This window comes from Cucurbita pepo, chromosome LG17 (assembly GCF_002806865.2).
Source record: "Cucurbita pepo subsp. pepo cultivar mu-cu-16 chromosome LG17, ASM280686v2, whole genome shotgun sequence".
NCBI classification, from domain to species: Eukaryota; Viridiplantae; Streptophyta; class Magnoliopsida; order Cucurbitales; family Cucurbitaceae; genus Cucurbita; species Cucurbita pepo.
The window spans coordinates 3,333,771-3,404,045 of record NC_036654.1 but is presented as its reverse complement, the minus strand read 5'-3'; the positions used below and the strand labels follow the sequence as shown (position 1 = coordinate 3,404,045).

The 70,275-nt window shown below is 35.1% G+C and overlaps 8 protein-coding genes and 1 long non-coding RNA gene across 13 annotated transcripts in view; 5 read left to right on the top strand and 4 right to left on the bottom strand.

Moving 5' to 3' along the window:
- Positions 1-554, top strand: part of LOC111778750 (serine/threonine-protein kinase RIPK-like) — a 1,639-nt gene extending 1,085 nt beyond the window's left edge. The window contains exon 5 of the mRNA XM_023658723.1: positions 7-554. Within this exon, the coding sequence (XP_023514491.1) occupies positions 7-554 (548 nt within the window). The remainder of the gene's footprint in view (positions 1-6) is intronic.
- Positions 555-1,855: 1,301 nt separating this feature from the next.
- LOC111778977 (linoleate 13S-lipoxygenase 3-1, chloroplastic-like) lies at positions 1,856-6,247 on the bottom strand. Its single transcript, XM_023658995.1, has 7 exons — positions 5,608-6,247; positions 5,152-5,432; positions 4,519-4,756; positions 4,109-4,432; positions 3,597-3,790; positions 3,191-3,492; positions 1,856-3,103 (listed from the first exon to the last, which is right to left on the bottom strand). Exons 1-7 carry the CDS (start codon positions 6,011-6,013, stop codon positions 2,080-2,082), a joined length of 2,769 nt encoding a protein of 922 aa, XP_023514763.1. The 5' UTR covers positions 6,014-6,247; the 3' UTR covers positions 1,856-2,079.
- An 18,278-nt stretch (positions 6,248-24,525) lies between these two features.
- On the bottom strand, positions 24,526-27,085 carry LOC111778477 (subtilisin-like protease SBT1.4). Its single transcript, XM_023658333.1, has one exon. It carries the CDS (start codon positions 27,027-27,029, stop codon positions 24,714-24,716), a length of 2,316 nt encoding a protein of 771 aa, XP_023514101.1. The 5' UTR covers positions 27,030-27,085; the 3' UTR covers positions 24,526-24,713.
- Positions 27,086-33,315: 6,230 nt separating this feature from the next.
- On the bottom strand, positions 33,316-34,609 carry LOC111779403. The gene is made up of 2 exons (XM_023659574.1): positions 34,253-34,609; positions 33,316-34,089 (listed from the first exon to the last, which is right to left on the bottom strand). Exon 2 carries the CDS (start codon positions 34,068-34,070, stop codon positions 33,606-33,608), a length of 465 nt encoding a protein of 154 aa, XP_023515342.1. The 5' UTR covers positions 34,071-34,089; positions 34,253-34,609; the 3' UTR covers positions 33,316-33,605.
- Positions 34,610-36,582: 1,973 nt separating this feature from the next.
- Positions 36,583-40,790, bottom strand: LOC111779380 (proteasome subunit alpha type-6). The gene is made up of 9 exons (XM_023659544.1): positions 40,609-40,790; positions 39,926-40,020; positions 39,758-39,839; positions 39,360-39,456; positions 39,049-39,107; positions 38,823-38,905; positions 37,920-38,015; positions 37,230-37,289; positions 36,583-36,999 (listed from the first exon to the last, which is right to left on the bottom strand). The coding sequence occupies exons 1-9, from the start codon at positions 40,682-40,684 to the stop codon at positions 36,907-36,909; spliced, it is 741 nt and encodes a 246-aa protein (XP_023515312.1). The 5' UTR covers positions 40,685-40,790; the 3' UTR covers positions 36,583-36,906.
- Positions 40,791-43,078: 2,288 nt separating this feature from the next.
- Positions 43,079-59,552, top strand: LOC111779233. 3 transcript variants are annotated; one of them, XM_023659339.1, is made up of 10 exons: positions 43,079-43,261; positions 44,245-44,469; positions 45,263-45,342; positions 45,485-45,591; positions 57,067-57,388; positions 57,487-57,559; positions 58,191-58,714; positions 58,816-58,990; positions 59,080-59,147; positions 59,243-59,552. In XM_023659339.1, the coding sequence occupies exons 5-9, from the start codon at positions 57,383-57,385 to the stop codon at positions 59,097-59,099; spliced, it is 798 nt and encodes a 265-aa protein (XP_023515107.1). In that variant the 5' UTR covers positions 43,079-43,261; positions 44,245-44,469; positions 45,263-45,342; positions 45,485-45,591; positions 57,067-57,382; the 3' UTR covers positions 59,100-59,147; positions 59,243-59,552. The 3 variants fall into 3 exon arrangements, with proteins under 3 accessions (XP_023515107.1, XP_023515106.1, XP_023515105.1); XM_023659338.1 differs by having other exon boundaries at positions 45,182-45,342; XM_023659337.1 differs by having other exon boundaries at positions 44,863-45,342.
- A 435-nt stretch (positions 59,553-59,987) lies between these two features.
- LOC111779302 (sm-like protein LSM1B) lies at positions 59,988-65,836 on the top strand. Of its 2 annotated transcripts, none has more exons than XM_023659426.1 (5): positions 59,988-60,420; positions 64,061-64,129; positions 64,200-64,315; positions 64,409-64,471; positions 65,527-65,836. In XM_023659426.1, exons 1-5 carry the CDS (start codon positions 60,360-60,362, stop codon positions 65,602-65,604), a joined length of 387 nt encoding a protein of 128 aa, XP_023515194.1. In that variant the 5' UTR covers positions 59,988-60,359; the 3' UTR covers positions 65,605-65,836. The 2 variants fall into 2 exon arrangements, with proteins under 2 accessions (XP_023515194.1, XP_023515193.1); XM_023659425.1 differs by lacking the exon at positions 59,988-60,420 and adding an exon at positions 62,262-62,687.
- On the top strand, positions 61,195-61,803 carry LOC111779304. The gene is made up of 3 exons (XR_002812671.1): positions 61,195-61,257; positions 61,347-61,414; positions 61,510-61,803. It is a non-coding gene; the product is annotated as an uncharacterized LOC111779304 (long non-coding RNA).
- A 972-nt stretch (positions 65,837-66,808) lies between the features above and the next one.
- Positions 66,809-69,884, top strand: LOC111779034 (transmembrane protein 87B-like). Of its 2 annotated transcripts, none has more exons than XM_023659080.1 (5): positions 66,809-67,207; positions 67,578-68,496; positions 68,898-68,993; positions 69,184-69,320; positions 69,394-69,884. In XM_023659080.1, the coding sequence occupies exons 1-5, from the start codon at positions 66,978-66,980 to the stop codon at positions 69,569-69,571; spliced, it is 1,560 nt and encodes a 519-aa protein (XP_023514848.1). In that variant the 5' UTR covers positions 66,809-66,977; the 3' UTR covers positions 69,572-69,884. The 2 variants fall into 2 exon arrangements, with proteins under 2 accessions (XP_023514848.1, XP_023514849.1); XM_023659081.1 differs by having other exon boundaries at positions 67,118-67,207; positions 67,562-68,496.
- The last annotated feature ends 391 nt before the right edge of the window (positions 69,885-70,275 follow it).

Here is a 70,275-nt window from a genome sequence, read left to right as displayed (position 1 = left end):
TTTCAGGTCATTTGTCGACAATGAGCGACGTGTTTAGCTTTGGAGTGTTTTTATTAGAGTTGTTAACAGGTCGACGAGCGGTCGACAAAAACCGCCCGAGCCGAGAACAGAACTTGGTAGCGTGGGGGAGACATCGTTTAAACGATCAAAACAAACTAGAGAAGATAATTGATCCAAGGCTTGAAGGGAAGTACTCAAATGAAGGAGCTAAAAAATTGGCTGCAATAGCATACCAATGCCTTAGCCATCACCCCAAATGTAGGCCCTCAATGGCCTCAGTGGTCAAAGGATTAGAGGCTGTTCATAACATGAAAGAGTTTATAACTGAGCCATTTGTGTACATTGTCCCAAGTGAAGACACCAATAAGGTGAACAAGAGAGTCGAGACGAAAGAGAAGAGACCGGAGAGCCGTTACCAAGGCCAAAAAGGTCGCAGATATAGGCCTCGAGTATTGCCATTGAGGTCAAGGTCATGGTCGAAGTCGAGATCGAGATCGAATGGTGTTCATTCTGATACAGCCTTGAATTTTACTACGGGATGTTCTTTCTCGTAAATTTTTTTTACTTTCTTTAATTTTTTTAATTTCTAAATGTTCGAACTAAAAAAGGATTGTTAACCACTTATGTAGCGGTAAATTTTAAAAAATGTTGTATTTTTGTTTTTTCAGATATGTGTTTAATAGCAGATTTAGAAATTTGATACAAAATTTCTACAGTTTGGATTACAAAATTCGAAAACAAGTTGTGAAAACATATATATGAGTATATATTTGCAGATATCTGAGTATACATGTGCAGAATTTAATGAATCTGAAAACATAAAACAGAATACAGATTGCATACCGAACGAATCGAACCATCATTATTATTATTATCGTTGAAACTAGGGCTACCTAAGCCAAAATTTGATTTTTGTCATGAACAAAATGTTCTTCGAAGTTGAAAAATGAAGAAATTGTGAGGTCTAAAATGGTGTATAATTCAACTCATAAATGGTAGCCCTTTCATATCTTACCAACCCACTCAATTTGTAAGGGTGTAGTCCACCTAATCTTAATATATATATAGATGTATATATATATATATATATATATTCCGTGTAACGTACGCTACTCTTTCTTATACGTGTTAGGATCGCACTGTTAAACGTAGAATAGATCATATCTATAATTTCATAGTTTGTTACCATGAATCAAGGAGAATTTATAATTTCATGGTTTGTTAGGTAATCTATGTATATAAATACATGAGGTTGTGATTCATATAGGCTACAGTGACATTCAACTTAACATGCACAACTCACACAATTTAGATGAAAAACACGAAGAACAAGAGAGGGAGAACACCACTATAAATATACGTGGAAACACCTGGATGGTTAACTTCACGACGACTAGAGATTTATATTAATGACTTTTGATATATACACTCATAGAGAATATAGAAAATGCATCCATCACCTAACAAACCTCACGTCCAGACAAGCACCCGGCGACCCTCAAGAAGCACCCGGCGACCCTCAAGAAGCACCCATCCAGCCACGTGTGGACCAATACAAAAGAATATCATGATGTGACCGAGGAGAACAGTGCATCATCCAACACACTATATAATGTATGCATTAAAGAGGAAATGAGACATCCCTAAGATAGGGACAATGGGTATACATAAGCATTACATATAAGCTTGTTGAAGGGTCGGGTAAGGTTCTAAGCCTTAACCTCGAAAGTCGAAGTTCCAGAGGGAATTTGGGCATGCGGTTCTAAAGTTAAGTCCGTTCATAGAAAATATGAAAGCTCGCCAAATTTAATGTCAATCGGACACTGGACAAACTCTCCACTGCCACGTATGCCCGTTCGCCAAAATCACTTCTACACGAGAAGGACTGGATTAACCATGAAAGTTACAAGGTTTACAGCATGTACAGTTTCCCTAAAATTTACCGCTGTCCATTACAGTAAAAATCTAATACACTTTTTCTTTCCCGCTAATTATTTAAAAACAATACATATAAATACGGCTCTGTCAAATTTCATTTGAAAAAGTGACCTCTTAAGCTTAACAATGGCGGCAATGGCCTCAAATTGACACACTATTCGGAACCCCTCTGCAAGTGACTCCCGGTTCCGAGCTCGGTGCTAGCAGTTCATACGGTAAAACTCCGGCACCGCACCGGTTCCTCAGCCGCTCGTCGGCGTTCCTTCTATCAATCTCCTTCTCAATCTGCCTGATCTCTGCCGAGAATTCGTAAAATGCCTCTACAATTTCCGCGTCGCTTGTCCAAATCGACGTCTGTTGCCTCTCCCCGAGGTACTCCTCGTCCGGCGAGTGCGTTGATAATGTGTCCACCACCGCCATGAACTTCGTTGCCTGTAGCACGCTTGGCAACGCTGACAAGAAATACTTCTGAGGATCGTTCAAGAAAATGGCGTATTCCGGATCGTTCTCGTCGGGAATCAACCGCCGCATCAACGGCGGTCGGTTCGGTACGTAGCCTCCGTATGGATACTGGCCGAAGTTTAGCGCCGCGTGTTGTGCTGATGAGAGCCAGATGAGCGTAGTGAGAATTGAGGCGAGATCGTCGGAGTTGTTCAGTTGTGGCCACCAGCTTTCATGGCGGAGGTCGCCGTGCCCTACATTGATGGACTCCCAGTACCAGTCCTGCAATTCTTTGTCCTCGCGGACCATGCTAGGGTTTGGATAGTAATGAGACACATAGGTTTTAACCCATTTCTCGATTGCGGCCCAAATTAGAAGGCCATCGGTAGCGTATGGATAGTCCTCGATCATAAGCTTGAGTCCATGGGGCATTGTAGGGTCCGGCTCGGCCATTCCCCTGCGTATGAGATCGGCGGGAAGGCTTTCCTTGTCAAAGCGCCATAAGTTCTTGTACGCAGCAGCGCTTATCTCCATGCCGTAGCGCCCTGCAGTGAAGCAAGATTCGATCACTCCCTCGCCACTGATCAGGCTTTGGCGCGCCAATGCGTTGATCTCCAATGTGTATCGCATGTGTGGGTCCAAGAGCTTGAAGATTGGGTGCATTGAGCTCAGTTGCCTGTGCGCTGCCAGTATGAATGGCTCCAAGCCCGCATGCGTTCTCAACCTGTGATCAACAGTAAGCCATTTATAGTCATCAGAAAGCGCAACCCCTCTGTTCTTTTCGAGTTAAAGAGTTTTGTTTTTCACATACCAGTGGTTAACAAGTTGATGAACTCCAGCATCGTTGGAGCAGACATGAGCCTTGGCGAGCTGCCATTTCCAATTGCTTGTAGCATCAACGGGTGGAGTTACAACGCGTTTTGATCGAGAACTTGGTCCAGTTGGTGGAAGGCTGAGCTCTATGGCCAACGGTTTGAGAGTTCCAAGTGGAGTCAAGAAGAAGATTGTGCGAGTTGCATATGTTTTCCGGCCGTCCAGAGCATTAATCCGATCAATAAATGGAAGGTAAACATCATGGTAATCCACTATAAACAACTTCTTTTCATCCAATGCCTGTAACAATTAAGGAATTTGAGGCGAGATAATGTTAGGATTTGCAAATTTGGTGAAAAAAAATCTGAGTGACGGTTTATCATCAGCTTGATGTGATCATTTACCTGCTGCACGGTCATGCCATTGAGTTGGCCAACGATGTGTTCTTCTTTAATGGCAGATTCCTGTGGACCATAAACCTCGGGATCAAGGTTGCTTACTGGAGGGAAAACCTTAAGCCTCTCAATGGAGACTGGGTTAACTCCTGCTATTGCTTCGCGAGCGAATTCGTCATCTCGCAGCCAGGCAAACTTGTCCTCTACAATTAGGAAACAACATAGACATTAGTTATGATCAAGATTTCTGAATGATTGGGTTTGTCGATTTGCATTCAAGCATAACTTAGTGTGCTATGGCAATGTCTATTATGCAGGAAACTTGTGAATATGAGGTTACCTTAGTTCAAAAGACTTCTATTTCAATCGATTAGGATTGATTGTTAAAATTCTGTAAAAACTTGTTTTGAATCTCAGGAAAAGTAATTTAGATTATCTAACTAGATCAGTTGTTTTTGCAAATTACAGGCTGATGAATGCATATATGAATGATACTTTTGAAGGCTGATGATGCGACTTACTTGAAAGTATCAAAGGTGTGTTGTATTTCAGCAGTCCTGGGCTGGATTCACTCACAACGCTTGGCAGTGGGAGCTTCTTCATGAGTTCATCTTGCAAGCCTAATTTAAGGAGCACCCCTTCACTGTAAAGGCTGTCAATGTCTGAAAACCCATGAAAATCTTGTTTGTTTGACAAAATGCTGGCTTTGAGAGAAGGAACCAAAGTGTGAAGAACTGCCCTAAGCCTCCCAAGAGAGAAAGTGGTTTGCTTAGGCTCCTCAAACTGTTCATCTCTCGGCACGTACATGGGTAACGGTTTCTCGACTCGACTCTCTGCAGTTATATCTATAGAGTACACAACTATTAGATATGGTTTTATATATCCTTAGCTAATCATTGTTATAATTGAAAACGAAGAAGTCGAACTTTACCAGTTTCGCAAGGGGCACGTCCAGTGCGACACCGTCTAGGATAAGGAATTTTCTCGCCCCCAAGACATGGGCGAGCAAATTCTATTCCCTTGTCTGGATTTCCCAAGTCGTTGTACACATCAAAGTCATATACTCGATCAGACAGTTTCCTTACTCCTTTACCATCACCTCTAATGTCTTTAAGCTCTTTCTCTCTTAATGCTTTAATCCCAGCTGGTGTCTCACCTGGTAGATAAGGCTGCAGAATCGTAGAACACATAAGAAAACCATTTAAAACTTCATGTAACAACAAGATTATAAGAGAATATGTTATTTTTGTAGGAAGATTCAGTCATAATCCCCTTAATCCGTTTAAATTGTTTCTTCTCATGCATGACTGGAATGATTTCACTGTAGTTCGGTAGGCTGAATTCTGGGTCCACAGGCAATCTTATCAAATAGTTCATAGCAGATTTCAGGACTGTAAGAAGACATGCATGTAAGTTTCCTAAACTTTACACCTCTCAATGATCAAGATAATAGAATTGTATACTCATTCATTACAATGATAAGAGTGCGTGGAGGCATTTGATATCAGAAATGTGAAAGAACACATCAAATCAGCTTTAATTGAGAATGAAAAGAAAAACTCACCTTATTAGAGAAGAATATCCTCTTAGCAGGGTGATCTTTTCTTGACTGAACCCAGGAATTGCAGGGAAAATGAATGGGATCACTTGCAAATTGCTCGATTGTGATAGTTTCCAAGAAGAATTCCTGCTGGTGCTTGTTCATAATCGTGATCGCTCCAGGCTCTCCAAAGTCCGAGGTCAGTACAAATTCTGCTATGTAATTTACCCTCTCTGCTTTTACATTAGTTTTCTTTGACCAATCTTTCAACACGGCTTCCTTGCTTCTCTTTGGAGCGTTTCGTCCTTCAATAATCCAAATCCAGATCAAAACCAACTCAGTAAAACTCTTTAAGATTCAGAGGAAATNAAAAAAAAAAAAAAAAACTCACAAAAACAACGAAAAACACATGAACATAGAACACCCAGAAAGATAAGAAACAAAAACAGAGAGAGAGGGGGGGAGGGGAAAACGACTCACTTGGGTCAATCTCAGTGCTGATAAGTTGAAGAACAACGTTTTGGCCAATCCTATCCGTGAAAGCATCCAAATGCTTAAAAATGGTCTCCTTAAAGTCTTCCTTGTTCTTGTTTCTGATAGTCACCACAGCTCTAACCTTGAACTCGACAGGCTTCTCGACCAAGGGCACAGGCTTAACCAAATCCAAACCCAAACCCAAACCCAAATCCAAATCCTCACTAATTGCAGCCACTGGACCATTCACAGCCTTCCTTACCAGCACCACCTTCCTCTTCTTGTCTGGAAAACCCCAAATTGGCATGAACTGATTCGCAGAACTGAGAGCAGTTTGAAACAACTTAGACTGAGAAACCAACGGTGATTTGTGAAGAAAAGATGAACCAAGAATTTCATTAGCCAGCGCCATACCGTTTCTCCCTCTCCAAACAGCCAAACACAACCTTATTTTTGTCTCTCTCTCTCTCTCTGTGTCTCTGTATCTCTTTCTTAGTGCTTGGGAAATAGGAAGTTGGTTCGTCTCTTAGCAGAGAAGGGAAAATGGAGGTTTGAAAGAGAATGGTTAGGAGAGCAGAGCAGATTGTTATTATTCTGCCTCACCAGGGGACCTCCTTTTTATACAACCTAGAGAGAGGAAAATGCCAAAGCCAACGCCAAAGAGAGAGAAAGAGCAGTTTTTCCTTCTTTCATGAAACTCACCGTCCACACGTTTTACAATATATATATATATATATATATATATATATATATACATATAATATAGTTTCGGATTATTGTTGGTAATTAGGAGTGGATGGATGGATTAGGAAAAGTAAAATAAATAATAAGAGAAAATTGAAGTGGATTTGAAAAGAAAACATGTTTGAATTTGGAGATTTCAAAATGAGTGGGGCTGCAGGGCTTCTCCTCCGCCCTCCGTCCTCCGCCCACCGCCCACCGCCCAGTCAAAACGACGAGTAAAAACTAGAAACAGGGAAGCCGTAGGAAACCCGACAGAAACTGGGGTTGTCTATTTTCTCCCCCTTTTCCAAAATGCCCACTCTCTTCTCCTCCCATAAACTTCTATATTTTTATTTTTTTTATTTTTTTATTACTTTATAATATTATCATTTTTTAAAAAAAAAAACAAATTAATAAAAATAACTTTCAATGAAAATCATGAATATTTTATTTTAAAAATATATTTAACATTTTAAAAGATGTCACGTGATTGTTCAAAAATTTCGTTAATACTTTTATTTCATTATTTGAAAAACTTCAAAAAAAAAAATTGAACTTTTTTAAGAAGTTAAAAAAAATATATTCATCGAAATTATTCATGAATTTTTTAGAGTAACATAAAATTTTTGGAGATAATTTATAAAGGAGTTGATAGATTGTTTTTGTCTATGGTTGATAAAAAGTAACTGCTGTTAATGCTAATTTATGTATTTTTTAAATATATCCAAATAGTAAAGATATTTTTTAATTTTTTTTAATTGGAAGGTATTAATTAAATTTTTTAAATTTAATTAATTGCAGTAGTATTTTTAAGTTTTTTTTTTTTTTTTTAAGTTTAAAAATATTGTTAAAACTTTTAAAAGATTACAAACATTTTTCTAAATAAAATATGAAATTTATGGATATTTTTATTAATTTAATCAAAATTAAAATTTAATAAGTGAACTAAAATCAGTTTTCAATGCTCTAAAAAAAAGTTATTAACGTGCAAAGACTTTTTGTTACATTTTTTTTAGAAGGTCATTGCTTTACGTTAATTATCTTTCTTTATCCACCGAATTCAATCTTAATACTTCAATTTTTTTTCATCTATTTTATAGAGATTAACTATAATTAATATTTCATAATTATAATATTCAACCCTATAGTTTGTAGTGTAATAAGTTTTAAAAATTCGTTCAAAAAATATTAAATGCTTGAGTTTATATGCTTTGTAAAATTAGATATAAAGTTGTTTTATTTTTTAGATTTTTTTTTATAAATAACTTTAATTTAATCTAGTTTTCAATTTTTATCACGTGAAATCATTCAATAACACCAGTAAACACGTTCTACATTATTAAATTCTTTTTAATAAAAAAAATGTATTAAATAAAATTTGATTTTATGATTAAATATAGAATATACACTTTCAAATTCAGTAGTCAAACATTTTTAAATAAACATTTGTCAAAAAGTTATTTTCTTTTTTTAAAAAAGGTTCCCCAAATTTTAAATACCATTACGTATTTTTCACATAAAATGCCGCCTGTTAGGCAGCCGAATTACGTGTCCAATTTTGAGCGACAATAGCCTCCTTTAGGGACGGACCGGTAATTTCCTCAAACCCCCCAAAATTAATATTTAGTAAAATTCATTTTATCTTTTTTTTTTTTTTATTTAAAAAAAAACAAAACAAATTATCCTTAATCATATTTGATCCAGTTTTCTAAGCTTTTACTTTGTCAGAATTAAGACTTTGATTCTAATTGTTTATTCAAACCAATAATATTTTTATATTAAATTAATAAAAAGATCTATCAATTTTAAATTTTTATTTTAAAAAGTTCAAAAAAAAAGTTGAATGAAACCGGTCCGATTATTTTCTTTAGAAATTAATGATAATTAAAGAAAAGTTCGTATAAAGATGTAAGATATTTTTATTAATTTAATGTAAATTTTAAAAGTAAAGTCGAATTATTATAATGTTAATTAAAAAATATTGGAGATATATTTTTTATAATGATTATAAAAGTAATTATAAAAGTAAGGAAGAATAGAATATTTAGGTGTAATTTAATATTTGACCCAAAAAGGGAAAATTTGAAAGGAAAATATTCTTGGGTTTGAACGTAATTAAGAATTAAATGTTGCAGAAATGACCATTGAATGTTTGACCGGATTGCTTACACATTGGTTCGTCAATCTTAATATTGACCATTCATTACATATTCAACTTTAACCAAATAAATTCAATATTCTAACCTTTCACCTAATTAACATTATTTTAAATTATAATCACAACCCCACCAAATATTATTCTCAAATTCTATTTTTGCCTTTTTTTTTTTTTTAATTTGTTCGTCAAGCGTTTTTAGTACGCCTCGTAACTTAGTCAGGTGTTTTCTAATTCAATATTTTAGTTCAACTAAAAGCTAGCTCGGGTATAAAAGATTTGTCTCACGTTAATCAAAAGCATATTAAACGAACCAGATTTTAATTAGAGATATCCATGGAGACTGGGTAGAGATGAAGAATCCTTCTTTATCCCCGTTCTTGTCTCTTATTTCGATTCTCATCCTTATGAAATTTGGTAAGGTCAAGTCAGAGATAGAGAGGGAGAATATAATCTTCATTCCAATCCCTGTTTAGATAACGAGAAAATAATCAAATATTTCTTGTACTTCCTCTCTTAGTTCTCGTTTCAACAGTAATTTTTCACTTTGTATAGGGTAAGTTCTCATAAAATAAAGGGACATCTCTAATTTTAAGGAATGAAAAACAAGTTGTTTTTTTTAATGTTGTAACCAAAATCAATATTCTTAAAATGAAAATTTAGAAATTTAAAAAAAAATTAAATTAATAATTAATATATATATATATATATATATTATTTATTTATTTATTTAAAAAACTCATTGGAACAAGAAAATGAGTCGGCTTGTGTGTTGTTGAATCTGTGGTCAGCTGAGGAATCAAAGGAATGGATATTGTAGGTTTCGTCGAAGGTCCCATTTTGACTTTTTCAAAATTATTTATTTATAAATAAAAATGCAACCAGCAGACCGTACAGCCGCAATCAACTTAGTCAACGGTTCGGCGAATTGCCCACCGACCGCCGACCACTGGAGCGACCGTCCATGAACCGGCACGAACCGCCACTCATTTCCCTGCTTGTTTTGGCCATACAATTTTATAGAGCCACAAATTTTATTCTTCTTATAATTACTTAATTAAAAGAATTAAATTAAGTTTGAAGTTTTAACCTCATTAATATATTTCTGCAAGCTGAGCTGGCATCCACCTCAGCTTTTCATGGATTACCATATACAAATTTTCAAGGTATTTTTTTAATTAAAATAATTACAGGTCAGAATCAAATTACCAATAGTCAGGTAATTGTATCTCCTTCAACAATTTAAAACTATAATAATTATATCGAGCGAGTCTAGTGATTATTTTAAATAAGAACGAGCGTGACCGAAGAAGAAAAAAGATATTTAGATATTTATATCAAGAAGTGACATTATCGAAAAATAAAAAATAAACAAATCGAATTATGTTTATTAATTTAGAAATGTGTATAATTGATATATAGTTACAGCTATAATGTGACGTGTATTTATTACAATTTATCTCTAAGGTGTACATAAATGATTTCGCTCTGTATTATTGACATTTTTAAATTCGATATAATTATATTTTTTATATTTAAAAAAAATTGAAATTAATAATAAAATTTCCGAGAGTAAAAGGTTATTTTTGGAACAAAATATTTACAATTTTCTTCCCAAAAATATTTTTGAAAGTTTTTTTTTTTAAAGTCGAAGAATATTATTAAAATATAATTTTAAGACAGAAATACGAAGTTCATTAATATTTTTAATTAATTTAGCCAAATATTTTTTTACATAAAAAATATAATTTATCTCGTCTCGACTTTATTATGTAACAAACAACCGATATTTATTAATGCTTTGAAAAATTGATATAATGTAGTCTCAATCAATCTTTAATTCAATATCTACCAATTTTATTTTTTAATTTTTTCTTATTAAATTCTATGAATTTATATGTCAATAAAAAAAAATTATAAATATATATATATATTATATATATATTAATTTAATTTTTATTTTATTTAGGTTAGATATTCCAATCTTTCCTCGTTATTAATTCAATATCTACCAATTTTATTTTTCAATCTTTTCGTATTAAATTATATGGATTTAGGTATATATAAATAATCATTTAATTTTTATTTTATTTTATTAAAAAGTTAGATATTTAAAAGTAATATAATATATATGGATAAATATTTTTTTATATATATAAAAAAAAAAGAAGCTTAAATTTGTTATTTATTTATTATAATTAATTTTATTTAAAACTTTACAAAAATTACGTGGAAAGGGGAGGTGGGTTCATTCATTGCCCTTGTTTCCACGTTTTGTGGGCACAATGACGAAAATGACCTTATGACGAGGCGCAACACGTAGCACCGACCAAAGGAAAGTCTGTCCGTTATTCTTATTGTCTGCCGTTGATTGGTGTTATAAATCACGAGTGGGCTCCACCGTTGATTTATGAATCAATGGTTGTGATTCATCTCCTTGTCTGGGCCCCACACTAACTTCAAAGAATGACAGCCGTCATCCACTTTGATTCCATTTTCCATCTCTATCTAATTTTCCTTTCCCATACATAGTTATAAATTTAATGCGTGGATAATTAATTTTTGTATCTAATAATATTAATTGGGTCAATAACCTATTAAACAATAATTTTTTTAAAAACTTATTTATTATATAACGTCTAAGAATTACCACGCCGGGCCTAGCATTGCCCCGACGATCAAGTATAGGTCGTGGGTTTCAATGCTATCCATTTTCGAGACTATTCAATAGGTGAGTTGTTACACACTCCTTAACGGACTTTCGACTCTCATGAGCACTATTCTGCTGTATTAATCAACCAACATCCTTTTGTGGGATCTAGATTAGCACGTGATTAAGCACTGTATCACGACTTTTGGTTCATCTCACATTGTCAGTCTTACTTACCAAAAATCACCAACTTTTATGTTTATTACGTTAAAATATTATAAATTTTCGAGAATTTGTTTTTTTCAAGAAAACAGTAATAAATATAATAATAATTATTATTATTATGGGAAGATAAAAAAGAATTCAGGGTTAGTTTAGGGATTTAATTTGCATGAAAACCAAATATAGGAAGTTGTTTAAATTTAATGGAGAGAAGAGGTCAAATTTATTCGTCGTAGTGCAGTGAAATTACTATTTCACCCTCCAATTTATTTTTTTCAATTAAAAATTCTAAAACATTTAGTTTTCATTTACCAAAAATAATTTTCTCATATATTTTTTTTATATATAGAAATAATTCAATTGATTAAAATATTATATAATTTCGTACGTGACATTAATTAAAAAAATATTATTATCTTATAACACGTGGAAATATTCCATTAAACAAATCCAAACATTATTTTATAATATTTTTCAATTATATAAAATTCAGCAATATGTATTAAATGCCCTTTACCCATTTTAAAAAGCTAAAGCATTATATTTTTTGTATTGAATTTAAATATTTGTTTATAATAAAAGTAAAATGTTAGTTAAAAAATTAATTTTCGCAACCAAATTGAAAATAGTTAAAAATTATTTTAAAAAGTTGTTCGAGAATAAATAATAAAAAAATAAAAAGAATTATTATGTCGTAATTAAAAATGTATATTTTAAAACTGACAACAATTTTGTTGGGTTCGTTTCAATCCAATCGAATTCTAGGAGAATCCGTCTGTAAGTAAAATTTTATTTATTTGAACTCAATTCAAACCGTAGACGTTGGGTTGGGTTGATCGGAGTTTTTTAACGCCCGTGACGTCCACTGAAAAATAAAATAAAATAAAAAATAATTATTAATATTAAAATGCTATTTTTTAAATATTAAAACATTAAAATAAAATAAATGAATGAATAAAAACAAAAAAAAAATTACTATATAAAAAGGAAGATACATGCATTATCCTCTATCCATTCCAAGTAATTTTAAAGCCATTCCTTTGGACCAGACATTTGTATGTCTTTGGTTCTATAATGTTTAAATAATCCTGCCACGTTTTTTTTTATTATCATTATTTTTATTTTTTTAAAATATTAATTAATTTCTCCATATTTAATGATTTTTTTATTTTTTTATTTTTATTTTTTATAGTCAAAAGTCATAATCTTAATCATTACAGTTTCCCAATATTAACCTTCCTAATCTATATAATTAAACACACATATTGTTGTTTCNTTAATAATTAATATATATATATATATATATATTATTTATTTATTTATTTAAAAAACTCATTGGAACAAGAAAATGAGTCGGCTTGTGTGTTGTTGAATCTGTGGTCAGCTGAGGAATCAAAGGAATGGATATTGTAGGTTTCGTCGAAGGTCCCATTTTGACTTTTTCAAAATTATTTATTTATAAATAAAAATGCAACCAGCAGACCGTACAGCCGCAATCAACTTAGTCAACGGTTCGGCGAATTGCCCACCGACCGCCGACCACTGGAGCGACCGTCCATGAACCGGCACGAACCGCCACTCATTTCCCTGCTTGTTTTGGCCATACAATTTTATAGAGCCACAAATTTTATTCTTCTTATAATTACTTAATTAAAAGAATTAAATTAAGTTTGAAGTTTTAACCTCATTAATATATTTCTGCAAGCTGAGCTGGCATCCACCTCAGCTTTTCATGGATTACCATATACAAATTTTCAAGGTATTTTTTTAATTAAAATAATTACAGGTCAGAATCAAATTACCAATAGTCAGGTAATTGTATCTCCTTCAACAATTTAAAACTATAATAATTATATCGAGCGAGTCTAGTGATTATTTTAAATAAGAACGAGCGTGACCGAAGAAGAAAAAAGATATTTAGATATTTATATCAAGAAGTGACATTATCGAAAAATAAAAAATAAACAAATCGAATTATGTTTATTAATTTAGAAATGTGTATAATTGATATATAGTTACAGCTATAATGTGACGTGTATTTATTACAATTTATCTCTAAGGTGTACATAAATGATTTCGCTCTGTATTATTGACATTTTTAAATTCGATATAATTATATTTTTTATATTTAAAAAAAATTGAAATTAATAATAAAATTTCCGAGAGTAAAAGGTTATTTTTGGAACAAAATATTTACAATTTTCTTCCCAAAAATATTTTTGAAAGTTTTTTTTTTTAAAGTCGAAGAATATTATTAAAATATAATTTTAAGACAGAAATACGAAGTTCATTAATATTTTTAATTAATTTAGCCAAATATTTTTTTACATAAAAAATATAATTTATCTCGTCTCGACTTTATTATGTAACAAACAACCGATATTTATTAATGCTTTGAAAAATTGATATAATGTAGTCTCAATCAATCTTTAATTCAATATCTACCAATTTTATTTTTTAATTTTTTCTTATTAAATTCTATGAATTTATATGTCAATAAAAAAAAATTATAAATATATATATATATTATATATATATTAATTTAATTTTTATTTTATTTAGGTTAGATATTCCAATCTTTCCTCGTTATTAATTCAATATCTACCAATTTTATTTTTCAATCTTTTCGTATTAAATTATATGGATTTAGGTATATATAAATAATCATTTAATTTTTATTTTATTTTATTAAAAAGTTAGATATTTAAAAGTAATATAATATATATGGATAAATATTTTTTTATATATATAAAAAAAAAAGAAGCTTAAATTTGTTATTTATTTATTATAATTAATTTTATTTAAAACTTTACAAAAATTACGTGGAAAGGGGAGGTGGGTTCATTCATTGCCCTTGTTTCCACGTTTTGTGGGCACAATGACGAAAATGACCTTATGACGAGGCGCAACACGTAGCACCGACCAAAGGAAAGTCTGTCCGTTATTCTTATTGTCTGCCGTTGATTGGTGTTATAAATCACGAGTGGGCTCCACCGTTGATTTATGAATCAATGGTTGTGATTCATCTCCTTGTCTGGGCCCCACACTAACTTCAAAGAATGACAGCCGTCATCCACTTTGATTCCATTTTCCATCTCTATCTAATTTTCCTTTCCCATACATAGTTATAAATTTAATGCGTGGATAATTAATTTTTGTATCTAATAATATTAATTGGGTCAATAACCTATTAAACAATAATTTTTTTAAAAACTTATTTATTATATAACGTCTAAGAATTACCACGCCGGGCCTAGCATTGCCCCGACGATCAAGTATAGGTCGTGGGTTTCAATGCTATCCATTTTCGAGACTATTCAATAGGTGAGTTGTTACACACTCCTTAACGGACTTTCGACTCTCATGAGCACTATTCTGCTGTATTAATCAACCAACATCCTTTTGTGGGATCTAGATTAGCACGTGATTAAGCACTGTATCACGACTTTTGGTTCATCTCACATTGTCAGTCTTACTTACCAAAAATCACCAACTTTTATGTTTATTACGTTAAAATATTATAAATTTTCGAGAATTTGTTTTTTTCAAGAAAACAGTAATAAATATAATAATAATTATTATTATTATGGGAAGATAAAAAAGAATTCAGGGTTAGTTTAGGGATTTAATTTGCATGAAAACCAAATATAGGAAGTTGTTTAAATTTAATGGAGAGAAGAGGTCAAATTTATTCGTCGTAGTGCAGTGAAATTACTATTTCACCCTCCAATTTATTTTTTTCAATTAAAAATTCTAAAACATTTAGTTTTCATTTACCAAAAATAATTTTCTCATATATTTTTTTTATATATAGAAATAATTCAATTGATTAAAATATTATATAATTTCGTACGTGACATTAATTAAAAAAATATTATTATCTTATAACACGTGGAAATATTCCATTAAACAAATCCAAACATTATTTTATAATATTTTTCAATTATATAAAATTCAGCAATATGTATTAAATGCCCTTTACCCATTTTAAAAAGCTAAAGCATTATATTTTTTGTATTGAATTTAAATATTTGTTTATAATAAAAGTAAAATGTTAGTTAAAAAATTAATTTTCGCAACCAAATTGAAAATAGTTAAAAATTATTTTAAAAAGTTGTTCGAGAATAAATAATAAAAAAATAAAAAGAATTATTATGTCGTAATTAAAAATGTATATTTTAAAACTGACAACAATTTTGTTGGGTTCGTTTCAATCCAATCGAATTCTAGGAGAATCCGTCTGTAAGTAAAATTTTATTTATTTGAACTCAATTCAAACCGTAGACGTTGGGTTGGGTTGATCGGAGTTTTTTAACGCCCGTGACGTCCACTGAAAAATAAAATAAAATAAAAAATAATTATTAATATTAAAATGCTATTTTTTAAATATTAAAACATTAAAATAAAATAAATGAATGAATAAAAACAAAAAAAAAATTACTATATAAAAAGGAAGATACATGCATTATCCTCTATCCATTCCAAGTAATTTTAAAGCCATTCCTTTGGACCAGACATTTGTATGTCTTTGGTTCTATAATGTTTAAATAATCCTGCCACGTTTTTTTTTATTATCATTATTTTTATTTTTTTAAAATATTAATTAATTTCTCCATATTTAATGATTTTTTTATTTTTTTATTTTTATTTTTTATAGTCAAAAGTCATAATCTTAATCATTACAGTTTCCCAATATTAACCTTCCTAATCTATATAATTAAACACACATATTGTTGTTTCCTTAATTACTTCAAAATTAAACATTGGTTAATGGTTGTTTAAGGTTTTGTTTTGTGAGATCCCACGTCAGAGTGAGGAATTAGTGTCAACGAGGACGTTGGGTCTTAAAGGAGCGGACCATGAGATCCCGCATCGATTGGAGAGAGAGTAATGAGTGCTAGTGAAGACGTTGGGCCCTGAAGAAGGAGTGGATTGTGAGATCTCACATCGATTGGAGAGAGGAATGAGTGTCAGCGATGACGTTAGGCCCCTGAAGGGGGATAAATCATGAGATCCCACGTCGATTTGAGAGAGAAACGAGTCTCAACTAGGACGTTGGGTCTCGAAGGGGGTGGACTGTGAGATCTCACATCGATTGTAGAGACTAATGAGTGCTAGCAAAGACACTGGCCTCAAAAGAGAGGGGGTGCACTAAAGGGATCGAATGATGAGATTCTACATTTTTTAAACTTTTTGGTAGCGTTTTTTAGCCTCAGTAGACGCGTTTTAAAAACTGTGAGTGAAAGTCCGAAAAGGAAGGGTCATAGACAAAATTTACTAGCTGCCGTTAAAATTAGAATTAAATTGGAAAAAAAAATTAAAATATTTTTGTAAGCTTATTAAAATTTGGTATTAAAAATATATTAAATCTTCAGTTCTACCCATGATGGAGGGCTTGAAGCCCAGAATAATTTGGGCCTCGAGGGACTAATGTAAGACGTGAGGCCCATATAGTATTGGGCCTTGAGAAAATTTGTTAGAACGGGAAGCCCAATATGAGTTGGGCCTTGAGGAAGAAAATGCATTACTATATTTGACTTATTTTTAATTAAAATTAAATGGTAAGTATTTAATTAAGTAAAAAATTAATGCAGGTTACCAATAGTATGATATTATCCACTTTGAATATAAATTTTTGTGACTTTGCTTTAGGCTTCCCAAAAGAGACCATATGTACCAATGGAGAGAGTATTNATTTATTATAATTAATTTTATTTAAAACTTTACAAAAATTACGTGGAAAGGGGAGGTGGGTTCATTCATTGCCCTTGTTTCCACGTTTTGTGGGCACAATGACGAAAATGACCTTATGACGAGGCGCAACACGTAGCACCGACCAAAGGAAAGTCTGTCCGTTATTCTTATTGTCTGCCGTTGATTGGTGTTATAAATCACGAGTGGGCTCCACCGTTGATTTATGAATCAATGGTTGTGATTCATCTCCTTGTCTGGGCCCCACACTAACTTCAAAGAATGACAGCCGTCATCCACTTTGATTCCATTTTCCATCTCTATCTAATTTTCCTTTCCCATACATAGTTATAAATTTAATGCGTGGATAATTAATTTTTGTATCTAATAATATTAATTGGGTCAATAACCTATTAAACAATAATTTTTTTAAAAACTTATTTATTATATAACGTCTAAGAATTACCACGCCGGGCCTAGCATTGCCCCGACGATCAAGTATAGGTCGTGGGTTTCAATGCTATCCATTTTCGAGACTATTCAATAGGTGAGTTGTTACACACTCCTTAACGGACTTTCGACTCTCATGAGCACTATTCTGCTGTATTAATCAACCAACATCCTTTTGTGGGATCTAGATTAGCACGTGATTAAGCACTGTATCACGACTTTTGGTTCATCTCACATTGTCAGTCTTACTTACCAAAAATCACCAACTTTTATGTTTATTACGTTAAAATATTATAAATTTTCGAGAATTTGTTTTTTTCAAGAAAACAGTAATAAATATAATAATAATTATTATTATTATGGGAAGATAAAAAAGAATTCAGGGTTAGTTTAGGGATTTAATTTGCATGAAAACCAAATATAGGAAGTTGTTTAAATTTAATGGAGAGAAGAGGTCAAATTTATTCGTCGTAGTGCAGTGAAATTACTATTTCACCCTCCAATTTATTTTTTTCAATTAAAAATTCTAAAACATTTAGTTTTCATTTACCAAAAATAATTTTCTCATATATTTTTTTTATATATAGAAATAATTCAATTGATTAAAATATTATATAATTTCGTACGTGACATTAATTAAAAAAATATTATTATCTTATAACACGTGGAAATATTCCATTAAACAAATCCAAACATTATTTTATAATATTTTTCAATTATATAAAATTCAGCAATATGTATTAAATGCCCTTTACCCATTTTAAAAAGCTAAAGCATTATATTTTTTGTATTGAATTTAAATATTTGTTTATAATAAAAGTAAAATGTTAGTTAAAAAATTAATTTTCGCAACCAAATTGAAAATAGTTAAAAATTATTTTAAAAAGTTGTTCGAGAATAAATAATAAAAAAATAAAAAGAATTATTATGTCGTAATTAAAAATGTATATTTTAAAACTGACAACAATTTTGTTGGGTTCGTTTCAATCCAATCGAATTCTAGGAGAATCCGTCTGTAAGTAAAATTTTATTTATTTGAACTCAATTCAAACCGTAGACGTTGGGTTGGGTTGATCGGAGTTTTTTAACGCCCGTGACGTCCACTGAAAAATAAAATAAAATAAAAAATAATTATTAATATTAAAATGCTATTTTTTAAATATTAAAACATTAAAATAAAATAAATGAATGAATAAAAACAAAAAAAAAATTACTATATAAAAAGGAAGATACATGCATTATCCTCTATCCATTCCAAGTAATTTTAAAGCCATTCCTTTGGACCAGACATTTGTATGTCTTTGGTTCTATAATGTTTAAATAATCCTGCCACGTTTTTTTTTATTATCATTATTTTTATTTTTTTAAAATATTAATTAATTTCTCCATATTTAATGATTTTTTTATTTTTTTATTTTTATTTTTTATAGTCAAAAGTCATAATCTTAATCATTACAGTTTCCCAATATTAACCTTCCTAATCTATATAATTAAACACACATATTGTTGTTTCCTTAATTACTTCAAAATTAAACATTGGTTAATGGTTGTTTAAGGTTTTGTTTTGTGAGATCCCACGTCAGAGTGAGGAATTAGTGTCAACGAGGACGTTGGGTCTTAAAGGAGCGGACCATGAGATCCCGCATCGATTGGAGAGAGAGTAATGAGTGCTAGTGAAGACGTTGGGCCCTGAAGAAGGAGTGGATTGTGAGATCTCACATCGATTGGAGAGAGGAATGAGTGTCAGCGATGACGTTAGGCCCCTGAAGGGGGATAAATCATGAGATCCCACGTCGATTTGAGAGAGAAACGAGTCTCAACTAGGACGTTGGGTCTCGAAGGGGGTGGACTGTGAGATCTCACATCGATTGTAGAGACTAATGAGTGCTAGCAAAGACACTGGCCTCAAAAGAGAGGGGGTGCACTAAAGGGATCGAATGATGAGATTCTACATTTTTTAAACTTTTTGGTAGCGTTTTTTAGCCTCAGTAGACGCGTTTTAAAAACTGTGAGTGAAAGTCCGAAAAGGAAGGGTCATAGACAAAATTTACTAGCTGCCGTTAAAATTAGAATTAAATTGGAAAAAAAAATTAAAATATTTTTGTAAGCTTATTAAAATTTGGTATTAAAAATATATTAAATCTTCAGTTCTACCCATGATGGAGGGCTTGAAGCCCAGAATAATTTGGGCCTCGAGGGACTAATGTAAGACGTGAGGCCCATATAGTATTGGGCCTTGAGAAAATTTGTTAGAACGGGAAGCCCAATATGAGTTGGGCCTTGAGGAAGAAAATGCATTACTATATTTGACTTATTTTTAATTAAAATTAAATGGTAAGTATTTAATTAAGTAAAAAATTAATGCAGGTTACCAATAGTATGATATTATCCACTTTGAATATAAATTTTTGTGACTTTGCTTTAGGCTTCCCAAAAGAGACCATATGTACCAATGGAGAGAGTATTCGTTGTTTATAAACCCATGATCATTCCCTAAATTAGCCGATGTGGGACTTTCATCATTTAACACCTCCCCTCGAACAAAGTGCGCCTCCCCTTAATCGAGGCTCGACTCCTTTGAAGTCTTAGTCATTTTTTACTGCCTTCGAGAAGGCTTGACTCCTTTTTCTTTTGGAGTCTTTTGTTCGATGATTAAGGATTTACCAATCTATTGGTACGACTAAGTTTAGGACATGACTCTGATATCATGTTAGACGAACACGACTCTCCACAATAGTATGATAATTGTCCACTTTAAGCATAAGCTTTGTGACTTTGCTTTGGGCTTCCCAAAAGGCCTCGTGCCAATGGAGATACTATTCTTTGTTTATAAACTCATGATCATTCCTTAAATTAGCAGATGTTTCGTCATCTAAGACGACCGAGTAATTAATTCTAATCAAAATGATTAAGAATTTGATAATGATATTGATGCAATGAAGCAAACATGAGCATAATTTAAAAAGCGAGAGAGGCACCAAGAACAGGAACGGCCAAAGAAATCTCCATCAGAATCCTTTTCAAAAAAGCATCAAATCCGCCGCCGCCGTCGCCGCCGCTGCCAGTGTCTTTTCCGAACAATTGCTTCAGTTTCTTCACCAGACAATCGCATCGGATCTTCATCAGCCATTTTCTAAATCGAATCGACCTCCAATGCGCCGCCGCTCGAGGCGGCCTTTCGCCGCCGAGACGGACTATCGGTAGCCTCTTCCGCCGAAGATGGATCCACCGGCGGTGCGGCCGACGGTGGCTGGAGTGGAGGAGGGATTGGGCCTCGTCTCTGGGCTCAGATTCGCGAGACTGAGCCATGTTGAAGAAGTGTGTGAGAGATTTTAGGGGTGTGGTTTTATTTATAATTATATATATTTTTTTTGGATTTATTACCTTTTTTGAAAATGAAATTAATTAATTAATTAATTAATTATTTGGCTTTTGCAAGTGGGTTTTTGTTTAATGAATCAATTAATTGAAGCTTAAATAAATAAAAGTGTGTCGTACAAGTTGATATTTAGTTATATATTTTTTTAATAAAATTGTTTTTGGATTATTAGAGTTGAAAAAAAAAATTAATTATTAAATAAATAGAAATCGTAATGTCACGGTCAAGGGACCAACCATGGAGGTTGTGATTGAGAGGACGAGTCGACCAACCTCTAAGCACCAACCAAGTACTGGTTGTTACCCACAATGTTCCGTTGTCGTCTCAGACATGAACTAGCTGGCCAAGGAAATCCTATAAATAGTAGAACGAGTCTCATCCATAGGTGCAATTATATCGTAACTCAACTCGATACTTCTTGTCTATGTACTTCAACACCATATTGATACGATTTGCTTCCATTTCAAACATGAAATTAAAATTTTTAAGATTATATGATTTAAATAAATCAATAAATTTGAAAGTTTCTTGTGCTATTTTTCTATTAAATTTTTTAGTTGCGGTTTTATTTGTCAACAAATTAGATTAAAGCCCGTCTAATCTTATAATAGTGAAATTCTTAACTAGAAAAGGTTATGTGACGTTGATATCACCTAGGTCAATAGTTGACTCGGTTCACCTAAAACATGAATAATACTCAAATAATTTATTTTCTTTAATGCGGTGACTCAAATTGATTAAAAGTCTTTGTTATTATAATAGAGCACGAGAATATGTATAATCATAATAATAATAATAATAATAATAAATCTATATTTTCAGTTTTTTAGTACCTTACATGTACTAAAATTTGTTGTTAATTCAAACTAAATTGAGTTTAACCGAATCAACCAAAATTTAACGTTAATTTTAAAATATACATTTTTAGTTACGATACAGTATATATACATATATTTATTTTATTTTTATTTAATATTATATTTTTTTTATTATTAACTCTTTAGAAGGTAACTTTTCAAAATGCATATGTAATAAGTGTTAGGATCGCACAACAACCGCACACGCTCGATCCAGATGAACACAAAGAACATGATAAAAAATGTAAGGAGAATCTTGACTAAAAGATCAATATTGACTAAAGGATTTGTATTGATGACTCAAGTATGTACCGTTTTAGACGGGATATATATATATATATATATGGTTTAGCTTAACTTTACCAGATATAACATCTACTATATATAATTATTACCATATATAGTTTTACCCTAACATTTTACTCTACAAAGACATTTTACTCTACAAAGACATTTTACGTCATTTACCAACTTTACTATGTATAACCAAATATAGATTTACTAGATATAACGGTTGACTAAGTTGTAAATTCTAATTAAATGTTTTAAAATTATTATTTTACTTTATTAAAAACAAAATTTGAATAATGACCAAACAATCCTACCCAACCCTAGCCAAGAAGTATACAGAGTTAGATTAGGTTTATTATTTAATAAAGGTTATTTTGGTCAAGAAAATTTACAAACCAAACAATTTGATTGGATCTAAAATTCCACAGATATGCCTAGAGTCAAGCTTTTGATGTTTGGATTAATAATATGATGTCATAAACAAATTGTCAACAATAAAATACTTAATGTTTTTATTTTCTCAACACGGAAATATGACAAGAATAGGTAGGATAAGACGTTTCTCATATTTTTTATTCCAAGACCGATGAAAATTGTGGTGTTCTAAGAGTGAGTGGCGGATCAAACAAGAACTTGTCAGTCGAGCTGCTGAGCTCCGGAACCCATTTCTTCTTGAACTATAACTGGGAGCGAAGAAAGACAGAGTGAAAGGTCCAAAGAATCAAAACGACGTGTTCTTCCTTGACTACCACAAGAGACTGTAAAGGAGAGGAAAGAAAATAGCTTGAGATGGCAGTTGTTTGAAGACTTTCGCTCCTGTCCCAGATTGAACTAGTAGAATGCCTTAGATGAAGACGACTTACGCTTTATCTATACACTTAATATTACTCGATCTTTGTCTGTGGCATTAAGGTCAAGGAGAAGTGAGAAGTGGTCGGTGATAGATGCCGAAATGTTAAAAATATTTGTTATTATAAGAGCAAATAAATGGGAAGTAGACACTAAACCCATTAAAACATGAAAAATATAAAGCTCATTAGAACTTCTAATGAAATTTAGAGAGTTTTTCTCTCTTATATAGAACTTAGAAAGTCTATTTCTGAAAATGTATTATATTTATATTAAGCGGGGCGGGTTGGAAAACTAGACAGGAAGAGGCAAGGAGGATGAGAAATATAATTCCTGTCCACGATCCCATTAATCTAATAGAGGAGGAATCTCTTCCCATTTTCCGTAAATCTCGCTGATTAAATGGATATCTCTAAGTAAATGTGTCGTATAATTTTAAGTATAATTGTGAAATTAAAATTGGAAGTTCAAAATTATAGGGAAAAAATCAAAACAAAGTGTAAAATCTCATATGCCGCTCCGCGAGCAAAGAGCGAAGCAAGTTCACCGAGTTGACGAGGTGCTTTATTGAGTTGACGAGGGAAAGAAGGGAAGCAACTCAACCGAGAGGAAGAGGAGAGAGAGAACATAAATAGAACCTAATGAAAAGAAAAATAAATAATCAGGCCAATCTAGCAACCACCATCCTTCTTCTTCCCTCGTTTTCTATGTCTAACTGCCATCCTTTCGAGCTCTGTAGTTGTCACTATCAAGTATTGATCGTTTCGAGCTCTGTAGTTGTCACTATCAAGTATTGATCGTTTCGAGCTCTGTAGTTGTCACTATCAAGTATTGTTGGAAATACTGTTTGAGGAAGAAAATTATAAGTTGAAGCAAACCTCGATATTTAATATCGATTTCAATTCAACAGGGAGGTAGCGTTCATAGAAGTCGACATGTCGAGCCATTAAGTGGGACTATATTGGAAGAAACTGAGCCATTAAGTTATCCATGGACTTCAAATTCCTTCTCTTTTTCCTTCTCTTTTATCCATTCACTTGAATTCCAAATCAATGATGGTGACCTTCTGTGAAGAACTAAATGCACCCATCCTTTTTTTAGCGCTCTCCACATTCATCTTTATCATCGAGTGAGTCAGCCAACTTAAAATTGTGTCCCTTTCCGTCCGACCACTTATACTCAAGCATCTGGTCCCACTTAGAAAAGAAAGTTCTAAAAAACTAGAGAGTTTGAAGAGCCGAATTCAAATGAATTGAAACTAATATTATATGGTTATAAGTAAAGAAATAAATACCAAGCTTAAATGGGAAGGAAGAATTGACGACGCCTCTTGAGGTAGCCACTTTATATCTCTCGACACGAAGATCATAACCTACTCTCTTCATTGTAACGGTTGTGACATTCTCCCCCACCCACTCAAATTAGTAATTGTCCTCTATGACTGGCTCCGGGCACAATCACAAATGGTGAGATTTAACGTATATTTCAAAATAAAACTCTTTCCAACATTTTCTTGTCTTCCAAACAGAACAGGAATGGAACGTTGTCTATGCTTTAGAATTGATGAGACGGATTCCCTGTTTATCTTGATCCTAATTCTGTTTCAGCTTTCAAGCTACAAGAATCAATTTCAATGGAGATTCACATCACACAAGGATGAAGATCAATACGATTAGGGTTTATTGCCTTTGAGTTTCAGATATCGAAGATTATTATAAAGCTTCATACTGTTCCATACGATTCAGAATAATCTAAATGAACAGTATGAGGAGCTTTGGAACCCACCTACAATGGCGGACACCAAGGTTACTTCTAAAATTCCTATTCAATATCAACAAACATATCTTACATTGATGCTATGTATCCACTGTTGAACGAGACAGCTACTGGACTCCTAACAATGTGACTTCCATCACTCCATTGAATTGACCCGAAGCTTGCTGAGTTCTTGATTCCATTGATTTTGGTGAATGTAATCTCATAAGACTGTGTCCGATTCTTTGCGCTGAACTCCAGCTTGTTTGGAAGAACAGTGATTTCCACTCCTTGTGGGGATTCTACTTTCACTTCATAAACAGCATCAACTTCGTCTCCGACATTTGTGACAGTTCTTGTGTATTTCACCACCTCGTCGCCGTCGGAATCGAACACGACGGCGAAGGATGGGTAGTTCAGATTACCAGGGCTGGTCAATTTGTGTTCACAAAGTTGGGCGTATGGAGAATCCTTCACGAAAACAGCTATTTGGCGAGAGTCGTAACCAATCGAGCAGAGAAATGAAACGTAGTCCTGAGGATTGAGATCATAAATCAGGCCCGGATTCAGAGCTTTGTTGGGATCGATGTGGCCGGCGCCATGAACGAACGGATTTGATTGTTTGCTGGTGGAGAGATCTGTGATTGGGCGGCCGGAAGAATCCAAAGAGTAAGAAGTGGTGACCAGAGCAGATTTGATTGCCGCTGGCGACCATGTTGGAAAAGCCTTCCGGAGCAAGGCGGCGACGCCGCTGACGTGAGGGCAAGACATTGAAGTTCCGGAGATGATATTGAACTCGACTCTTCGCGGATCGATGCTTAGACTGGTTGGACTGCTGTAGCCACTCCAGCCGGCCAAAATGTTAACTCCCGGAGCTATAACGTCTGGTTTCAGAATCTCCGCCGTCCTGTAGTTCGGGCCGCGGCTGGAGAAGGCTGCGACTCTCGGAGCCGGAGGCGAATCGCCGATTACAGTTCCGCGAAACACAATTGTAGCAGTGGGGCTCGGATCTGAATGGATGTAGTCTTTAAGTGTGTTACCGGCGATTTCTCCAATCATAGTTCCCGGAATAAGATGTGAATCTGCTAAGAGCTCTTCGCCGTTTTCCTCCGTATTGGCGAGTATCATACCAAGACCTCCGGCGGTTTTCACGGCACTTCCTTTGGCGACTCTGGCGTTCCCTCCTCGATCACACACGACGATCTTCCCGGCGACTTTCGACGAATCGAGAGTTCCAGAATAACAATACCTGTCACCACAATCTCCAGCATAGACCAATGGAAGCTTGGAATCACCAAGAGAATCGCCGGAATAGAGCGATACGCCGCTGAAAACCCTACCGTCTCCGAGAATCACATCGGCGAGAAATTCTCTGTCGATTGTGGAGGCACCGACGGTGATGATCCATGGAGCGATGTTCACAGCCGTATAGGGACCGGGACCAGAGTTTCCAGCGGAGCAAGAGACGACAACGCCGTGCTGCATCGCGCCGAATGCTCCGATTGCGATAGAATCTCGATAGTACGCAGGGGGCCGACCGGAGGATCCGACTGAGAGAGAGATGATGTGGACTCCATCGGCAATCGCCTGATCCATAGCGGCGAGGATGTCAGAATCGTAACAACCAAGTTCCCAGCAGATTTTGTAGGCAGCAATACGAGCTCTGCTCGCCATGCCTCTAGCTTCTCCACGAGCGTATTGAAAAAAACTCGCGTTCTTGACGAACGAACCTGCAGCTGTAGAGGCAGTGTGAGTCCCATGGCCGTCCGTATCCCTAGCAGATTTGAAATCTGATGAACCTTGAAGCGATCTTCGTACAGCAGATTCGTATCCAGAAAAGTACGCTCTCGCACCAATAATCTTCCGATTACAGGCCGAAGCCGAAAACCCTACCCCAGTCTGACAGGTGCCTTTCCATGTCGCCGGAACCGGAGAAAGTCCCTCATCAGAGAAACTCGGTCGTTCCGGCCAAATTCCAGTATCTAGAACGCCAATAATCACATCATCAGCATAATTAGTTTCCGCCCAGAGCCCTTGGCTATCCGCCAAACCTAAGAAATGAGGCGTCCTAGTCGTATGAAGCTGACGGACTCGATCAGGAATCACCGAAATAACTCCAGGAATCCGACGCAGTTCCGCCGCCTGAGCAGCCGTGATGCGTGCAGAGAAACCATTAGCGGCAAGTTCGTAGCTATAAAGAAGCTTCGTCGGATGAGGAGAAGGAGAGAGTGATTCTAGAATGGAGGAGTGCCAATGATGATGAGAGGAAAACAGAGCAGGCTTCTCCGATTTGGAGACGTGAACAATGAAGGTCTCCTGATTTTGCAGCGATCGAGAGAAAATTACAGGAACAAAACAGAGGATGAGGAAGAAGAAACCCGAGGAACAGAGATGGAGATTCGCCATTGGAGGACCTCTGTTCTGCAATTGAGGATAGATTCAAAGGGCCACTGGAGAAGTAAATAAATATAAATAAACAACTTTATAAGGTCCACTTTATTCCACGTCAGCTTATTGTTATTTATTTGTTATTTTTTTTAGAAATTTGTTAATTGTACGTTTGGATTTTGTTACAAACTTCTTTAGTTTTATTTTATTCAAATAAATTAAAATATATTAAAAGTAATTAAGTTTAATATTTTTTCAAAATATATATTAAAATTAAATTATAAATATGAATTAAATGTGGGTCCCTTATTTTAAAAATATATGGAATGAGACAACCAATGAATGGGCGACACGTCTTCAGATAAAGATTCTTTATGGACGGGGAGGAATCGTCTACGTCATGAATTATGATAAGACATTGGAGCGTATTTTCAAAAGTACTTTTTTTTTCTTTTAAAAAATACACGAATATTTCGTAAATTGTCTTTTTATAGCAAAATAATAATATCTTTAATAAAAATAATGCATCATTCATTAAATAAAATAATGAATTAAAAATAATTTATTAGTCTGATTTTTATTAATTATTAGAGATTTAATATCAACTTTATAATAATAATAATAATAATAATTAATGTATTGATTCAACTTTACAATAATAATAAATGTCATTATTTTAAATTATACCCAAATTATTTATTATTAGCTATTAGTTTTAAAAATATAATTAAAAAAGTAACCAGAAATTCAAAGGATCATAAATAATAATATTTGTGAAATAAATAAAATATTTAATATTTATTTTACACAAAAAAGGTAATGAGTAACAGATTTAGAAAATAAATCATAATTTAAATAAATATTAAAAATGTGTTTAATAATTAAATACATTTTTGTCTTTTTTTGAATTTACGTTATTATTTATAGAGTTTAAATAAATATTTCGTAGTCTAATATCATTGATATTCACACGACAACGGTGAATTTATTGATACTTTAATTCAAATTGATTAAAAAAAATTATAAGTTAACACGTAGTGACCAATTCGTACTGTTTGGGGACTGACTTTAATACTATGTGTAATAGTTCGATTAGGGCGAAGTTTCTATAAGTAAATGAATTCATTCCCTTCTCTAACGGATGTGTGATCTCACAATCTACCCTCTTTGGAGGCCCAGTGTCCTCATTGACATACATACCTGTATTTGGCTCTGATACCCTTTGTAATAGCCTAAACTCACTGTTAACAGATATTGTCCACTTTAGGCTTTTACAACATCATTGTCAGCTTCATGGTTTTAAAACGCAGAGAAGTTTACACATCCTTGTAAGAAATATTTTGTTCTCCTCTTCAACCGACGTGGGACCTCATAGCTAATTATTATCTTAGAAGTTGATAGCTCATTTTGAGTTAGTCGTTGGAACGGCTATCCACATTTATCGAGAAAGAAGTTTCATTTTGAGATGAAGAAAACAATGAACGAGACGCATCTATCATTTATACAACCCACAAGCTAATTCTGTAACAAACTCGGGATCAAACTCAATAAATATGAGCATTTTTCAAATCAAAAGTTATCTATAAACTATCAAGATTGTTCCTCTTTTAGGATGATTTATGGTTTGTTAAAGATATTATGTAAATGGACAAATAAATGGTTGTATGAATTGGTAGATGCTTCTCGGTTAGGTAAATTTAGTGTAACAGCTTAAACCTAGCACTCTGTAGTATGTGATAAGAATTAAATTTTAAGTCTATTTCCTCAACCACTCAACCACATCAACATTTATTAGAAAGTATTATTTTTAATTTCATAAATTATGTAACGTTCAAATGGTCAATTTATCTTTTGTGGGGATTAAAGGGGATCGGGAATAAATCCCGACCACAAACATCTTTTATCGGGAGACTATAAATACCTACAATATGTTATGTAAAAATCAGATTCGTGGATGAATGTAATTCAGATCTCAAATTGAGACGTTTCCCTTAGAAATCCGTGCATCATATTTGCCATTTCTAAATTTCAAGCAATTCTTGTGGTAGAATTGCATCCGAGTCATTCAATCAAACATTGATCAAGTTAATTGTGGAGTGACTCAATTTAGAACAAGGTTTCCAAATCTTGAATCTTCGATCATAAGAGCTAATGTAATTCTAGTCTTATCTCTTGGTTGATCTGAATTTTGTATAAGAAGGTGTTAATTACTTTGATTATTTAAAGCTTCTTGCTTCAACAAAAGCTTGGATCGTTGGGCTGAAGATTAGAGTTGCCTTATCAATCTGTCATCAATATCATCTCCTTTTCCAGCTTAAGCTATTGCCACGTACTCAGTCTCAGTAGATAAAGGAGCAACACAATTTTGAAGCCTAGACATCCAACTCATTATATCATCTGCTCCCATTTAGTTGTATCCCCTAACTGTAGGGCATCATCAAGGGACTCTGGTTCTCTTTCATCAACTAGCAACAAATAGTGTAATGAAGATGAATACCTATCTGGTACTCTGATAGTTCTGGATGATCTTCTCAGCACTTGCTCCACCTCTGGTTCATCAGCAACAATCTCAGAGGTTTCTAAAGTATCTACTACGACATCACTATGTGAATTACTCCGCAATTCAACCTCAACTTCCACTTGCTTCTTGTCCTAAAACCTTTTTTTCTCTTTGTCCTTGTACAAGAAATTTTTATCAAAAGTCACATCACAATGTCTCGGGATTTTCTTATTCTTGACATCCCAAAACTTGTACCCAAACATGTTAGAATCATAGCCTATGAGGCAGCACATCACAGGCTCAACGTCAAGCTTATCACTCTTCTTTGCATCAACACGAACATACGTAGTACAACCAAAAGTCCTTAAGCGAGAGTACTTGAGTTCTTTTCCTGTCCATTCCGCTTTTGACAACTTGAACTCCAAGGGTAACGACGACCCTCTATTGATCAAGTAGACTGATATATTTACAACATTGACCCAGAATGTCTTTGGCAATCCAGAATGAATCCTCATACTCTTTACCCTCTCATTCAATGTTCTGTTTATCCTTTCAGCAACACTATTTTGTCTTGGTTTACTTGGAACTGTCCCGTTAATCGGATTCCCTCAGCTACACAAAATGCTTTGAACCAAGACAAAATAGTGCAGAAACTCTCCTTGTTATGGAGTAAACAGAACATTGTCACTATTTTGTCTTGATCTGCTAATATCTCTCCTCCATTGTCAGACCTCAGACATTTAATCTTCAAGTTAATCTGATTTTCAACTTCAGCTTTCCATTTCTTGAATGTGGCAAACACATCTGACTTGTGTAAATCCACACCTTGCTGAAATCATCGATGAATGTGACATAAAACTTTGATCTGTCAAGTGATGGAATTGGACATGGTTCCCAAACGTTTGTATGGACCATTTCCAACCGCACTTTCTTAAATTCCTCTAGCAGATTTTGTGAAGCTAGCTCGTTTTTGTTCGATAATAACGCAGTTCTCACAAGGACCCATATCAACCGATTTCAAACCTTCTAAAACTCATTTTCCAGTCAACATCTTCATTCATTTGACGTTCTTGTGTCAAGTCTATTGTGTCATAGACTTGAATTTGAATCTCTCTCATCAACACCAATCATGTATATACACCCAGTGGTGTATAGGGTTCCAGATTTGTGTCACATGCTACTACCATAACACCCTTCACAATCTTTCCCGAACTCTATTGTATATCTTGTGTTATCCAACTGGCTAATAGAGATCATATTCTTCTTGAGACTAGAAATATATCTGACATCCTTTAATGTCCATTGATTTCCTGCGGGAGTTTTTACAAAAACATTCCATTTCTTTCAATCTCCAAGGCTTTGTTGTCGGTAAGATACGCCTTCTCCAAATTTCCAGATTTGAAATTTCGAAACAACTTCTTATTTGGAGACAAATGAAAAGATGCACTTGAATCCAAAATATAGGATTCAATCGAACTGTCCAAACTGAGGATTAGAGCATCTTCAATGTCTTTTGTTGAATTTATAGAATCATCATCCTTCGATTTTTTATTATGCTTCCACTTTGGTCTTGTACATTCTGTCCAAAAGTGAAATTTTTCTCCATAATTCCAATACATTACGTTTGGTTTATTTGAAAAAAATTTACGGTTCTTGAATTTTGATCAACCTTTGTTTTGGCCCTTCAATATACTTCTTGCCCTTTGGTCAACACGGAGAGCACTACCAGATGAATCTTCAATTTCTCATTTGCGAATACTTTCGTGGAGAACAACATCTCAGATTTTATTAAACTTCAGTTTTTCAGGTTCTCGGGAACTGCTAATCGCGACAACAGTAATATCACACAACTCGGGTAAAGATGACATGAAAATCAATGCTTTAACTTCATCTTTGAAATGAATTTCCACCGAACTCAATTGACTTACAATCCTATTGAATTCATTTATATGATTAGCAACATATCCACTTTTAGACATTTGTAGATTGAACAATCCTTGTTCATAGTCAACAGTTTTTCGTACATATTTGATTGCGTTTTCAACAGGTCTGACGTTATCTTCTTCTTGATGATGTTAAACGTCACATTTCTAGACAGCATCAACCCGATCAATCCTAGGGTCTGACGGTCGTTGAGCTTCCACTACTCCATGGTCATGATATCAGGCTTCACCCCCAATACGGGTTCGTGAAGATCTTTCTAGCATAGATAACCTTCGATCTGCATCTTTCAGAAACTGGAATCAGATCCATCAAACTTCTCAATTCTAATATTTGAACTTTTCATCTTCATAGATCGTGGTGAATCTCGCCTAGCTCTGATGTCAGCTGTTAGGATCGCACAACAACGCACACACTCGATGTAGATGAACATTAAGTTTTATGCTTTAATTAGGAAGGTTGTTAGTGGTTCTTAACTTGAGGAGAAAGTTTACGAACTAGCTAATGCTTTCTCCACTATAATTACTCCTGAGATGTATGCATTTTTCACAACAACAAATAGAATTGAAAAGCTTAAGTGCTTAATGTTTCTCTGCTCCAAAAGATCTCTCCACTCAAATTGCTCATTTGCTTCTTTTACTTGTTTCGACATATTTTGAACGTAGGTCACATCCAACAATATGACCATTTTCATATATAGTTTTAACATGTATAACAATTGAATAAGGTATAAATAGGTAGCCGACTTCATAACCCAACAAAAAGATACCACCAAGCAAGAGAGTGAATAGTATCGACTCTTAGAAGCCAAAGAATCAGTATTTATGAGTAACTAATCACATACCTTATTTGATGAAGGCCGAGGAACTCGGTGAGTCGAGAATACCACCAAGCAAGAGAGTCAATACTAAAAGTCAAACAATCTCTCATCTTTCTTCTGTCTTTTCTCACTTGGTTCATTTTGGTGCTTTTTAGAAAGGGTTTAACCTACTTGTTCTACCAACTTTTGACTAAGATCCGATAATGGCTTTATGTTAGGATCAAATTTCACGCATCTCGACTAATCCACGGGACAACCACTTGTCTCGACTTCATTTAGTTGTTGAGGTACTAACTAAACCATAGATAGAAATAGCTACTTCGACTTTAGCTCATTTCATCTAAACCTATCATTATTGAATAATAATTATAGGAAAAAAAAACTAATTATTCATAAAGTCGAGATTGCTGTAATCTAATTGATTTTTGACAGATTTTAATCAAATTTATCAAACAATTTGTCCTCGTTCATATCGCTCATTTGATTAGATAGGTATGATGAACTTTTGTATTGTTTTCGTTCTTTTCACATTACACCAACCATATAATAACTTTGTCACAAATAATGTAATATATATTAATTAAAAAAAATGTGAATAAGAAATTGATAGATGTTGAGGAAGCAAAATTTATATAAATATAAAATTGAAAGTAAAGGTATGAATGATTAATAGAAAGATTAAAAGAATTAATCATTAAGTTTCAATAATTCATTGGGATAGAAACTTAAAAAGTTGACAAAATCAAAGAAAATAACATTATATTATCATATTCTTGATTCTTCCTCTTCTTATTATTATTATTAATATTTATATTTTCTCTCATTAGTTCAATTATTAAGAAGAATCTCCTACCAAAAAAAAAGGGAAAATAATGGCACAAAGTCTATTTTTAATACATAGAAATAAATAAATATAATAAATAACACATTAATGATTAATAAAGACAAATTGAGAGGGTAGTTGGGTGTTCTATTTGTAAGATTGTATGAAATTAGATGTCAGAATTGATGGAATGATTGAGATGCTTTTGAAGGACAAATTGTAAAACTATCAATTACCCTCTTTTTTTCTTTCTTTATTATTGTTATTATTTAAAATAAATAAACGAGTTTGTACCAAATTTGCCAATTCTGACTGATAATGAAACCCGCCATTGATGAAGTTGTAAGGTATAGTTTAGGCTTTTGATCAATAAGTTTATTTATTTTTTGTTTTTTTGTTTTTTTTTTTTTGGAATACAGAGTAGTATTGGATCCCCAATGTTTTCAGTTTGATTGAGATTTTGTGTTTACTTGATCCTTGGAAGGAATTCTTGTACCTTTTATGATTGATTCACGAACCAGAGAGGGAAGAAAGACAGCTTTCCGATCGAGAGAGCGACTGCAGCCGAGAGTTTTTCTTCGTCGGGCTTGCAGGCATCGACCTCAAACCGCGTGAGGGAGAATCTAAACTGCGCTTCAGAATCTGTCGCATCGCTGTAATCAAATGCACCGTCGGATTTGGAGGCGGTTTCAATGCGGTGAACTTCTTGCAAAGGTTCATGTGATTTTCCATGGCTTCTTCCGCCGTGATTAGTCTACCGGAACGGAGGATTTCGTAGTTGATCGCTTCGGAACACAATCCGCAGATCCAATTCCCGTTGTAGCGCTCGCGAACGCGTTCTATGTACGCTGGTGTGCATTCCTCTGTAAGTCCGCAGCAATAGCATTTCACGAACTCCGCCTCCATGTGAACGATTAGCGTCGTTGACGCTGTTTGAGGTTCGATGATTGAATCGCTAAGAACGGTCGCCGACATGTGATTCCGCAAACAGAATCTGAAATTAGGATATCAAAACAGCGTTACACAAATCAAACGATTACACTACGATCTATAAACAACGAAGAACCCTAGAAATCTCGAAACAACTGCACTACGATCTATAACCAACGAAGAACCCTAGAAATCGCGAAATTCCTAAAATCGAAGAGAGGACTTACCAACAGAAGCAGATTAAAAAGAGATACACAAGAATTTCCTTCTCCCTCCGCCTAATTACGAAGGATTCTTCCACTGCTATTTCGCCTTTTCCCACTTTCCTTCTTCATCATCAGTCGATGAAATTTCACAGAGGAAAACCATTTCAAATTCAAAATTGAACTAATCTCAAGACGAACCAGTCCCGATCAGAGTCTTCGCAAAGAAAAATCGAACTCTCTCTCACTTGTATTACAATCAGAATCTTCGAAGTGGATTCTTCGCGGTGTTCTTAGCGGATCTTGAAGTGAAAGTTCGGCGAAGGAGAAAGGGCGAGATTTGGAGTTATGAAGAAGAGATTGAGAAGAACATGAAACTTGGAAGGGTTTATAAAGGATCTAATTCGGTTCGACCACGTCAGCAAATTTTGCTGTCAAAATTTTGAGCCGTTGAATATTGGACTGCCAGCTAAGCAGTTCCGGGTTCGGGCTAATGTTAGTAAATGTGTGCTGTTATGGAAGGTTTCCTCTTCTATAATCAACTAACCAATGTTTTTCGGCCACGTGTACTCCATCAAACTTGTACGGTACGGCTACGTTCCAAATATTCCTCCACGTAATTTCCTAGTTGTACTTCCCTTTTCCTTTTCCTTTTCCTTTTCCCTCCCCTTCACTTCTCTCCAACAAATTCAACTAAAATACCAAAGGGCGTTATTTATGTTCAAGCAAGTTTCAACAATACAATTGTGACTGTTACATATGTACGAGGTCGGGTAATTTCTTAGTCTTTAGCTGGTACTTGTGGATTCAAAGGTCCAAGAAGAAGGACACCATTTGCTACTCAAATCGCAGCATGNCATGATAAAGGGCCCTGGTCTCGGAAGAGATGCAGCGTTAAGAGCTATTCGTAGAAGCGGTATACTCTTATATTTCATACGGGATGTAACCCCTATGCCACATAATGGATGTAAGCCCCCAAAAAAACGTTTGATCAGGTAAATTTTGAGTTAGTTAGATTGGTGACTCGAACAATTTGAATAGAATTACTTACCAATATAGATGAATAAATTTATTTAAGAACAATTGTGTTTATAACACGGATAACCCTAAATTATTATATAATTAAATTTTGTATTAAGGAACATTTATTGTCCTAATCAATTATTTTATTTAATAAATCTCCCGTAGTACAATGAAATTCCATGTTTAATACGTGTAAATTTAAAATAAATTATTTATTTGAACAAATCATATATATATATATATATAATATATATATATAGTAAAAGTGAATTATTTGTACTGTTTTTTTTGTTTTGTTTAAACCATTTTTTTAATTTTAAGTCAAAAATTTTAAAAGCTTGTTTTTATTTTTAAAATTAGTTGAAATCCAGGGGTATATTCCTGAGCGATGAAAAAGATTCGATGATGGACAGAGTCGGCTGGTCTCTGAGTACCATAATATCTTATGTTAATAATAAAATATTTCAAATATTATTAATAATAATAATAAGAGAAATTGGTGAACCAGGAATTTCCGATTCAAGTAGCTGAAATTATTGCTTTTGCTTTCCATATACAATGTTGAAAAAGACGTCTAAAATGGTAAGTTTAAACTATAAATTCCTTCACAAACGAATGCTCCACAATTCCTTTCCCATCAAATCTTATGCTCAAATAAAATAAATAAATAATCATTTATTCTGCTGCGAGAAAGACCGCGAGAAAGACCGTGATGTCCCACATTTATTGGGGAAGGGAACGGGAACAAAACACCGTTTATAAACGTGTGGAAACCTTCCCGACGCGTTTTAGAGCCTTGAGGGGAAGTCCAAAAGGGAAGGGAAAGAGGGGAAGTCTGAAAGGGAAAGTCCAAAGAGGACAATATCTCATAGCCGTAGATCTGAGTCGTTACAAATGGTATCAGAGCCAAACATGAGCGATATGTCAACCTTCTCGCTATTCCCAAAGGGGGATACACACGAGGCGGTGTGTCAGTAAGAATGCTGGCCCCAAAGGGGGGTGGATTTGGTAACTGTCCCACATCGATTGGAGAAAGGAACGAGTGCCAGCGATGACGATGGATCCCAAAAGGGGTGGATTGTGATGTCCCACATTGATTAGGGAGGAGAACAAAACACTCTTTAGAAAGGTGTGGAAACCTGAGAAGCCTGAAAGGGAAAGCCCGAAGAAGACAATATCTACTAGCAGTGGATCTAGGTCAGGTTGTTACAAATACCCTCTCATAAGAAAACCCATCCTTCACTTGGTTTTTATGTGTCAAATGATTGATGATCTAGAGAGACCTTCCGTTGATAATCTTTCTTAAGAACACATTAGAACTGTCAGTCAAATTTTGAATATAAGAACTAAAACTTGGCATTTTATAGGCTTAGAGTTATCCCAGAGGAACTTAACTTCATGAGTTTTTTATCTCTACCATGATGAATGAGAGAGACGGTTCAAAATCTACTTCCCCTCATGCTATATGCTAACAGAAACTTAGTTTAAGTGCGTTAAATCATGTAACATGATGAAGTCCTCTGAAATACAAATTCTAAAGATGACTTTTGTACTGTTTGTAGCATATATAGCACGAATCGACAACTGATCCCCTCTCTCTGTTGGCAGTCGAATGTTCTACAACTTCTTCAGTTCGTTTTTTTGCATAACATAGATCAATCTCGCTCACTAATGGCAGTCAAATGTTCCTCAATTTCTTCGGTGCTCAACACTTTGAAGATGGGATTCTCTGACCTAACAACTCCCACCTATAAACGTCGAGAATTCGTTCGGGTTATCGTCATAATTATGGTGCAATTGACAGAAAAGAACATTTATAAAGTGGAATAATGTTAATGACAATAACATAACAACTTGTCAACATGGTGGAAGCTACCATGTCAAATCAGAATTTGAATTTAAGACCGATCATGTAACATTCCATTCAATAGAATCGGGAGCATATATGTGGAAAAAAAGAAACCATGAAATTTAGTACCTCAATCTCATTGGCCTTGAAGTCCTCTTGGAGCACAGATTGAAGTGCAGAAATTGCAGTCTAAGACAAGAATTTGACGTGAAAAATTAGACATAATCTAAATATGTTGCCACTTGTATCAAACCCGTGCATAATGGAAGAAGATGAAATGAAAATAACAAATAGGGAAATCAGATCCAAAGTTACTTGAGAGAATATTTCCAATATAAGTCGTTCTCTTTCTAGGAAAAATAACTGTGGACAAACACAAAAAAAAAAAAAAAAAAAAAAANAAAAAAAAAAAAAAAAAAAAAAAAAAAAAAAAAAAAAAAAGTTTTTTTTCGGTGACTGACTAGGCTGGCTTGCATGCAACTCGATTTATCACACAAGACAAGACCCTACTACATTTAATTGTCAAGGCAACTCATTAAATATTAAAATCATAGGCAGAGGTAGCTGCCACGAGACATGGTTTGGAATCATTCCCTCCATGCCCTTTCATATGGTTTGAACTCTTTCCCTAAGGTTTTTATTAGGGTTATTATGGTTTGAACTCATTCCCTCTGAAGCCTTTTATAATTTTCAAGACCCTTATTGACCACGGAGCCAATCCATGATGGTTAAATGAGAAAAAATTACTTCCAGGCAAGGAAAAGAGAAAACTACGTGACCGGTACAATGTCTGAACTTTTGAAATGAAATTAGACCTACCTGCACGGTCTCCTCATAAGTAAAAGCAGGATCATTCTTCATTTTCTTTTCCAGGAAATTAATAGCCTCCTGCTCCTTAAGTCCAGCACTAGTGGCCTAAATCATTCAAGTCGATCCGCATGGGTAACCAAATAACAATATCAAGTTAACAGGTAAAAGAAGCTAAAGCAGTGGAATACGTAACAAACATGCCAAAGAAGTATGCGGGAGAAGCAACCAAAGCAACAATCAAATCAGGTAGATTGTGTAGCAGCTCAAGTGCGTGTACTCTAAATAGGAATGAAGCCCTACACATCACAATATATATATATATATATATGACGTTATATCAAACGCTGGTGCCCTCAAACAATAGAATGTACCTGTATATAAATAAACGTTATTTAGAACAGAGTTTCCCTAGAAGCAAGATGGTTTCAGAGTTTTTTATTTTATTTAGTACAACAATTCGTGAAATAGGAGATTTAAACCTCTAACCTCATGATCAGGACGTATGTAAACTCATGTTAGCAATACAAGAGTAGTTTTTTCCTTATGTTTCCTTTACTTTTTTAGGAGCCTCAAATTGATGCAGAGAAAAGATGAAGCAATATTTTAAAAAAAAGTTATCCACCCCCTAGAGCCTAAGAAACCGCACCAATCTATCTATCTATCCATCTATATATATATATATATATATATATATACACACACACACTGATACAAGCTAGTTTGACTACGATCTGTAGAGCTTTAGTACTTTTCTTATTTTACTGACATCAACTGGAAAGCAATTTTAATGAAAAATTTTGCTATTGTGGCATCCGTCAATTGGGAAATATAATATTTTTGACATAGGTACAAATTGCAAATTGACATGAAAAATTACTGACCCAGTCATTTTTCTTCTAAAAGATTACGTACCTTGTGACCAAAGAAATGACCGGCAGGATCGCATTTATAGAGGCGAGGCCCATACTCATCGTCAATGCCTAAAACCATTGCCACTAAAGAAAAACCAGAAGGAAAAGAAAATTTTAAGGGATCAATAATGACCTGCTCAAAAGCTAATGCCTAACAGATAATAGTATAATATGTTCAACTTTCAAGTACAAGTGCATCTAAAACAAGAAATAAAGCAGAAACCAACCAACTCCAAGTGGTCTCATGTAAGCATGCTGGGTATAGACTTGTGATTTGTCAGCAATCCTGCAAAAGAATTGATTCCAAAATCATCAGTCCAGTTCCTTGAATCATCTCCCAAAACTCATTGATTGATGTCCACGTATCTAACTTTGAAACAACATATTTTCACAAAAGTGTTTATACTTAAAAGCCTTGTCTAAACTTGAAAGAGATTTTGTAACATAGTTGGCCATTGCCACATAACTGAGGACAAATAAAACACCAGCACTTCCTCAGCAATTGGTTACTCAAAAAGTAAGGAAATAATCAGAATACCATTTAGCCAAAACATCCACAGGCATCTCATAACCATATCGGAATCGAAACTCTGCTGCTTCATTCCTTGCTTGTTGAACCAGTGATCTGGCATCAGCTGAGTGGCATATAAAAAGTGGATAAGGACTATGTGGTACTTTGAACTAATAACAGTACAATGTAGAGTAGAGAAAATTATTAGTATGACAGACATCATCATACACATAAAAAGACTAGTCCAGGAATAACGTCAAGGGATTCTTAATGAGCCAGTTAATGAGAATCTGCTATCTTAATGAGTACAATTCTGTCATTGTCATCGGTAGATTTGAAAATTGATACAAACAAGAGACAAGAAATCTTTCTCGAATTATGATGTTATCTTGAATAACTATGAAGCAAAAAGACATAAAAGAAACCTGTAATGCCAGTTGCGAGTAAGCCCAGATACTTAGTGATGGAGAAAAGGTGAGTGACACTTGTCTGATCCAAAAGTTTATCCTGCAAGAAACATGGGAATTACTATAAGGGAGCCAAAGTGTTGAGCATTGTACAGGAAGTGGCACGGCCAAACAATTAATACTCACAGGGACCTTCTTCTGAGTTACAACACAAACCGAATCCTTCCCTTTGACGCCAATCGAGGTAATTCCAGCAGATTTCACAGCCTTGAATGCATACTCTAGTTGATCGTTTCAAAATGAACAAATCATGAAAACATAATGATGTTGACAAGCAAAAAATTGAAACCAAATGGAAAAATGTATGATAAACCTAAGATCGTTCAAAATGTAGGCGTCTGCGATGTTATAACAATTTACTGACTGGAAGCAATTCCTTGCGCAGTCCTTTCTAAAACAATCCTAGACGTTAAATCTTGATTGTCAGGGAATCCAACCTAAAGTTCCCAAATATTTCAAAATTACACCGTACTCTACAAAAAGCTATCACAAACAGATCAAAGGCCATACGCTACATATTACACCTATCAGAGAACTACCTTCATTGTCGCACATAAATTACAGAATTCGATTATGCGTTCCCCTAAATTCTGTCTACAAATCACTAAATTAATTCTCTCCACAACAATATTCACTTCTAAGAAACAGCATCACATTTCAAAACGGAGATATTCCTTTCCGGGAGTTTTCACCACTCAAACTCAAAGGTCTAGCTAAATCACTTCAGAGGCAATGACTTGCNCAGGATGAAAAGAGGAAAAAAAAAAAAAAAAAAACGAGATCGAAGAGGACAGGATTGCATAACATACCGACTTGAAATAGGCGGCCTTCAGGGGAGAATATAGTAATGTGACGATCGTATCCTCCTCCACTCCCACGGCTCATGGCTTCTGGTTCAGATGGATTAGGACTGTGGAGAAAATGGCTATTGAGAGCTTGAAGAATTATAGCACAGAAGCCGCGAAAAACTTTCTCATCAAGAAAACCAGGCAGGCTAAAGTGGCTTCCAAGTTCGTTTAATTTTCCTTTTTTTTTTTTTTTTTAAGATTTATTTTATTTTTTTAGAGGAAAAAATTAAAACTAGCCACGAATTTTCTCTTCTTTAAATTTACTTTTTATTATTATTTTTTTTTTTAATTTTACAATAACGTAATTTTAATTTAGTCCATTATATATATATATATATATATATAAATTACTAGTCTTTGAATTTTCATTTATGATGACTAATTACATGTACTTTTAAATTTAGAACATGAATATTCATGTAATAATTTTATCTTTCTACTTGTAACTACATTTGGGTAAAAATTATAGTTAAATTTAATGGAAGTTTTTACCTCTACCTCTATACATTAATAAATTAACTACGAGCCCAATAAGTTTAGAGTTATATATATTTTAAGAAAATGATTTAAGTATTTAGAAATAAAGATAAGGTGTATTTAAGAAAATGATTTAAATATTTTAGAAATAAAAATACGCAACTATTTTAGAAAAATAATTTAGATATTTTAGGAATAACAATGTTCTATAAGGTGTCTTGTAATCTCTTTTCGAGTGAGTGTTTTCCACAAAGAATTATGTTCAACAATCTTGTATCAGAGCGAAGTTTGTGTAGTTGTCTGATCTTTTGGAATTCTTAGTTTTGTCCGTAGTTGCAGCTTTATCTGATCTTTTACATCAGAAACGATTTTTTGAGATTGCAGTGAGTGAGTTTCTTTAGTCGTGAGTAGTCTGTGACACTGCAAGTTTTGTGTTGAAAGAGCTTGTTTGGTATTACTAAGGTATAGCCAACACGATGGGTGATTTTCAAATCGTTGGAGGAATCAAGAAACTCAACCATAACTACAACATGTAGGCAACATGCATGATGTTCTATTTACAATGACATGGCCTTTGGGAGGTTGTTGGAGGGAACAAAACTACGTTGCCAGAGGAGGATCCTGATTGTGTCTTGCACAAATGGAAAATTAAAGCAGATAACGTAATGTTTGCCTTGAAGACCACAATTGGATAAGAGGTATTAGAACACGTTTGGGATGACAGAACACCTAAAGAAGCATAGGACACGTTCGTGATACTGTTCTCAAAGAAGAACGATACAAGGCTACAACGTCCAGAGAACAATCTGTTATCAATTTCACAATGTGACATAATGACTGCTTAGTACTTCCACAAAGTCAAGTCTATCTGACAAGAGACTACTGAACTATACCCCAAGTCCATTATTGGAGAAGCTCAAATAAAGAGAATTATCATTCATGGATTGCAATCAAAATATAGAAGTTTTGTTATTGTTGTACAATGATAGCTCGACCATCGCTTGTAGAGTGAGAATGTTTACTTAATCCACCACATCTAAATGGTGTGAAAGTTATCTTATTTATAATCAAATAAATTACAAGGATATGGAAAGAGTAATAAATGGAAATAACCATAAATGGAAGGATACCTATAGTAAGAAGACAAATATCTAGATATTTGCCCTATAATAAAATATAAAATATGATATATATGGTGAACTATAATTTATTACTAAATATTCTGAACATAGAATTTGAAGATTTGTTAGTCAGCCAAAAAGCCTGGTTAAACAAATGTGAGACATCACATCAAAGAGAAAGAAAAAATCACACTACTCAAGTGAAAGTCGGAGCAACAATAAACCGCCTACCAAACATGGATACAAAAATGATGACAAAGTAATAAGTCACCAAGAAACTGCTTAACCTTGGAGAGCTCAGAAGAACGACAACAAAAGTTCTCATGGGAATAGATTTGAAGATATTTGTTACAATTGCGGAAAAAATGGTCACATGTCCATATTGCCGGTGTAAGAAAAAGTCTGAAAGTAATGTGGCAACCTCAAAAAACGAGATGGAGGATGAATGAGATACAGAGGAACTATGTGTCATAGAAGAAGACAAGCTAGCACTCATGACGATGATGGGAGAACATATTGATTACGAGGATGACTTGATCATTGATTCATGATACTCAAACCACATGACTAACAATCAGAGTGCTCCAATAGAAGCCGTATGACCCTCAAAGAAGGAAATATTACCGTAAATTTTAATCAAATATTTAAAATTAAAATGAAGTAAATATATATTTTACCTATAATATTTTATTTTATTTTATTAATATTAAAAAAAAAATTGAATTAATTATATTGATTAAAAAAATGTTTTAATCTCAGCCAATCATCCACCCTGTTCACACCCCTAATATTAAAAGAGAAAACAATCTCAGAAATTGGTGAGGGTGCGTTATTGTTTCATCAGAACAAATCCTCTAATCCTACGGCTTCCCGTGATTTCCAAGTTACCGCCATCTTCTTCCTCTCTGTCTCTCTCTACCCCCTCATTTTGTACTGCTTTCAACTTTCCCGCCATTGCATTATTCTGCAACTGCTTCAGTTTCTGTCCTCTTTCAACTCGGCTCTACGAATCGCAGGTACGCGTTTCAATCGGTTATGGCGTAAACTAAAGAACGGAGGTTAAGAAACTGCAGGATTAGTTATCGTTCTTGAAATTACGGACTATTTGTTGAAACGGATTGTATGCTTAGCTGTATTAGTCGAGTTTTTGGAGAATAACTGAGTTCGTTATCCGGTGTGGCGGCCTCGGATGTTCTGAATCCAGTTGATTTTTTTCTTTTCGAACTTGATGCGATTGCGAAATGTCTGGTTGATTCCCGTGCTTTTGATGCGATTTATATTGTTGTTATGGCAGTTTTGCTTAGGAGATGATGATCTGTTTAGTTTTTGACGGTTTTCGGTTTCTCTTTTTATTCTCCATCGTCGCTATCGCTTTTCTGGCGTGTTCGTAATGCTATGGCGTCATGTTTTCTTCTGAAAATTTTCGATCATCTGGTTGCTTAGGTCCAAGGAATCCAGTATTTGTCATCGTCATCGATAGTCGTACTGTTTTCGTCTAATTTGATATAGCAGCTAAAGTTTACTTGGTACATATTGACATCGTTTACTTGTATTTTAATGTAGAATTCGTGTTGGATGACTTAATTAATCGGATGTACATTCAATCGATAACGATGGAAATAGAAATAGAAAAAGAAAGAAGAAGAAAGAAAATCCATTTTTATTAGCTATAGATGATTCTGTTGAGCAATTTCGGAACTGTTTTCTTTTTTGGTACCTTTAAATTTAATGATATTAATTTTACTTATTTTCTTTATCTGTCAGATGGTTTTCTTTTTTTGGTTGAAGATTATTGTCGCGACACGAGCATTAAATTGCCTTCTCCATTTCTCCGTATTACCATCAATTATATTAAAATCGTGATATTTTATGTGACACTTTGCTTTTTGATCTGTTAGACTCTGACATTTTTACTCGTTGTAACTTGTTTTTCTTTTTTTGACCTTCTTCTCATTCACATAATAAATAATTCTTACAATATTGAATGGCATGAATTTAGGTTCGCAAGTAATGGAAGCATGGAAACGGAGAAAACTTTAGCTATGGTAAAACCAGATGGGTTGCATGGTAACTACACTGATAGAATTAAACTGGCCATTTTGAAGTCAGGCTTCAGAATTTTGAAGGAAATAATAATGGAATTGCATGAAGATAGAGCAAGTCGCTTTTGTGCTGAACATTTGTCAAGAAGCTTCCTTTCTAGTCTGGTCAAATACATGACAAGGTATGTGTTGAATCTTTGAAATGTTGCCAAGTTTCCTCTGGAAATAGTCATTTGCATAATTTTATATGTTTTTGTTAGGAATCACGAACCTCCACAATGGTATGATATTGTCCAATTAAAGCATAACCTCTTGTGGTTTTGCTTTTGGTTTTCCCAAAAGGCCTCATACCAATGGAGATGTATTTCTTACTTATAAACCCATGATCATTCCCTTAGTTAGCTACTATCGGACTCCCTCCCAACAATCCTCAACAGTTTTGTGGTACTGTCGTATCAATAGTGATGTTGTACCTCAAAGTATCTTTATTATTGCTTCTTTATGCTTGCATTCTGCTTTCCTTGTTTAATTTTCTAGCAAGTGGTGGATATCATCTTCACTCATGATTAATGCAGCAATCACATGAACAGCTGTTGCACTCGAAACAACAATTTGAAAATGCTGATATTGAGATTACGAATTCATGTAACGACTATTTATCTTACTTTCTTTTCAAGTAATTTCAGTCAAAACATTAGCAACATAGTGAAGTTTATGATACGTATCTCAAGCTTAAGAGATGTTCGTTAGTGTGCTTTTCCACCTCAAGCCATACCTAATAGTTTAACTTAGTTGAAATGATCTTTGAATAGCAGAGGACATTAAAAATAATCTGGTGGATTTTTAATCTGATTTTTTATGTAAAGGTTTTAAACTAACATGGAATCTCTCTAGAATCGTGCAATCCTGTATTTCAGTTGAGTGTCCTTCCTATGTCTAACACTAATCGTGCGATCCTGCATTATGGTTTTGGAGAAACAAAAATCCAATCGCAGATTGCGTGCTATGATTGGGCCAACAGATGCATCTAAAGCTAAGGCTACACATCCCAACAGGTCATATAAATTTTTATCTTTGTCCCTATATATATGCTTTGCCTCCTGAGTATGAGACATGAATTCAATACTGATGTCAATATAGTTGCTACCAGTTCATTTTTCGTTTTGGTTTTCACAAGGTTCTTTTGCATTATTTCAGCATTACAGCAATGTGTGGATTGGATCAGAGAAAAATTTGTGTTCATGGTTCAGATTCTCTTCAATCAGAAAAAAGAGAGATATCATTTTTCTTTGATGAGGAAATTGGTACTATCTATTCCCTATACCATTTATATTTAAAATGCATTCTAATTTGTTTGTGCATGATCTATTTTTGTCTTTTAGTACTGCAAATTTTTACTGTCACATTTATATTGTTCACATCATCTTGTGATCTATATGGGCAGTCATATAACTATCTTTTAATATCATAATCCTATAAATGAAAGAAATGATTTTTTATTTGTTTATGTAGAGTTGTAAGATACGTTATACCTGAATTTTTGGTGTTTTAAAATCAGAAGTTGTAAATTCTAGACAAATAGGAGACATAGGAGGCATAGGTGGGGAAAACATGAAGCTGGATTTATCAGCCATTCGCGACCAAAAACACATTTTAGTTTACAAAGAATTTATAATTATGTTTCTCATAGGAAATGACGAAACAAAATTTTTCTTTAGTTCTCCCACAAGACACGTTTGTATCTTGGTCCACGAAAGCATACTTTCCTTTTCTGTTACTGTACTTCTGACAGGTGGAATGGTTGGAAAACATGATTAATTTTAATCATTAATCTGTGAGTGTATAAGCTAGACTAGTTCTTGTACACGCCTCTATATTTTGATTAATCAGACTGAGAGGGAAGATTTATGCCACGCAAGGTGATCCACTATCTCCTTTTCTTTTCATCATGGTAATGGATTGTCTCAATCACCTACCGATAAAAGTAGAATACAAAATGGAAGATAAAAGGTTTTCAAATTGGTAGGAAGACTTAAGGATCAACCACCTTCAGTTTGCAGATGATACAATCCTCTTTTCTGATTTGACAGATGTGTCTTCCATAAAAAACATGATCGAGATGGGAAAAACTTTTGAAGGATTCTCTGGAAAAAATATCAATCTCCAAAAAAACAAAGATTATGGGCATCAATATTAGCATAAAGATTATTGAAAAATTTGGTAGTATATATGGTTGTAAAAAGGGTGAATGACCGAATATATACCTAGGATTACCCTCTAAAGCCACAAATCTTTTTCCTTCTAGAAGACTATTATTGGAAAAGTAGAAAGAAGGTTGTCAACATGGTTATCATATTATACTTCAAAAGTTAGAAGACTCACCCTAATACAATACAAGCCACATTATCCAACCTCCCCACTTCATGTCTCTATTTGAAGTGCCACAAAAAGTGGCTTTGGATATAGAAAGATTATCTTGAAACTATATGTGGAATGATGACCTACAACTTATTCGATGGAATATTATAAACCTCTCAACAGAAAAGGGAGGACTCGGTCTTTTCTCGATAAATAAGAAAAAACCTCTCATTGCAAAATAGATATGGAGATATCATTGCAAAGAAAACGCCTTGTGGAGAAAACTTATAAAGGTTAAATATACTCCTACATCATGCAAAAATGAACCCCTTTCATCTTCTGCAAAAGGGCTTTGGAAGTACATAAAAAAACATTAAAACCTCATCATCAACCGAATTCACCATCACATCATTATAGACTGACTTGTAGATTGAAAATGCCATGCTAGCCTTGCGATATCCACTTTTGTGCAGACTCTCTCATAGCCAAAAAGTCACGGTCAAAGAAACTTGGAATGTTGTCAACAAATTCTGAGACTTGAAGCTTGGTAGGAACTTAAAGGCGAAGCAACGAAATGAGCCGAATTAAGCCTTTGACTTGCCCAAGTGTTATTGTCAAATGAGGTAGACTCATTGACTTGACTCCCTAGCGTTGACAAGATATTCTCTACAAAATTCTTGATGATGAACATGGGGCAAAAAGTAGAAGCAATAAATCCCACGCTAGCAAAGATAGTATGGAAAGGATATCACCCTAAAAAAGTGAAGTTCTTCATTTGGGGAATAGCGCATAAAGTCATTAGCACAAGCAAAAAATCTTAAAAAAAAAGTGTCCGACATGACTGTTTTTCGAAATTGGTGTCCATTATGCAAAAAAAAAGAAAACGAATAACAAAGTCACTTATTTATGCAATATCCACATACACTCAGAATTTATGGACACCGATTCTCAATATACTCGGATGAATCTCACATTTCCTAGGGAGGTAAAGGATTTATTGGACATGGCCTTAACGTACCATCCTTTCAAGAATGCAAAAGTCCTACAATGGAAAAACCTCACCATGACTTTCTCTTGGAATATGTGGAAAGAATGAAATAAGAAAATATTCGCAAAAAAGACAGACTTATACAAAATACTTTGACAATGTTGTTTACCAAGTTATATCTTGTTGTAAACTGTCTAATATTTTACTTCCTATAGTTATACCTCCCTCGGAAATTTTTTTTTTTTTTTTTTTTTTTTTAAACATCATGGATATTATTTCCCACTAATGTGGGTTGGTGCAGGCCCTCATCCAATTTTCTTTTGGAAATTGGTCAGCTGATACCGTGTATTGCGCACTGCACACACTCATTTGTATATTTTTATGCTATTGTGGATGTTATATTTATGATCTTTTGCTCCTTTTGAGAAAGGTTGGTTTTTTGGATCCTTAAATGCTACTATTAGGGAGATAAACCATAAGTTGGTGATGAAGGGTCCCGTGACTTCTTTAGTTTACTACTAGGGAGATCGGTTGCTGTAAGATTCCTAAAGAAGTAAGGTTCTAACCGTTCTTTTTGGAGATGAGGATTACTAGTCAATTGATGTTTGGGGACATGCAGGCAGTCATAAGAATTTTAAACTATTCCAGATGATTTAGTATTAATGACCTGGTTGAGAGATAAATCTGTGGTTCCATGAGTAGAACCAATCAATGTTTACAAATACATGTAGATTAGCCGTCTTAGTTATTGAGGACTGAAGTTAAAGGTAAATGGAGGCGAGTAGTTTTCCCTTTCCGATTTCCTTTTTGTAGACAAATATTCCTATCACAATCAAGTTTGATGAATTTCTCAGTCCCCAGATCTTACTGACCCTCTCAAGGATAGATTTATGAGGAGCCGAAAAGTAAGTAGCTATGGGAGAATATGATTTAACGGCTTATTGTTTTCACTGAATTGTGTAGGAGGGTCTACGCTTGGTGTTTGGACATCACCTGGAACGCTGGCTCTGTTCACCGAATGAATAATCATTTGGAATTTTTTAAGATTCGTTTGAATATTATTTGATTATTGAAGCCACTTTTTATGAGCAGTTTGATTTTTAGATTTTGAAAATTATGCTTGTTTTCTAATCGCTTCCATCTCTTCCCAATAGAACATTTGGATTTTTAACTCCTCCTCATCACTATTATTATAATATTTTTAATATTTGTATAAGGTCAAGCCAACCTACTTGTACCTTGACTATTCTTAGGAGACAATTGCCCGACCCTATTACATTTAACTGTCAAAGTAACAAGTAAGATATAAGTCCTAAGGAGGTGACCACTATGACTTGAATCAATTCTCTTAAGGCCATTTACTATTTACACTGGTCTTTATTGGCACTAGTGATATGAGAACTTTAGTGAATTGGCTTAAGAACCATCGATTATGCAGTTCCTAAGATCAATTAATTCATTGCAAATGGCTCCTATGATCAGATCTACTAAGCCAACCCATTCTAGTTACATCTCAACCTTTATTATTCAAGAACCTGTTTATTAACGAGAGTGCAATAATTTTGCCAATCAATGCTACATGAACCAGAGAGCAATGGAGAATGGTAGAAGGTAAAATCTCTGAAAACCCGAGGAGAGCATAACAAAGAAAGAAAAGAATTGTGCTAAGAAGTTCCATCTTAAGTACAATAGGTGCAACCTTGGACCTGGGCATATGGCTTTCTTACTTCCAGACCCTCTTTTAAGCATCCAATACCGTTTAAGATCTTTTACTCAGCTAGGGATGACACTTTTCTAGATTGGCATTCCCGAGTACATTTTGATGAATATGTAAAGGTGTAAATGTAAATGTAAATGTATAAGAGAATCTTTAATTGAAAGGCATGAATCCATTTTACCCCGTTGTAAATGGTAATCCGACCTAAATATGTATAGCATGTACATATGACATCCTTATCATGCCATATTTGTTCTCTCGACCTAGATGTCTATTTACATATCTTATATGTAGATCTATGTACTCCACATTTGTTTGATCTGAATAAATGTGGAGTACATATGTGCACCCCTTCAGCCCTTAAAAACATTGATCTTAAGTAACCTTTCACACTTTGTTTGCTCCAATGTAAACTGTAAAGTTTGGGCCTATAGCATCCTTTCCGTGCCCCCTTTGTCCAGTTGCCATAAGACTGAAGATTGATTGGTTTTACTTGTTAGCGAATTCATGTAGGAAAGTGAGATTGTAGTTTTGTAACCCATGACTGCTACACTTTCAGATTTACGTATATATAATTTTGGATATTTAGGTTAGCTTTATAGATTGCGAGTATCGTATAAAACAATTAATTTGATCCTATAGCATGTTTATGGTCGGAAATTTAATATCTTAGATGATATCCATGTAACAACCCAAGCCCACCCCACCGCTAGCAGATATTGTCCTCTTTGAGCTTTCCCTCTCGGGCTTCCCCTCAAGATTTTAAAACGCGTCTGCTAGGGAAAGATTTTCACACCCTTGTTCTCCTCCCCAACCAAAATGGGTTATCACAATCCACCCCCCTTCAGGGCCCAGCGTCCTCGCTGGCACTCGTTCCTTTCTCTAATCGATGTGGGACCCCCACCAAATCCACCTCCTTCGGGGTCTAGCGTCCTTATTGGCACACCGCCTCGTGTCTACCCCCTTCGGAGAACATCCTCTTTGTTGGGACATAGTCCGGTGTCTGGCTCTGATACCATTTGTAACAGCCCATGCCCACCGCTAGTAGATATTGTCCTCTTTGGGCTTTCCCTCAAGGCTTTAAAACGCGTGTGCTAGGGAAAGGTTTCCACAGCCTTAGGTATTTCGTTCTCCTCCCCAACTAACATGAGATATCACAATCCATCCGTTAAACATTTACATTATCTTTTTGTAATTTTTCCCCTTCTTTTTCATTATGGCTAGAATTCTTTTTCATTATGGCTAGAATTTCTAGCACTTCTATATTAGGATAGTTAAAAGGTTGAAATCACGGATAGGGGTGTACAAATAATCTAATAACCCATATAGAGATGTACAAATAATTCAATAGCCCAAATAGCCCAAATAATGTGGTGGACCACCAACCCAAATTGTAAAGGTTAGGTTATATATTATTTCTACTTGGGTTGGATTAGAAATTTTTTTCAATTTGGGTTGGGTTAGAAATTTTTTTCGGTTTGGTTGGGTTGATATTTTACTAGGCCAAAATTTGGTTCGGTTGGGTTTGGTTTGTGGGTTGAGTTTTTCTTTGTTTGGTTCAACCAAACGGAGCTGAATTCCTTAATTTTAGAAAGTAAATATATAAAACTAAAATGTTACAACGCGCGTAGTTATAACCCTAACACCACACCTAGTCACCCATGTTGGCTCGTGTCGTGTCCCTCCCTCTCTCATTCCCACTCTTAGATGCCGACAATCGATCGACCCACACAGCCATGCCACACAACCAGCAGGCGGTAGCCACGGTAACAATCAGTCTTAGATGCTAATGGTCAACCCACACACCCTTCGACGCTTTCCCTTCCTCAAACTCTCATGTTGAATGCCAACGCCCATGCTTGGTTGCAACCCAAACGTTCGTTGGTGATCCAACCTAATTTTACTTAAAAAAAAAAAAAAAAAGGAGGGTTGAGTTAGGTTGAATTGGACTGACAAAGACATTGTTAAGAAAAAAATGGCTTTTCCCGGATGAAATGTTTGTTGCTATTTGTTACAATAACGAATTATTAGTTTAACTGAATAACTAAATAAAATAGATAGATCGATTTTAGTTCATTTGGGTAGCCAACTTGACTAATCCAAAAAATTTTGAATTAGCCCAAAAAAAAATTCAACTCAATCCACGTACACTCCTAGTCCCAGATCTCAAATTGATGCAAGTATAAACCTTTGAACCCAGATCTCAAATTGATGCAAGTATAAACCTTTGAACCACCGTGTCACCTTGAATGTATGCTTGGATTCTGGTTTTCTGGACCACATGGCGCAAAAATCCTATTTTCAATTGGCGGTGTATGCTGCCTTGCATTACGGCATTGAAGAGAGAATTTTTTGAACCCGTGGGCTTCAGTTTGATTTGATAGGATTTAGGTTTCAACTAACTTTTCTCCCGGGATTTTTTATAATTAATCTCCATCATGTTAATGCTTGGAACATCTTTTTTCGCTGGCGGTTTCTTCTCTTCTTATATGACCTGGCGTCAATTTCTTATACTAATCATTTTAACATTTCAACCTCCATTAAATATTCTTGTTTTGATGTGAATTTGAGCTCATAGTTATAGTTAAGAGTTTGTGAGGCACTCTTGATCTTAAGAGTTAAGAGTTAAATGTTCGAATTCATACTTCACATGTTAAACTAGAGAAGTTTTATTTTGGTCTTCGGAGTTGATAGAGACTCAAAAAAAATATTTAGTTCCTTTAGCCATTACTATCACCTCTTTCCTCAAGATGATCATAACTAGAATCCAAATCACAAATTGTCAATCCTATCAAGGAATGATATAGAAACATACAAGGACCTTGTAAACAACCAAAAACCGGATAAATTATTTTGGTAGACTGGTATTATGTGATTTACGGTTTTATACCCTTGGATGTAGGAGAAAACTAAAATAATAATGATCATAAGTTTATCATGTATCTAAGGGTTTAAAAAGGGAGAATAGCACAATGTGGTAGCTTTATTGAATAATTTTCTCCAAATAATCAATTCTCTACTCATGAGATAATACATTCATAATTCATACAGTTAGAGTCGAGATATGTACTCTATTATGCCTCTTGCCGGATACTTGAGGTATTTGTGGATATCATAGCTAGAAGTTTCCATTTGATTAAAAGAAGATATAATGAAAAGCGAGCTAGTCAAACGAAACCATCGGATGATACAAGTCCACGCAATACCAAGTCTTAGTTTATGCTTGCCAACCGCAATATTTGCCTTCCAGAATTGAGTAACATAGCATATCATTTCTCTTTTTAGTTTTGGTTTGTAAACCCTAGACATCTACTAGATGCACACCTCACATGGTTTCTTATCTTTCTTTTAAAATAAGCTGTCTTGGTTGGAGTGATTCTATTCTGACTCTTCGCCCTTCATATTTTATTCCACTTTCATGATTTTCTTTTCCTCTCTTCCTTTTCCCTGCATCTCGAGGAACTTTTGAGGAATGAGACTAAAATGACGAACCTAGTGACGATTATGATGTAAAGATATTTAAGCTTCGGATATTTTTTTTACCAGTTTGGTCACGGAGTTCGTCATCTCAATTATCTTTGCTGTGTTTTGCTTCCCCTTCACTATTTTGAAACCTTTTTAATATATTAACCTTACTATCTGGTAGTACATTTATAAATTAAAGTTGACATACACAGCATTACAACATAAGGATTCGAATTTTCAACAGATTATTGATGATTATTTAGCTGTTTACAGTGGTTCATTAAAGACTTATAGTCTTTTTTTCTTTTAAATTTAATTTTAAAATCAGTACGAAATACAAAGCCTTTTACTTGTTGAGGGTATTCGTATTCTGCATCCTGATGGCGACACGACAGAACCATTTAAACCAAGTATCTAAACACTAAGCAATAGTGTGAATAATTTTTTTAAGCCTCTTCGTTCGTGGAAGATATTATTGGTATTGACAACGGTAATAATCTATGGTGTTAAAGAGGAAAAACTTGTGGTTGGAATTCAAAGGGGGTTTAGTATTACTTTCTTATTCTATTGAAAAGAACGTGGAGAGATGGCTTGGTTTGTGGCCTCTTTTAAGGAGCAAAAGCTCCGAGGAAGGAATAAAGCTTCAATATTTCAACCCACCCGGTTGGATTATTCATTATGTGATTAACTTTGTCGTGATACGTGGCCAAAAAGTTTCAAAGGGGGGCCACTTACTGGGGTGATTTTATCTCACTCCATTCTCTAATTTGGAATAATTTCTAGCGCTGTGCTAAAATATTGAAGTCATTAGATTTATATGTGACCTGCCACCAAAAGCTTGCAATTAAGATTGATAGTACGAGGTGAATTGTGATATGGTGTTAGGGATAATGGATATTTTTATATATCTATATTTATACAGCTTTGAATATAAGCTCTCATAGTTTTGGTTTCATGTAAAAGATTTAGATGTTATCGTCTCTTGTCTATATATCTTTGATCTTCCTTTTATCTATGGGCTTTAGTTGCATTCCCATGGTATGAATCCTATGTATATTTTTACATGGAAAGAGGAAGATCTTTGCCTAAAAGCCTTAGAGATGTGGAGTCCCTAAGCCTAAAACGGAGGGTCAGAAACTAAAAGGTCTCCAATATTGATTGATGTGCATGCGTTGTGCATCATGAGTCCTATAATTCAAACCAAATATCACATTTCTCTAGGTAATTTATATTAAGATGTTGAAACTTAATCAATAAAAAGACTTGATTCAAATTGAAGTTGAAGGGTAAGAGAAAAATGCATGAATATTGGCACTAGAATAATCATGTCTAGTCATGCTATATAGGCGCCATGGTGCAAAAGAGCTAGTCACTCAAAAGTATAGTAGCCTAAATAAATTCTCTTTCATAACTCTTGGACATTGTGAAGTAGAAGAGGCTTGGGGCGGGTCCGGTGTCATGGATGGGGCAAGGACACCTTTTCCGTCTCCGATTCGGACTTGAAAAGAAATCCTAGTTTGACTTCCATACCCATTCAAATCAGAGATCCCTTACCCCATTTGAGGTGGGCCCCTGGGTTTTTGTTGTCATCCCTAGTTGTGCATACTTCTAATTTTCACTGTTCAAATGTATAATGAATTTGATGTATTACAATAGAACCATCATGAGTTAACGTTGTAGGCTACAAAAACTATGTGAATAATAAAAGACTTGAAAGGGAATAAGTTTGGACCATAATATGACTGCCTACTTGGGATATAAGATATTTTTTTAGTTATTTTGGCAATCGAATATAATACAGACAGATATTTGTGGAATAGGTAAGGTAGATGCATGCTAGTGAATATATTAAAAAAATGATTGATGTTGAATGTATAAGAATTTGATCTTATCGTGTAACTTGTTTATACAATGGAAGTTAGAAGATACAATCAATCACTCCAATATGGGCGTGGACAATCACGGTTCACATGACATAAATAGTGTATTAGGATTGTTTATGGAAAATAATTGAATAGATCGAGAAAGGAGAACCCCACATTCTATTTATGAGGATAGGAGTTCCTATATTCTTTATTATGTTGTGAAAATCTATAAAGAGTTCCTTTCATAGGGTCTTTTGGATTAGGATTGATAAGTGAAACCGTTGAAAAATTTGTGAATTTGGGAAAACAATAACTTAAGGAGCAACTCCAGGAGCCGTGTGTTCCTCCATATAATGGTGCTTTATTTGGTAAGCATGTTCCTAAAAGGCTATCATGTTTCTTAAAGCTGAACTAGGCCAAAGCTTTCAGCTCCGAAGCCTTTTCCTTTTCTTTCTTATTAGAAGCCCTTAGCCTATGGCTTGTGCCTTGTGTTTATGCACTTATAAGAAGAAGCTTTATGGATTCTGTAGTGTCTGTAATTTTTCAATGAATAATAATAGAAATTTGATATGGATATCTTTTATTAAAATGATTAATGAATAAAATATAGTAAAGATACATAATTCTTTTAAGCCACTAAAAAAGAATATTAAAACTATAAGAAAACAAAATAAAAATACAAATAGAAGATCCAAATATAATGAATTTCGAAGATGCAAACTTCGAGATGAGCCCTAGTTCGAGGAATTTCCTTGGCTCGAAATTTTTGGCTGTTTCCATATGAGGAAGTCTTCAATTTTTTCCAGTTCAGAAAATTTGCTATAATTGTTTCTCCATGAGCCATCAGAATGGGGTCTTTATGATTTCTTAGAAAAATGGTCGACAATGTAATATTATTAATTTCTCGGTACAAGTTTTCAAATTCCAACTATGAATTTTTTTATAAATTACCCACTTTTTTTTTTAATAGATAAACGTAATTAGAAGACAGGATTTGAATTTCTAATAGATCTTGTTAGACTTTTACTGTGGCATATCAAGACTCAAATCAAGAAGGTAAAAACGAGATACAAATTGTACTTTTTTCTGGTTTATCTAATTTTATTATGATTCCTTAATTTTCAATCTATTTTAGGAATTATTTGGGTGTGCTTTTATTTTTATTTTTTAAATTGTTTTGTGATTTGATTTTAAAAAAAATTTAATAGTCTGTTTGTAAAATTTGTTTAAACTTCTAAAATTTTCATTTATTCTATCTTATTTGAAATAGAAGGAATTATTGAAAGGATAAATTCGTGAACTATAACGGTGCCACGTCTACCATATCTATTGACATGCAAAATCTAATCTTTTGAGTGAGTTTAAAGATTGTCTAATAGTTTAGATTTTTCGAAGTCTAAGAATATAATATTTATTATTTATACACATTTTAAAGTGAGTTGGCTTAATAATTTTAGATTTTCTTTTAATCAATAGTATTCTTTTATTTTTCTTTATTTCATTTTAATTCGATAGATCTTAGTGAAAGTATAGATCACTGGAAGCTAGGTTGGGAGTTACACGATTATTAGTATATTTACATGATTATTAGTATATTTACGCATTGTATTTAATTCAATCATGCAAAATTGAGGTTAAACCATCCATTTATGAAAGGATAATTATGTCTTATCTATTTACATGATAATAATAGTAATTATTATTATGACTTGGGCTTGAGGTGGACGTAGGTGTCGGTGGATTAATGGTGGTAGGGTCCCGACTCCCGAGACGTGGTTATCTTTTTTAAAAAAAATTATTGTAAAATTATAAATATTCTCCTTTGAATTGGGTTAGCTTTTTGGCATTATCCAACTAGAATTGTTGGAGACTTTTCTAAAAAATTTGATCGTGTAGATACGAACTATAAGTTTATACACCTAAATAAAATTATTAATTAGATCAAAGTATTAATGATCCTACATTGTTTTGCTATCTGTAACTCTATCGATCATTGATTTTAGATTGATATACTTACATGCATGCGTTTTTATTCGTGTATCAATGTGGTATGATGTGACGAAATTATATAGAATGGTAAAAGCATATCTGGAAAGGAGTAATGTTTTAAATTGACTACACTGTACAGTAAAAACTCTCGCTGTGAACAGTGAATGCCGTGTAATTCTAATTACCATTAGATTAAAGATGTATGGGGATCAACTCCACCTTTTCTATTTAGCAGTTGTCGTAGATTTGCATCTCAAGATCTGACGGACAAGATTTTGACACGGTCGGTTGTATAGAGGATGTTCCAGAATTGAACCCGCAGAATCCTCCTTTTGTAGTCTTATTAAATTACAGGAATTAAAGTATTCAATTTTATAGAGAATGTTTTTCATGCTAGTGGTGTATGTGCATTTGGAGGTGTATAAGAGGAAGAATCCAGCAACATCTTTCAGGAGGAGAAGGAGAAGGAGAGTTTAGAGTGAGAACTGAGAGGCCACTGTTTGGGAACTTGAACCATTATAACTTGCTGTGATTGAGAAAGCTTCAGCATCAAATTTGTCAAAACTCTTCACTTGTTTTGATCATCCCAATACTCGTCATTGGCTTTTAAAGATCTGGTTCTGAACTTCTCTGTTTTGTACATAACACCTCATAATCTTCTTCACCACTCTCCAATTTTTCTAAACAGCTTCAAATTGTATCGTTAGTTGAAGATGAAGGTGAGCTTAATTTTTAGCTCAAAATTTACACTTCATGTTCTGTAATGTAGTTTGATGGAAGCTTGATTTGCTTTTTTCTCTCCATTTCTTCAATGCAGTTCTTCAGCTGGATGCAAACTAAACTAAATGGCAGACACGAGACGAAAATCCCAAATACATTCTCTACTTCTCGTAAGCTTTTTCTTCTCTTTTTTGCTCCACTTTTTCCTCTATGCTATGAACTTCTTTATTCTCTGTTTTCAAACTGGCATGTAGAGTGTTCATTTGCATGAATGATGTGTGTATATATAGATGAGTCAAAGATTTGTGTTCTTAAATCTTGTTTTGTGTTCAAGTTGAGATTGTATGGTTTAATTGTTTTAAGATATCAACTTGGAGAAGGAACAACAGTGGAAAATAGATTTAGTGAAATGGTTTTTGGTTGGATCCGAAGTTTAGTTAGCTGGATCAAGATCCCAATGCAAACGAGGACACGATTCAAAAGGTAGCCTGAATCACTAACCTCAATACTTGGGTTCATGTGCCTTGTTCCCCCTTGATCCTTAAACAAATATTTAATGTACAAAATTTACCATTGTTTTACATTTCCTTTTTTGTCCACTTTCATTAGCTTTAGTTTAGGACTGCAAACCAACCAGTAATCAGATCCCAGGACTCAAAATATATATATATATATTATAGGACCATGAAATTATTCTCTCTCTCTCTCTCTCTTCTGGATCTTTGAAATGGTGAAGTATTGTAAATTACAGGAATACTTTCTTCAATATAAATTGAATATTTTCCATCTCCCTATTTGCAGAGCTTAAAAAACAAGAGTCTCGTGAAGAGTTCAGCGATTGGCCTCATGGGTTGCTTGCAATTGGAACTTTTGGGAACAATGAGATCAAAGATGATTCTGAGAGAAGACAAGACATACAGGAGGATCCATCTTCTTCAGAAGAAATAATAGATTTCTCTCCTGAAGAAGTTGGTAAATTACAGAAGGAGTTGACAAAGCTTTTATCTCGCAAACCGAATCCCGAAAAGCAGGTTGCAGATCTTCCATTGGATAGATTTCTCAACTGCCCTTCAAGCTTGGAGGTCGACAGGAGAATCAGCAATCCCCTCAGCTGTGATTCTGATGATAAAGATGAAGATATTGAAAGGACCATTAGTCTTATAATTGGCAAATGTAAGGACATTTGCGCCGATAGTAAAAAGAAAGCGATCGGGAAGAAATCCGTGTCGTTTCTCCTCAAAAAGTTGTTTGTTTGTAGAAATGGCTTCACTCCTATACCACCACCAAGTTTGAGAGAGACTCTACAAGAGTCAAGAATGGAAAAGGTAATGACAAAACAAACTAAAAAACAGCTTCTTCAACTCTGATTCATACCTGCATAATTTCAGCTTTTGAATCTCTAATGATCTTTCCATTTCAATGGCAGCTCTTAAGAACAATTCTCCAAAAGAAGATCGCCCCACAAAACGCTTCTCGATCGTCATCGTCGTTGAAGAGGTACATAGAGGAAAAACAGTCACCAAAAAACAGAAATGAAGCAGAAGAAGAAGAGCAGAAAAATGCTAAAGATGGATCCAAATGGGTCAAAACTGATTCCGAGTGTAAGTTCATAGCTTGTTCATAAATCCATCCTAAAAACATCACAAAATTTTAGCTTTCTCTAACAAAGTTCTTGTTTTGCAAATTGCAGATATTGTTCTTGAGATATAATTCCATCTCCTTTTCTAACCAATTACCCATCCAACTGATTTGAACAAGGTAACACCTTTTCTGATCTCACTTTTTCAATATGGTTCATTTTAACATAGCAATGACTGATCTTCAAATTCCATCTCCAAAAATGACTTTTCCAGATATTCAAACTCCACCCTTTGATTTGATGATATGGATCCAACAGTTGAGATGTTGTTCATCACAGCAAAAATATAGATCTGATCGACGGTGCTGATTACTCCTTTTTTTTCATGGTTGTTTGTTACCAAAACAGTGCAACTCATGTTATGATACATCGTCAAAAGAGATTCTATGATGACAGAGCTTTACATTTTTCACTTTATTTTACCATATAATTCTTCTCCTTCTTTAATGTTGGGGTCTCTCTTTGTAACATATTCGAGGCGAATAACATTTTGTATTGTTATAAAGTTACCAAGACATTGTTGTTGGGCTCTGTTTTCCTCCCATCTTTTCCCCCATTTTTGGGTTGATTCGGTCGATAATGTTAACATTATAAATTATGTTTATGGTGACGAATCTCACATGAGATCAGATCAAGAGTTTACCGTTCGAGAATCATTAAAAGGGAGAATTTCATTAATTTACTCTCATGTAAAGTTTCGGAGTTAAGGAGCGAAGTAAGCAATGAGACGAGAAGAGGATTTAATTGACTCAACTGTACGAAAGAAGAGAGAAGCTGCTTTGTTTACCTTGAAAGAGAAGGTACATATTCGGGAATAAAGCTTTCCGTTGCATTTTTCACAAAAATAACTTAGATTTATAAGTCATAAAAATCTAAATGGAAACCAATTTTCTAACCCCATAATCTTACACTAAAAATTATATCATAATTTCTCAATCCAAATTGCCTTGAAAATTAATTATTAAATAATAAAGCCCTACATATCCGAAGGGGCATGAGATGAAGTACCAAACCAAATCCAGACCAACACTGCAGCCGGAGTTGAATCTCTTCCGGGCTTCCGCCACGTTTAAGTCTGTCTCTCACGAAGCCCTTTTTTTCCCCCAATTTCATCTTCGCTCTCTTCGTAGAAATTGAATCTTTGCCCTTCTTTCCCCTTTTCGATTCGTTTCGAATCGTCTGTTCTTAGTTTCGAAGGATTTGTGGATGGTGAAGACAGATTATTTGAGGAAATTGTGAAAGGATTTTGAGGGATTGGTTGAGAATTGGACAGGAATCTAAGCAGGCAATGCCCATTTATTTGGTTTGGAGTTAAGTGTTAAAGGTCGTCGATGTCTTGGGCAAGCGCGGAAGATATTTACCTTTCAACTTCTCTTGCCAATTACCTTGACAGTATGTTCCTTCTCTTTTGATGCTTACAAATTAATACTCATTTTCCTTTTTAATTTTGAAATTTAATATCACTTGCTTCATGGGGTTTGCCTCTTTTGTGTAATGTGATATCTATCTCTTGATCATCATGGGGTTTGAGAGTATCAAATTGTTATGTATTGCAGCTCTTTGATTCAAAAACCTTTCACCCAATCAAGCTTATTTAGACACATGAATGAGCATCCATTTGTCCTTTCTGGCTAACTGTTTAGTAATGTAAATGAAGATATTTGAATCAAATGCACTTTGTTGTAGTGGTTTTAGCAAACATTTGTGTTTTATTTTGTGAATGCCTTTGATTCCCTCTTCTTTTCAAGAGATTATGGAACTTCTGTGAAATTCTACCCACCTTTTGAAGAGCTTGCCATGGTGAGGTGAGTCTCAGGGTGAGTTTTGACTTTTGACTGTTAGCAGATATTGTCTTCTTTGGACTTTTCTTTTCGGGCTTCCCCTCAAAGTTTTTAAAACGTGTTTACTCAGGAGAGGTTTCCACACCCTTACAAAGAATGTTTTGTTCCTCTCTCCAACTGATGTGGGATCTACAACCCACCCCCTTCGTGGCCTAGTGTCTTCTCTGGCACTCATTCCCTTCTCCAACCAACGTGGGATCTCACAATCCACCCCCTTCGGAGCCTAGTGTCCTCTCTGGCACTTGTTCCCCTCTCCAACGAATGTGGGATCTCACAATCCCACCCCCCTTCGAGGCCAGCGTCTCAGGGTGAAAGACTCAGTNAGCAGAAGAAGAAGAGCAGAAAAATGCTAAAGATGGATCCAAATGGGTCAAAACTGATTCCGAGTGTAAGTTCATAGCTTGTTCATAAATCCATCCTAAAAACATCACAAAATTTTAGCTTTCTCTAACAAAGTTCTTGTTTTGCAAATTGCAGATATTGTTCTTGAGATATAATTCCATCTCCTTTTCTAACCAATTACCCATCCAACTGATTTGAACAAGGTAACACCTTTTCTGATCTCACTTTTTCAATATGGTTCATTTTAACATAGCAATGACTGATCTTCAAATTCCATCTCCAAAAATGACTTTTCCAGATATTCAAACTCCACCCTTTGATTTGATGATATGGATCCAACAGTTGAGATGTTGTTCATCACAGCAAAAATATAGATCTGATCGACGGTGCTGATTACTCCTTTTTTTTCATGGTTGTTTGTTACCAAAACAGTGCAACTCATGTTATGATACATCGTCAAAAGAGATTCTATGATGACAGAGCTTTACATTTTTCACTTTATTTTACCATATAATTCTTCTCCTTCTTTAATGTTGGGGTCTCTCTTTGTAACATATTCGAGGCGAATAACATTTTGTATTGTTATAAAGTTACCAAGACATTGTTGTTGGGCTCTGTTTTCCTCCCATCTTTTCCCCCATTTTTGGGTTGATTCGGTCGATAATGTTAACATTATAAATTATGTTTATGGTGACGAATCTCACATGAGATCAGATCAAGAGTTTACCGTTCGAGAATCATTAAAAGGGAGAATTTCATTAATTTACTCTCATGTAAAGTTTCGGAGTTAAGGAGCGAAGTAAGCAATGAGACGAGAAGAGGATTTAATTGACTCAACTGTACGAAAGAAGAGAGAAGCTGCTTTGTTTACCTTGAAAGAGAAGGTACATATTCGGGAATAAAGCTTTCCGTTGCATTTTTCACAAAAATAACTTAGATTTATAAGTCATAAAAATCTAAATGGAAACCAATTTTCTAACCCCATAATCTTACACTAAAAATTATATCATAATTTCTCAATCCAAATTGCCTTGAAAATTAATTATTAAATAATAAAGCCCTACATATCCGAAGGGGCATGAGATGAAGTACCAAACCAAATCCAGACCAACACTGCAGCCGGAGTTGAATCTCTTCCGGGCTTCCGCCACGTTTAAGTCTGTCTCTCACGAAGCCCTTTTTTTCCCCCAATTTCATCTTCGCTCTCTTCGTAGAAATTGAATCTTTGCCCTTCTTTCCCCTTTTCGATTCGTTTCGAATCGTCTGTTCTTAGTTTCGAAGGATTTGTGGATGGTGAAGACAGATTATTTGAGGAAATTGTGAAAGGATTTTGAGGGATTGGTTGAGAATTGGACAGGAATCTAAGCAGGCAATGCCCATTTATTTGGTTTGGAGTTAAGTGTTAAAGGTCGTCGATGTCTTGGGCAAGCGCGGAAGATATTTACCTTTCAACTTCTCTTGCCAATTACCTTGACAGTATGTTCCTTCTCTTTTGATGCTTACAAATTAATACTCATTTTCCTTTTTAATTTTGAAATTTAATATCACTTGCTTCATGGGGTTTGCCTCTTTTGTGTAATGTGATATCTATCTCTTGATCATCATGGGGTTTGAGAGTATCAAATTGTTATGTATTGCAGCTCTTTGATTCAAAAACCTTTCACCCAATCAAGCTTATTTAGACACATGAATGAGCATCCATTTGTCCTTTCTGGCTAACTGTTTAGTAATGTAAATGAAGATATTTGAATCAAATGCACTTTGTTGTAGTGGTTTTAGCAAACATTTGTGTTTTATTTTGTGAATGCCTTTGATTCCCTCTTCTTTTCAAGAGATTATGGAACTTCTGTGAAATTCTACCCACCTTTTGAAGAGCTTGCCATGGTGAGGTGAGTCTCAGGGTGAGTTTTGACTTTTGACTGTTAGCAGATATTGTCTTCTTTGGACTTTTCTTTTCGGGCTTCCCCTCAAAGTTTTTAAAACGTGTTTACTCAGGAGAGGTTTCCACACCCTTACAAAGAATGTTTTGTTCCTCTCTCCAACTGATGTGGGATCTACAACCCACCCCCTTCGTGGCCTAGTGTCTTCTCTGGCACTCATTCCCTTCTCCAACCAACGTGGGATCTCACAATCCACCCCCTTCGGAGCCTAGTGTCCTCTCTGGCACTTGTTCCCCTCTCCAACGAATGTGGGATCTCACAATCCCACCCCCCTTCGAGGCCAGCGTCTCAGGGTGAAAGACTCAGTGTAACAGTCCAAACCCACCGCTAGCAGATATTGTCCTCTTTGGGCTTCCCCTCAAGGTTTTTAAAACGTGTCTACTAGAGAGAGGTTTCCACACCCTTATAAGGAATGTTTCGTTCCTCTCTCCAACCGATGTGGGATCCACAATTCGCCCCCTTTGTGGCCCAGTGTCCTCGCTGGCACTCAATCCCTTCTCCAACCAACGTGGGATCTCACAATCCACCCTCTTCGGAATCCAGTGTCCTTGCTGGCACTCGTTCCCCTCTCCAACGAATGTGGGATCTCACAATCTCACCTCCCTTAGAAACCGGTGTCCTCGTTGACACTCGTTTCCCTCTCCAATCGATGTGGGATCTTACACTCTCTCTTCACCTCACCTATCACCATAAGCAATTATATAGCTCTGCCTTGAAACCCTTTGTTTCAACTTTGATTTGACATGAGCACTGGTCTTCCCTGTGCCAAATGCTAAAAGGCTGTTTCACAGCTACCTTCTAAATCATTGTTCAGCATGTCTGCATTCTTTAAATTGTTTAGAGAAGGATTAAAAAGCTAGTGTTGCTATTTGCTAGAATTGTGGTTCTAATGATCGTTTCGTTCTATAGAGAAGGTTCTTGTACTACTTCGAGATGGTCGAAAGCTATTAGGAATCCTCCGTTCATTCGATCAATTTGGTATAGTTCTTCCTGAAATTTTATACGGTTTTAACATTCGCGTGGAGAACTAATTGTTTCTATGTTTCAGCAAATGCTGTTCTTGAAGGATCCTGTGAAAGAGTGATTGTTGGTGACCTTTACAGCGATATTCCTTTAGGTCTCTATGTAATTCGAGGCGAAAACGTCGTTTTACTGGGCGAGCTGGTAGGACAAAATCTTAGAGATTCACTTGTTTGTCTTCATTATTTGTCTGTTAGCTGTCCAACCCTCTTAAAATTTTTGTTTTGGGCTTTATAGAACATGGAGAAAGAGGAGCTCCCTCCACACATGACTCATGTCTCTGCTATGGAGATTAAAAGGGTAAGTGATGTTGACTCGTCCATTGGATTTCTCAAAGGTTTCCACATTTATTGGAAGAACACGACATAGATTTGCTTATGTCTGAAGATTAGTTTGGTGTGCTTAGTATCACGGTTATGCTCATCTAGGGTGTGTTGCCCGTGGTCGCATGCTCATGCCACGCCAAACCCTTTTTGCTTATGTCTGAAGATTAGTGTTTTGTGTGCATAGTGTCACAGTCATGCTCATCCAGAGCGTGTTGCCCGTGGCCGCATGCCCATGCCACGCTGAACCCTTTTTGCTTATGTCTGAAGATTAGTGTTCTGTGTGCATAGTGTCACGGTCTTGCTCATCCAGGACATGTTGCCCGTGGTCGCATGCCCATGCCATGCCGAACCCTTTTTGCTTATGTCTGAAGATTAGTGTTCTGTGTGCATAGTGTTACAGTCATGCTCATCCAAGGGCTGTTGCCCGTGGCAGTGCATAGTGTCACGGTCATGCTCATCCAGGACGTGTTGCCTGTGGCTGCATGCCCATGCCACGCCAAACCCTTTTTGCTTATATCGGAAGATTAATGTTCTGTGTGCATAGTGTCACGGTCATGCTCATCCAGGGCGTGTTGCCCGTGGCCACATGCCCATGCCACGCCAAACCCTTTTTGCTTATATCTGAAGATTAATGTTCTGTGTGCATAGTGTCACGGTCATGCTCATCCAGGGCGTGTTGCCCATGGCCGTATGCCCATGTCACGCCAAACCCTTTTTACTTATGTCTGAAGATTAATGTCCTGTGTGCATAGTGTCACAATCATGCTCATCCAGGGCATGTTGCCCGTGGCCGCACACCCATGTCATGCCAAACCCTTTTTACTTATGTCTGAAGATTAATGTTCTGTGTGCATAGTGTCATTGTCATGCTCATCCAGGACGTGTTGTCCGTGGCAGTGCATAGTGACACGGTCATACTCATCTAGGGCATGTTGCCCGTAGCCGCGTGCTCATTCCACGCCAAACCCTTTTTGCTTACACGTTGCATGTAAAACTTTTGGTATTTACAAACTAGAACTGTTATTGCAGGCTCAAAAAGCAGAGAGAGAGGCTACAGATCTTAAAGGGACAATCAGGAAAAGACTTGAGTTCCTTGATCTGGACTAATAGCTGCTGTGTTCATAATCTTGGATTTGTTAGCTTTCTTGTTTGCAAGTTCTTCAAGTTCAACAGCTGCTCGCTCATTGCCCAGTAAGTTAATTTGATCATATGTTGGTTTTTTATGAACAATTGAGAGCCTATTTTTGTGGCCATTAGTATCTAAACATTATATTGTCGACCTTCGATTCCTCGTGTAATGTTTTATTCGATAAATAAAAAACGTTTCTTCTTAATCCAACCCCAACCCGGGTTCTTGAGTTATGGAGGCTTCTTTCTTATTGTGCTTTCGGGGCGGTACACGTACCTAGATGTCGTGTGTTTGAACCTTTGAGCGAGCTTTTAATAAGAACAATCTTTGATGTCTCTCGGAGCTAGACCTTGAGGGGAGCACGAGCACGAGTACGAGCATGATTTGTGGGGGTTGGCACTGAATTTTCACTCTCGAGGTTTTTGCCATTTACTTTTTCCATGTATGGTGAGAATGGCATTGGATTTCCAGTCTGCAGAGGGGTTAATCACGGAAATCTAAATTTTCTACTAGCTCGTGAGCACTGTAACAGCTCAAGTCCACCGTTAGTAGATATTGTTCACTTCAGTTCGTTACATATCACCATCAGCCTCACGATTTTAAAATGCGCATATTAGGGAGAAGCTTTCACACCCTTATAAAAAATGTTTTTCATTCTCGTCTCCATCCGATGTGGGATCTCACAATCCACCCACCGTCCAGTGTCTAGTTTTGATACCATATGTAACAGCGCAAGTCCACTACCAGTTGATATTGTCCATTTTAGCTTATTATGCATCGCCGTCAGTCTCATGGTTTTAAAAAACATATGTTCATGGTTTTAAAAAACATATGTTCGGAAGAAGTTTCCATACCCTTATAAGAAATGTTCGCCTCCCCTCCACCTCCACCTATTTCATTTCTCATCCCGTGAAATCTCCATTTATATATATATATATATATATATATATATTCCTTATTATCCATGATAGTAAAAGGAGCTTTTTAATTTAATGAGCTTAAATTCTCAATCTATTGTTATTTATAGGCATACACCGACAGTGAAGCGGAATAAATCCGACGGGTCAAAAGGCAAGGACCCAAATAAATCAAGCCGTCCAAAAACCCACACGTGTCCCTCCCAATAAAAAAAAAACAAAATTACATAATTTCTTTTTACTTTATAACTCGAAAACTCCATTTATCGATTTTTAATTTAATTCGCGTCGAAGCTCACACTCAGTCACAGATCTCGCGCTCTCTCTCTCTCTCTCTCTCTGGCGGTCAAGCAAAGCAAGCAAGAGAATTCTGCAGATCCAAGCTTTTGCTGCTCTGAATCTTCTTTCTCTTGGAAGCTCCGGCTGTGTAATCCATGTCTTTGTCTTGCATTTCTTCTAAGCGGGTACTGTTTTCCTTCACTCTGCTACTATGTGCTTGGTCCCTGTGCATTCACGCCTCAGTCCACCATTATTCTGGTGAGATGTTCGTTAACAAAGGCAATGCGTTTGTCGTCCATGGAGGTAGCGAGGGAATTCGCTCCTCTAACGCTGACCGCAACGGTGCCGATGCGGATTCTTCTACCAATGCTGATTCCTACATTCGGTATGTGTTTTCTGATCCGTTTATGTGGTTGTCGATGTGTTCGTTGTTTGTCGGTTCTATTTCAATGAATGGCGGAAATGATGAGTTAATTCATGATTAGGCTGGATTGTTTTGCAATTTTATGTGATTTTGGTTTCCATTTTCGTATGAATTTTGTTATGTGTCATTAACGAAAGCGTGTTAATGTTGCTTGCTTGCTTGCTATCAATACGCTTTGGGCTTACTGTTAGCTAGAATTTTGGGGAAGTCTCGATAGCTTGTTTGAATGTTGGATTTCTCTATCTAGGTTTAACTTCTGTGGAGTCAGTATATCTCTTATTCTGTCTTTGTTGTGATAGTTACCTTATTCTATAGTGTACTGTCAAACCAGCTTCGAAAAAATTACATTTCGGAGACCAGAGGAGTTCTCCAACTTCAGCTCTGGGCCATTGCATGCAATAGTTTTTGAGGTGGAAGATAGAGAGATGGTTGGTGGCTCAGCCTATGGTGGCCAAAGGGCAATCTGTTGTACTGTAGATCTTGCTAAACTTGGTGTTTGTTCAGAAGGTGAAGTTATTTACCGGCCGTCCTCGAAGAATTCTGGTTGGCCTCAAGTTTATGGAGTCTCTTTCAACAAAGATGAGCAAGTTGCAACCCTGGCGACAAAATCGATTCAGATTACTAAAACGGGGATGTATAACTTGTATTTCATCCATTGTGATCCAAAGCTTCAAAATGTTGTTGTCGAGGGTAAAACCATATGGAAAAATCCTTCTGGGTACCTACCGGGTAGAATGGCGCCTTTGATGAAGTTTTATTTGTATATGTCTTTTGCTTATGTGTTGCTTGGAATCTTTTGGTTCTCACAGTATGCAAGATTCTGGAAAGAAGTTTTTCCATTGCAGAACTGCATTACGGTTGTCATAACGTTGGGGATGTTTGAGATGGCTATGTGGTATTTTGAGTTTGCTGAATTCAATCAAACTGGGATAAGACCAACAGGGATTACTATGTGGGCTGTCACCTTTGGAGTTGTTAAGCGTACAATTGCACGTCTGATACTTTTGATGGTTTCGATGGGTTATGGTGTTGTTAGACCAACTCTGGGTGGACTGACATCAAAAGTTCTCATGCTTGGACTAACCTTCTTTCTGGCATCTGAAGTTCTTGAATTGGTTGAGAATGTGGGTGCTGTAAGTGATCTTTCAGGAAAAGCTAGACTTTTCTTGGTTCTACCCGTGGCAATCTTGGATGCTTTCTTCATTCTTTGGATATTTACCTCCCTCTCCGCAACGTTAAGCAAGCTTCAGGTAGCTGGTTTGTTCATAGCACTTATTTTTTATTTGTACTCCTGTTTTTTTTTTTGTAGTTTAAATATTTTAAGATTAAGTTCCTCCTAGCAAATGGTTTCCTGAAGAATACTGAGAAAGTAATCTGGTTTTAATCAAAATATAGTTCGATGAAGTAGGTTGGTATCAAGGAAAGCACAGCGTTAGACGTTGAGCTTCTAATTGAAACATAGATTCAGTGGAAGCGATATCATTTGCTGCAATTTTCTGCTAAAATTATGCTTGCTCTTGCTGATATTCCTGCCCAAGTCTAATATTATCTTTTACCTTCTCATTTTATGCTAATGATGTAAATTTCTTTTTCATTTATTATGTTATAACTTCTACTGCCTGGCTTTCCTCCATTGTTATCGATATCACAGGCTAGAAGGTTGACGACTAAATTGGACATTTACAGAAAATTCACAAACGCATTGGCGGTAACTGTTATTGTATCGGTGGGCTGGATGTGTTATGAGGTAATTTGCGCATGAAGACGTGTTCCTATCATGTTAAAAACACGTTTGACATGTTCCATTCATGCATAGTTTTTTTAAAGAAATTAAAACTTACTTGAAACTGCAGCAGGTTCATGTGAACAGTCACTGTCGTTTTTCGTAACTTCGTCCCAAACATGCTGACTGCATTTTCTTAAATGAATTCTTGCAGCTTTATTTCAAATCAAATGACATTTACAATGAGCAGTGGCAAAATGCATGGATTATTCCTGCCTTCTGGCAAATCTTATCATTTTCTCTACTGTGTGTCATTTGTGCTCTCTGGGCTCCCTCTCAAAACTCAATGCGGTAAATTTCGACACACAGTTTCTCTACCCGCCCTTCTACCAGTCTATATCATCTCATCCTCTATGTTTCTCAGGTATGCATACTCCGAAGACGCACACGAAGAGTTCGACAAGGATGACACAAATCTAACACTCATAAGACCATCTCCAATCTCCTCACCTTCAAAGGATGTTCGGACTGTACCAGATGTTAAACCGTTGCGTGGAAGCGACAATCCAGTTGGTGATCTAGAAGAAGATAAAACAGCGTAAAATTGGAATCACAGGTCCTACTTTTTGGTACCATAATAGCCATAAGTTTATTTACTTCGTTAGCTCTATTTCTTGGGAAAATCTGGTAGTCTATATATAATTGCCAAGGGCGAAAATGCTATTAAAAGTAAGACATCCCTTTCATTTTTGCCTTTTGGATTGCTAATAGCCGGATGTGATAGTAGACTAGAGTGTTGTAGTTTTCTTTAAGTTCCCCCCTCATGTAGTATTTATCATTTGTTCCACAATAATCCTTCTTGTAACTGTGCGTGATTTTGATATTTAATGCCTCCCCTCACCTTGCCAAAATCTTACAATATGATAGATCTTGATTCTCTAGAATATTTCCCACTGCTATCGATTTGAACCAAGCCATAGCTTAGAAAACTTTTGATTCGATAGCCCGACCCATAGATATATGTACTTCTCATTTCCTCGAAGATCTAGATCTCGACCCGTACCTTTGTTATGGAAGTTACTGTAGCTGGTCAGATCAGACATGAAAGAATACACCCACGCCCTCTAAGGATATAAACATACAAATCATCCAAACCCATTCTATAAAAGCTCTGGGTTGAGTTCAAATATAGTTGTCTTCTTATCACATGTTTTCGTTGTAAGGTTTATTTGATGACTACTTTGTTCTTTCCTTATGTTTGTTGGATTTTTTTTTTTTTTTTTTTTTTTTTTTTTTTTTTTTTTTT

Bases quoted from the DNA above. Each gene is read 5' to 3' on its own strand.
- LOC111778977 (XM_023658995.1), bottom strand. From the start codon at position 6,013: ATGGCGCTGGCTAATGAAATTCTTGGTTCATCTTTTCTTCACAAATCA. The intron at 4,433-4,518 runs GTAAAGTTCGAC...TGTACTCTATAG, and splicing joins ACGTGCCCCTTGCGAAACTG to ATATAACTGCAGAGAGTCGA. The intron at 3,493-3,596 runs GTAAATGATCAC...TAATTGTTACAG, and splicing joins ATGGCATGACCGTGCAGCAG to GCATTGGATGAAAAGAAGTT.
- LOC111778477 (XM_023658333.1), bottom strand. From the start codon at position 27,029: ATGGCGAATCTCCATCTCTGTTCCTCGGGTTTCTTCTTCCTCATCCTC.
- LOC111779403 (XM_023659574.1), bottom strand. From the start codon at position 34,070: ATGTCGGCGACCGTTCTTAGCGATTCAATCATCGAACCTCAAACAGCG.
- LOC111779380 (XM_023659544.1), bottom strand. From the start codon at position 40,684: ATGAGCCGTGGGAGTGGAGGAGGATACGATCGTCACATTACTATATTC. The intron at 38,016-38,822 runs GTACGTAATCTT...TGAATGATTTAG, and splicing joins GTCATTTCTTTGGTCACAAG to GCCACTAGTGCTGGACTTAA. The intron at 37,000-37,229 runs GTACTAAATTTC...CGACGTTTATAG, and splicing joins TCAAGGCCAATGAGATTGAG to GTGGGAGTTGTTAGGTCAGA.
- LOC111779233 (XM_023659339.1), top strand. The intron at 58,715-58,815 runs GTAATGACAAAA...TTTCAATGGCAG, and splicing joins AAGAGTCAAGAATGGAAAAG to CTCTTAAGAACAATTCTCCA. The intron at 58,991-59,079 runs GTAAGTTCATAG...TGCAAATTGCAG, and splicing joins GGTCAAAACTGATTCCGAGT to ATATTGTTCTTGAGATATAA.
- LOC111779302 (XM_023659426.1), top strand. From the start codon at position 60,360: ATGTCTTGGGCAAGCGCGGAAGATATTTACCTTTCAACTTCTCTTGCC. The intron at 64,316-64,408 runs GTAGGACAAAAT...TGGGCTTTATAG, and splicing joins TCGTTTTACTGGGCGAGCTG to AACATGGAGAAAGAGGAGCT. The intron at 64,472-65,526 runs GTAAGTGATGTT...CTGTTATTGCAG, and splicing joins CTGCTATGGAGATTAAAAGG to GCTCAAAAAGCAGAGAGAGA.
- LOC111779034 (XM_023659080.1), top strand. From the start codon at position 66,978: ATGTCTTTGTCTTGCATTTCTTCTAAGCGGGTACTGTTTTCCTTCACT. The intron at 68,497-68,897 runs GTAGCTGGTTTG...TCGATATCACAG, and splicing joins CAACGTTAAGCAAGCTTCAG to GCTAGAAGGTTGACGACTAA. The intron at 68,994-69,183 runs GTAATTTGCGCA...GAATTCTTGCAG, and splicing joins TGGGCTGGATGTGTTATGAG to CTTTATTTCAAATCAAATGA.